At 43.7% G+C, this 72,089-nt stretch overlaps 2 protein-coding genes across 2 annotated transcripts in view; one reads left to right on the plus strand and one right to left on the minus strand.

Annotated features, from left to right (window-relative positions):
• The first annotated feature begins 27,961 nt into the window (after positions 1–27,961).
• LOC148508518 (uncharacterized) lies at positions 27,962–54,460 on the plus strand. Its single transcript, XM_088444413.1, has 5 exons — positions 27,962–27,976; positions 34,350–34,700; positions 35,270–35,647; positions 41,188–41,271; positions 53,041–54,460. Exons 1-5 carry the CDS (start codon positions 27,962–27,964, stop codon positions 53,542–53,544), a joined length of 1,332 nt encoding a protein of 443 aa, XP_088300539.1. The 3' UTR covers positions 53,545–54,460.
• An 11,487-nt stretch (positions 54,461–65,947) lies between these two features.
• The window catches only part of LOC148508519 (cathelicidin-related antimicrobial peptide Bf-CRAMP-like), an 11,540-nt gene continuing 5,398 nt past the window's right edge, over positions 65,948–72,089 (minus strand). The window contains exon 4 of the mRNA XM_088444418.1: positions 65,948–66,828. Coding sequence (XP_088300544.1) covers positions 66,655–66,828 — 174 coding nt within the window. The 3' untranslated portion in view covers positions 65,948–66,654. The remainder of the gene's footprint in view (positions 66,829–72,089) is intronic.

Here is a 72,089-nt window from a genome sequence, read left to right on the forward strand (position 1 = left end):
CAGTGATATATGTGACTCTCCCCAGCTAGCAGCCAGCACATACAGTATCAGTGAGATATGTGACTCTCCCGAGCAATCTGCCTGCACATACAGTATCAGTGAGATATGTGACTCCCCCGAGCAAGCAGCCTGCACATACAGTACCAGTGAGATATGTGACTCTCCCGAGCAAGCAGCCTGCACATACAGTATCAGTGAGATATGTGACTCTCCCGAGCAAGCAGCCTGCCCATACAGTATCAGTGATATATGTGACTCTCCCCAGCTAGCAGCCTGCACATACTGTATCAGTGAGATATGTGACTCTCCCGAGCAAGCAGCCTGCACATACAGTATCAGTGACATATGTGACTCTCCCCAGCTAGCAGCCTGCACATACAGTATCAGTGAGATATGTGACGCTCCCGAGCAATCAGCCTGCACATACAGTATCAGTGAGATATGTGACTCCCCCGAGCAAGCAGCCTGCACATACTGTACCAGTGAGATATGTGACTCTCCCGAGCAAGCAGCCTGCACATACAGTATCAGTGAGATATGTGACTCCCCCGAGCAAGCAGCCTGCACATACAGTATCAGTGAGATATGTGACTCTCCCGAGCAAGCAGCCTGCACATACAGTATCAGTGAGATATGTGACTCTCCCGAGCAATCAGCCTGCACAAACAGTATCAGTGAGATATGTGACTCTCCCGAGAAAGCATCCTGTACATACAGTATCAGTGAGATATGTGACTCTCCCCAGCTAGCATCACATACAGTATCAGTGAGATATGTGACTCTCCCCAGCTAGCAGCCTGCACATACAGTATCAGTGAGATATGTGACTCCCCCCAGCTAGCAGCCTGTACATACAGTATCAGTGAGATATGTGACTCTCCCCAGCTAGCAGCCTGCACATACAGTATCAGTGAGATATGTGACTCTCCCCAGCTAGCAGCCTGCACATACAGTATCAGTGAGATATGTGACTCTCCCCAGCTAGCAGCCTGCACATACAGTATCAGTGAGATATGTGACTCTCCCCAGCTAGCAGTCTGCACATACAGTATCAGTGAGATATGTGACTCTCCCGAGCAAGTAGCCTGCACATACAGTATCAGTGAGATATGTGACTCTCCCGAGCAATCAGCCTGCACATACAGTATCAGAGAGATATGTGACTCTCCTGAGCAAGCAGCCTGTACATACAGTATCAGTGAGATATGTGACTCTCCCCAGCTAGCATCACATACAGTATCAGTGAGATATGTGACTCTCCCCAGCTAGCAGCCTGCACATACAGTATCAGTGAGATATGTGACTCTCCCCAGCTAGCAGCCTGTACATACAGTGTCAGTGAGTTATGTGACTCTCCCCGTCAGCAGCCTGCACATACAGTATCAGTGAGATATGTGACTCTCCCCAGCTAGCAGCCTGCACATACAGTATCAGTGAGATATGTGACGCTCCCCAGCAATCAGCCTGCACATACAGTATCAGTGAGATATGTGACTCCCCCGAGCAAGCAGCCTGCACATACAGTACCAGTGAGATATGTGACTCTCCCGAGCAAGCAGCCTGCACATACAGTATCAGTGAGATATGTGACTCCCCCCAGCTAGCAGCCTGTACATACAGTATCAGTGAAATATGTGACTCTCCCCAGCTAGCAGCCAGCACATACAGTATCAGTGAGATATGTGATTCTCCCCAGCTAGCAGCCTGCTCATACAGTATCAGTGAGATATGTGACTCTCCCCAGCTAGCAGCCTGCACATACAGTATCAGTGAGATATGTGACTCTCCCCAGCTAGCAGCCTGCACATACAGTATCAGTGAGATATGTGACTCTCCCAAGCTAGCAGTCTGCACATACAGTATCAGTGAGATATGTGACTCTCCCGAGCAAGCAGCCTGCACATACAGTATCAGTGAGATATGTGACTCCCCCCAGCTAGCAGCCTGTACATACAGTATCAGTGAAATATGTGACTCTCCCCAGCTAGCAGCCAGCACATACAGTATCAGTGAGATATGTGATTCTCCCCAGCTAGCAGCCTGCTCATACAGTATCAGTGAGATATGTGACTCTCCCCAGCTAGCAGCCTGCACATACAGTGTCAGTGAGATATGTGACTCTCCCCAGCTAGCAGCCTGCACATACAGTATCAGTGAGATATGTGACTCTCCCGAGCAAGCAGCCAGCACATACAGTATCAGTGAGATATGTGATTCTCCCCAGCTAGCAGCCTGCTCATACAGTATCAGTGAGATATGTGACTCTCCCCAGCTAGCAGCCTGCACATACAGTATCAGTGAGATATGTGACTCTCCCAAGCTAGCAGTCTGCACATACAGTATCAGTGAAATATGTGACTCTCCCGAGCAAGCAGCCTGCACATACAGTATCAGTGAGATATGTGACTCTCCCGAGCAATCAGCCTGCACATACAGTATCAGTGAGATATGTGACTCTCCCGAGAAAGCAGCCTGTACATACAGTATCAGTGAGATATGTGACTCTCCCCAGCTAGCATCACATACAGTATCAGTGAGATATGTGACTCTCCCCAGCTAGCAGCCTGCACATACAGTATCAGTGAGATATGTGACTCTCCCCAGCTAGCAGCCTGCACATACAGTATCAGTGAGATATGTGACTCTCCCCAGCTAGCAGCCTGTACATACAGTATCAGTGAGATATGTGACTCTCCCCAGCTAGCAGCCTGCACATACAGTATCAGTGAGATATGTGACTTTCCCGAGCAAGCAGCCTGCACATACAGTCTCAGTGAGATATGTGACTCTCCCCAGCTAGCAGCCTGCACATGCAGTATCAGTGAGATATGTGACTCTCCTGATCTAGCAGCCTGCACATACAGTATCAGTGAGATATGTGACTCTCCCGAGCTAGCAGCCTCCACATACAGTATCAGTGAGATATGTGACTCTCCTGAGCTAGCAGCCTCCACATACAGTATCAGTGAGATATGTGACTCTCCTGAGCTAGCAGCCTGCACATGCAGTATCAGTGAGATATGTGACTCTCCTGAGCTAGCAGCCTGCACATGCAGTATCAGTGAGATATGTGACTCTCCCCAGCTAGCAGCCAGCACATACAGTATCAGTGAGATATGTGACTCTCCTGAGCTAGCAGCCTCCACATACAGTATCAGTGAGATATGTGACTCTCCTGAGCTAGCAGCCTCCACATACAGTATCAGTGAGATATGTGACTCTCCTGAGCTAGCAGCCTCCACATACAGTATCAGTGAGATATGTGACTCTCCTGAGCTAGCAGCCTCCACATGCAGAATCAGTGAGATATGTGACTCTCCTGAGCTAGCAGCCTGCACATACAGTATCAGTGAGATATGTGAAGGCTGCTTGTGTGTTGCACCTGTAAAAAAAGGTTAATATTTTTAAAAAAATTACTTAGGGTTCCCCCCAAAAAAGCTTAACCAGCCCCAGACTGCACAGCCAATCCTGGTTCCTAAAAATACCGGGTAAAAACCTAGTAGGGTTTCCTTGTATTTTAGGAACAAGCACTGGGCTGATGAGCCTGTCCTGGTTTTAAAAATTGTGTCACAGCCAATGAGCGGCTAAAACATGTTAAGCGGCCACTGATTGGCTGGCAGCCCGTGGGAATGTCAGATGACTGATGTCTTCTGTCATTTTGCGAGGTATACTGTAGGTATGGGTGGTAACAAATATACCAATACTTGTACGGCATGGAACGGCATTCGTGTTTTTTTTTTGCCCAGTATCGTGGATGTTACAGAGGCCATCGCAAGGATAGAGGTGAGTAAATGATCTTTTCTCAAGGTACTCCCATTCCATTTCTACATGGACAAGTGGACAGATCACCTGGCAGCAGGTAAGTATGTGTGAGTGGGATTAGGTAGATGTATGTAATAAAGTTATACTTGACACGGTATGTGAGTGTTGTGGTTATTTAACTATTTATTTTACAGTGGGGGTATGGGTGCCAGCCACCTGCTGGCACTTGTAGCTCCACAAGTGCCAAATGGCAGGCACACTGGCACATGTAGTACCACAGTAAAATACAATACTTTACATTTATGTTCACTACTATTACCCCCATACCCACATCCTAAAGGTGTGGGGAAGAGCCCGGGGCTTCAGACTAAGCCTTGTCTGCTTGGGAGAGGGGGGACACCTTTATTGGTTCCTAAAATACGGGGTAACCCTACTAATTTTTTACCCCATATTTTTAGGAACCAGGACTGGCTAAGCAGCCCAGGGCTGGTTAAGCTTTTTGGGGGGAACCCTACGTAATTTTTTTTTTAACATTTCACTCTATTTTGCTATTTATAGGCAGAAACATACATGGATCACAGTGATCTGTGTGTGTTTCTACTGCACTCGCAGCTCACAGGCAGTTGAATTGATTTCACGAATTGAACATGAGTTTTGTCCGTTCTCGTGAAAGTTTTGCAATTCTCATCTTTATAAATTCCCGAAATCCTATCTTCACCAGTGAAAAGGTTCTCGAGTTTGGCCAATGGTGAAGTTAAGAGAGTTTGCTAACTCTCCAGACTTTTCCTCTAGCAAAGGAGATTTCTCTCCCAAGTTTGACATTAGTAAAGTTGTGAGTGGGAAAAAATGGCCAAACTCTCCACAGATTGCTAACTCGAATCTTAGTAAATTTACCCCTATGTATTCTTTTGACATCTTATAAATAACATTTTGTAAAACAAAATATTTTTATATTATAATTCATATGAAAGCAAATAATTTAAACTTATTTATACAAATATATAGAAACCCTCTAAGCGCAAAATATGTTTAGAGTCTGCAGACGAAGTTTAACACAAATGAGAGTCCCTAAAACTCCCCAACGTAAATATAGCAATAAAACAGTAGTGATAAATTCTTGGCGCTCAGAACAATCATATAAACAGTAATAATAAAGAAGAAATGTATTCACTTCCAAAAATGCTAATTAAAAGAATTTTATTAAAAGATGGAAGAATAAAAATACAAATAAAAATACATGAAATCCAAAATACTGTATGGCAGTATAAAGTGCTATATGGTAGATATTGCACAATAATAGAAAGGAGGGGGAGGATCCTACCCAGTAGAGAATACGGAGCCACAGATTGTTGAAAGCATAGGGTAAGTCTGGATTACCCTGTATAGGCTCCACACAGCTTGTTCTCCAAATAGGCAAGGTCGTCCCACAGGTGAATTTCAAATGAAGTACAGCATATACAGTCCACCAACACGTTTCAAGCTTCTATGGAGCTCTTTTTCAAGGTGTGGATCTGTGCATGTACTTGGTCCTCTTCTTATACCCGCACTAAATGGTCTGGAAGCCGCGGACCAGAAGTGCGCGGCGACTGACTTCCGGTTTGGTGTCCACGTGGTCCCGCGTGTATACCGGAAGTACCTAGTCCCATGACTTCCGGTTTCCGTACAGGCATAGGCTAGTCCCGTGACTTCCGGTTTTTCGTACAGGCATCGGCTGCAGGGGAGGTTTTTGACAGGTAGTCATAAGGATAGTCCAAATTAAAATCTAGAAAGTCCTTTCTGTTGTGTAAAATGAAGATTTAGAGTGCGTTGATAAATGCCTCAAACAGAAAAGTATAAGAAAAAAATTAGTAATATATAGGAAAGAGATGTTATACTAAAAGCAAGGATAAAAATTACAAAGAAGAGAAAGGACATGTATAAAAGAGGACAAATATAAAAAAAGAACAATTATAAGAACCATTTTAATTCAAAATCCTTATTAAGACCATTTGGTAAAAGTGTTTTTAAATTAAAAATCCAGTGCATTTCTCTTTAAGCGAGTCGGCTTTCGATGTCCCTATTTTTTCCAGGAGCTTTTGATACAGTCAATCGCCAAAAATCTTTTAATGAGTCGGAGAACAGTTGTGGACCTTTTTAAAATGCTCCGATAAGGAATGTGTCTCCTTTCCTTTATTTATATTTCGGATGTGTTCGTTCATACGTGTGTTTAAAGCTCTTGATGTCCTACCAATGTAGACCAGTCCGCATGAACACTCAATAGAGTTAATTACATTGATAGAATGGCAATTTAAAAAGTGAGAAATAAAAAACTATTATTATTGCAGAAATTAAGTATCTTAGCTTCTACACTCTTAACTGTCTTGCACATATTGCAAAGTCTGCAGCGATGGAATCCCTTTGTTCTGATTCTCATTTGATTTTCTTTATCAAAGTACTTTTGACAAGTTTATTCCTTAAATTATCCGCTTTTCTATAGATAAAATTGGGTTTTGTTGGTAACATTGAATTGAGAAGACTGTCTTTTTTTTTAAAATATACCAATGGCGTTTAAAAGAGGTTTCTAAAGGGATCCATATTTGGTAACAAAAGCAAAGTCTAGATTCCGTGTAGTTTCCTTCTTTTTATGATTAAGTAATGTACTTCTATTTAATTCAATAGTTTCTTCTTTGATTTTCTCTGGAACTTTTGGATCATATCCTCTTGGAATAAATTTGTGACTCATATCCTCAATTTGTGCTCTGCAAGTTTCATCCTCTGTGCAATTGCACTTTTGGCTTTTTGGGACACCCTCTAGCCATCTAGTGAGATGCTCACTGGTTTTGTCAATATAACTATTAGTGTCCGTAGCTTTCTTGTAACATTTGGTTTGTATTGTCCCATTTTTTATATAGATATTTAAATAAAAAAAAATAATAATAATTCTTGATTGCTGATATTAAAACTTAGCTTAATATTTAAAGAATAATTTTATCAGATATGTACAAAAATTTTCCAAATCTTCTTAGTTACCTTTCCAGAAAAAAATGATGTCATCTATATACCTATGCCATTATTATTATTATTATCATTTATTTATATGGCGCCACAAGTGTTCCACAGCGCCTTACAAAGTACAAAAACATATTGTATACAAATGACTTACAGAAGAATACAATACAGGACATGGATAATATATATTGCTACATTAGCAACCATATCACCCAGATAAGCAACAGAGCATAAGCAACCAAGTGTTAGGTGCCCTAGTGGTGAGTAAGAAGTAAATGACACTATAGTAAGGAGAAGCACAAGAGGGTAGATGGCCCTGCTCGTGAGAGCTTACATTCTAAAAAGGTGGGGGAAGACAAACTGGGTTGACACAGATGGGGTAGATGGGGAGTTAGAATGATAGCTGGAAGGCTTTGATGAAGTAGTGGGTCTTGAGAGCCCGTTTGAAGGATTGCAAACAGGTGGAGAGTCTGATGGGAAGTGGGAGAGAGTTCCAGAGCTGGGGAGCAGTGCGGGCAAAAAGATAAGATAAGCCATGCAGCAGCATTAAGGATAGACTGGAGAAGAGAGAGATTGGATTTGGGGAGGTCAGATAGGAGGAGGTTACAATAGTCCAATCTGGAGATGACCAGTGAGTGTATGAGTGTTTTAGTAGCATCCTGGGTGAGACAGGGTCTGATCTTAGAAATATTTTTGAGATGGAAGTGACAGGACTGTGAAAGTTTCTGGATATGTGGTTTGAAGGAGAGGGATGAGTCCAGGATAACTCCATGAAAGTGCACCTTGGGACTAGATGAGATAGTTATTCCATCAATTGATAAAGAAATAGTGGGAAGTGAGGTGATGTGGGAGGGTGGGAAGATGATCAGCTCTGTCTTAGACATATTAAGTTTAAGAAATCGCTGGGACATCCAGGAAGAGATAGCAGAGAGACAGTTGGAGATACGAGTCAGAAGAGAGGGGGAGAGATCAGGGGAGGAAAGGTAGATTTGAGTATCATCAGCATAGAGATGATAATGGAGGTCAAAAGAGCTGATGAGTTCATCTAGAGAGGAAGTATAGAGGGAGAATAGGAGGGGACCAAGAACAGAACCTTGGGGAACACCTACTGTAAGAGGCTGTGGGGGGGAAGAGGAGTCGTGAGAGGAAACTGAGAAAGATCGGTCAGAGAGGTAGGACGACAGCCAGGAGAGGGCAGTTTCACGTAGACCAAGGGAGTGAAGGATATTCAGCAGGAAAGGGTGGTCCACAGTGTCAAAAGCAGCAGAGAGATCAAGGAGAATGAGAAGAGAGTAGTGGCCTTGGGATTTGGCAGCAAGGAGGTCATTGCTGACTTTTGCGAGGGCAGTTTCAGTGGAGTAGAGAGAACGGAAGCCAGACTGAAAAGGGTCAAGGAGGGAGTGGGAGGAAAGAAAAGTGGTAAGGCAGTTGTAGACAATCCGCTCAAGGAGTTTGGAGGCAAATGGGAGGAGAGAGATGGGTCGGTAGTTAGAAAGAAGGTTAGGATCAAGGGTAGATTTTTTAAGAATGGGGGGAGACAAGGGGGAGACAAGGGCATGTTTGAATGCAGAAGCAACAGTGCTTGATGAGAGGGAGAGGTTAATACAATGACACCAGGTTCTTGCCCCAAGCTGGATGATGCCAGATGGTGTCCTCCTCCCACTTTGACAGGAAGAGGTTGGCATAGCTTGGGGTAAACCTGGTGCCTATGACAGAATTTTCATATTTTGGCCTCTGTTCACCACCACAATGGCTTTTAAATGAAACAAACAAGATGTGCTTTAACTGCAGACTTTCAGATTTAATTTGAGGGTAACTACATCCAAATCAGGTCAACGGTGTAGGAATTACAACGGTTTCTATATGTGCCTCCCACTTTTTAAGGGGCCAAAAGTAATGGGACAAACTAAACAATCCGAAATCTAACTTTCACTTTTTAATACTTTGTTGCAAATCCTTTGCAGGCAATTACAGCCTGAAGTCTGGAACGCATAGACATCACCAGACGCTGGGTTTCATCCCTGGTGATGCTCTGCCAGGCCTCTACTGCAAATGTCTTCAGTTCCTGCTTGTTCTTGGGGCATTTTCCCTTCAGTTTTGTCTTCATCAAGTGAAATACATGCTCAATCGGATTCAGGTCAGGGGATTGACTTGGCCATTGTATAACATTCCACTTTTTAGCCTTAAAAAACTATTTGGTTGCTTTTGCAGTATGCTTCGGGTCATTGTCCATCCGCACTGTGAAGCACCGTCCAATGAGTTCTGAAGCATTTGACTGAATATGAGCATATAATATTGCCCGAAACACTTCAGAGTTCATTCTGCTGCTTTTGTCAGCAGTCACATCATCAATAAATACAAGGGAACCAGTTCCATTGGCAGCCATACATGCCCACGCCATGACACTACCACCACCATGCTTCACTGATGAGGTGGTATGTTTTGGATCATAAGCAGTTCCTTTCCTTCTCCATACTCTTCTCTTCCCATCACTCTGGTACAAGTTGATCTTTGTCTCATCTGTCCATAGGATGTTGTTCCAGAACTGTAATGGCTTATTTAGATGTTGTTTGGCAAACTCTAATCTGGTCTTCCTGTTTTTGTGGCTCACCAATGGTTTACCTCTATATTCACTCTTGTGAAGTCTTCTCTTGATTGTTGACTTTGACACATATACACCTACCTCCTGGAGAGTGTTCTTGATTTGGCCAACTGTTGTGAAGGGGTTTTTCTTCACCAGGGAAATAATTCTTCTGTCATCCACCACAGTTGTTTTCCATGGTCTTCCGGGTTTTTTGGTGTTGCTGAGCTCTCCGGTGCGTTCTTTCTTTTTAAGAATATTCCAAACAGTTGATTTGGCCACACCTAATGTTTTTGCTATCTGTTTGTTTTGATTTTTCAGCCTAATGATGGCTTGCTTCACTGATAGTGACAGCTCTTTGGATCTCATATTGAGAGTCGACAGCAACTGATTCCAAATGTAAATGTCACACCTAGAATCAACTCCAGACCTTTTACCTGCTTAATTGATAATGAAATAACGAGGGAATAGCCCACACCTGTCCATGAAATAGCTTTTGAGTTGATAGTCCCATTACTTTTGGCCCCTTAAAAAGTGGGAGGTACACATAGATACCGTTGTAATTCCTACACCGTTCACCTGATTTGGATGTAATTACCCTCAAATTAAATCTGAAAGTCTGCAGCTAAAGCACATCCTGTTTGTTTCATTTCAAAGCCATTGTGGTGGTGAATAGAGGCCAAAATATGAAAATTCTGTCAATGGCCCTCATTCAGAGCCGCTCGCTAGCGGCTGTACGCTCGTTCTGAGCGATGTTCGCACATCTGCGCATGCGTACGGTTTTTAGTACGCATGCGCGAACCAGTCAGTGCGGCCGAAAAACGTTTGTACGCTATATAGCGAGTGCCTGCTATTTTGAGTGACAGAATGAGGCGTATGTGGGTGGTAACAGGGGAAGGTGCTTGTAAACGGGGGAGTGGAATTCGAACGCAGGCGTGCTTAAAGGTCAAAACGGGCGTTTTAAGGGTGTGCATAATTAATACAGCAGCGTCATTGACCACGTCACTTGGTTATTTTTTAACTCAGAACTGCTCGCAAAATAGCGGTTGAAAAAACCAACCACAAGAATAGCCAGCAGTTCATACGCTGATCGATGTACTCGGTTAATCTAATAAATAGCGGACATGACGTATGGTGCGAGCGGCCAGGGGGCGTTTTTAACAAATAAACGAGCGTTTGTTTTGCACGCTCGTTCAGACTTAGAGGTGTGAACAGACTGCAATTTGCGAACGGATCATTTGAATAGCCACCCCTTGTTTTTGAACGAACGACCGCAAATAGCGAACGGCTCTGAATCAGGCCCTATGTCCCAATATTTATGCACCTGACTGTAATTATTATATAAAATTAAATTGATTCCATATTCCAAGAATATTTTCTTTTGTGGTTCCAATGTAGAAATCTCCAGAAAGTATTTTGTAGCTTCCAAACCTTTAATGTGATCGATAATAGTGTATAAGGAGGATATGCCCACAGACACCATGAACATATCTTCTGTCCATTCGATATTCAATTTGTTCAAAGTGTCAGTAGTATTTTTAAGGTAGGATGGATTGGAGATGACAATGGGTTGAAGTTAAAAGTCAATGTATGTGGACAAATTACTAGTAATACTATTAACACCAGAAATAATCGGCTGTAGCGGGGGATTTTTTTCGTCCTTATGGACTTTGGGTAATAAATAAATAGTTGGAGTCAGAGGGTTCTGAATTTCTAAAAACAGATGTTCCTGGTGTGTAATAGATAAAGCTTTTTTTGCTGCTTCGAGGAGAGTATGTAAGCTTTGGGTGATTCGTGGTGTTGAATCTGTCCTCAGTTTCTTGTATGTCAAAGTTTGTAATTGTTTGTGGATCTCCTGTTCATACCACAACTTATCCATGATCACTATACTCCCTCCTTTGTCGGATGGTTTTATAATTATAGTTGGATCCTTCTTTAAGTTTATCAAGGCTTTTCTTTCTTTTAATGTACGATTCCATTTTCTAACATATTGTTTCTTCTCAATATTTTCCAGATTGTCCAAAACTAGCTTTCTAAAACTTTCTATAAAAGGTCCTTTAAAATGGGCCGGATAAAAATGAGATTTTCTCTTAAGAGTATTACTTGTTTATTTACATTAGTCTTGTGTTGAAAATAATTTTTTTTAGGGTGAGTTTTCTTTTATATCTTTGGACATCAATGAAGGATTGAAAAGCATTCATTTTGCTTGTGGGGGAAAATTTTAAGCCTCTATGGAGTACTCTTTCTTCCTCCTTGGTGAGTATTCTGGAACTTAAATTGAAAATATGACAGGGTTGATCAGGTATTAATTTCTCAGGAGATTGTATACTTCTTTTTTTATTGTTTTTTATACCCTTCTTTCTCTTTTACATTTTGCCCCCTCTTTTCCCTTTTCTAGTTTTTGGATGATTTAATATCAATTCTTCCAGTGTCATCTTCCTCCCTCTAAAAAAGGACTTCTCATTGATGTGAAGCCCTCTTCCAGTGGATTATATCTATTTGAAACTTGAATGTCCCGATCCTGAAAATTTCTTGATACGGGTCTCCATGGCCGTCTAGGTGTATGCCGGTTTTCATAGTTATGTGGCCAATAAATTCTCCTTCTAAAACTTGATGGATTGAAGGACTTATGGTTCCTCTTTTGTTTTGTTTTTCCTGTCCTAATTTGTCTCTGTATATAAATTTTCTTATAGGTCTATTTGTTGGTGTAGGTGATGGTTCTTCATGTTGTATTGTTTTTTTGTCCTTTCTCTTTTTCTGTTTTTTTTATATTATTTGTGCTTACTATTTTAAGAAAATTAAAATCACGTTGGAATTTCTTAAATTTTTTATTTAGCAGTTTTTTTGTGTTGTTTTCAATTTTAGTTTCAATCTATTTTTTCAATTCTATACATTCCTCCATTTCTTCAAATGGGTGTATCAATGATTTTAAGATTTCGATCCTTTCATTTTAAAAAATGGGACAATACAAACCAAATGTTACAAGAAAGCTACAGACACTAATAGTTATATTGACAAAACCAGTGAGCATCTCACTAGATGGCTAGAGGGTGTCCCAAAAAGCCAATTCTTAAGGATCAAGTGCAATTGCACAGAGAATGAAACTTGCAGAGCACAAGGGATTCCATCACTGTGGACTTTGTAATATGTGCAAGACAGTTAAGAGCAAATAAGCTAAGATACTTAATTTCTGCAATAACAATAAAGAGTTTTTTATTTCTCACTTTTTAACTTGCCATTCTATCAATGTAATTTACTTTATTGAGTGTTCATGCTGACTGGTCTACATTGGTAGGACATCAAGAGCTTTAAACACACATATGAACGAACACATCTGAAATATAAAAAAAGGATTAGAGACACATTCCTTATCGGAGCATTTTTAAAAGATCCACAACTGTTCTCCGACTCATATTAAAAGAGTTTTGGCGATTGACTGTATCAAAAGCTCCTTTTAAAAAATAGGGACATCGAAAGCCATCTCGCTCAAAGAGAAATGCAATGGATTGTCTTTTACCAAGAGGTCTTAATAAGGACTTCGACTTAAAATGGTTCTTATAATTGTTCTTTTTTATATTTGTCCTCTTTTATACATGTCCTTTCTCTTCTTTGTAATTTTTATCCTTGCTTTTAGTATAACATCTTTTTCCTATATATTACAAATTTTTTTCCTATATTTTTCTGTTTGAGGCATTTATCAACGCACTCTAAATCTTCATTTTAAACAAAAGAAAGGACTATTCTTATAACTACCTGTCAAAAACCTCCTACGCAGCCGATGCCTGTATGAAAAACCAGAAGTCACGGGACTAGCCAATGCCTGTATTGAAACCGGAAGTCACGGGACTAGGTACTTCCGGTATACATGCGGGACCATGTGGACACCAAACCGGATGTCAGAAGCCGTGCACTTCTGGTCCGCGGCTTCCAGACCATTTAGTGGGGGTATAAGAAGAGGACCAAGTACATGCACAGATCCACACCTTGAAAAAGAGCTCCATAGAGCTCGAAACGCATTGGTGGACTGTGCATGCTGTGCTTCATTTGAAATTCACCTGTGGGACGACCTTGCCTATTTGGAGAACAAGCTGTGTGGAGCCTATACAGGGTAATCCAGACTTGCCCTATGCTTTCAACAATCTGTGGCTCCATATTCTCCACTGGGTAGGATCCTCCCCCCCCCCTTTCTATTTTTGTGCAATATCTACCATCTAGCACTTTATACTGCCATACAGTATTTTGGATTTCATGTATTTTTATTTTTATCCTTCCATGTTTTAATAAAATGCTTTTAATTAGCATTTTTTTAAGTGAATACATTTCTTTTTTATTGGTACTGTTTATATGATTAAACAAGCACAACCAAAATACCTAGCGCTAATCAAGCGGGGGTATCAGACACCAGTGCAGCAGTAGGAAGGAGGTATTGTCAGCCTCACTGATATAAACAGCACAAATTGAGAAAAAAAACTGCGCTCTAGTGTAAATACAGGGACGTATGGTACAAAGAATAAATGGATGTAGAATAATTTAATAATCTATGAATAAAACACAAAGCGTATATAGCATGAGAAAAAACACAGTAAAAAGCACATGTAAGTGTGAGTATATAAACATCAGCAAAGAAAGACTATTCTGTCATGGATACTATGTAGAACATACAGAAATAGAATAAAGTAACAAGGACAGGTGGAGTTGATCAGACTCCTGAGGATTGTATCCAAAAGGCCAGATACAAATTGCAACATAGAAACTAGTTGCAACACAATGCAGCTGTTACGTATCAGAAATAGAACGGATGTTTAACAATGTGCAGTTAAGAAATTAGGATTCCTGGATGAATTAGTTCAGGTAACTGATTAATACCAATATTCTGTATATATATTTTATAATAAGGTGCCCGTCACAATGATGAGTATTGCACTGTGGAATAGGTCAAGGACTTAGCAATCGGTAGTGCTCCATCCGTATAATAAAGCAGTCCAGTAGTAATGTTAAATATTTGTCCTTTGTAGGTACATAGCAGCCCTGATAATAAACTCCAATAGGTGCAGACAATATGTCAGATATAGTGCTGGCTGCCTGTGAGCAACAAAGTCTGAGAATATCAGGACAGTGCCCTTGAGTACTGTATAAAGTTGAATAACACTCACGGTCGGCTTCTGTTCCTGAACAGCCGATAGGCAGACAGTGATGGCGGCAGCCCAGCAATAGGCAGCGACTGATGGCAGCTCCGGGACAAAGGCTGATCCCCGTCCCCGTGTGGGGCAGACGGGGCGGCTGGAGACCGCTGATGTAGCACATCGCTCTTACCTCCGTGAGAGGGCCGTGTGACGCTGGCAAAGAGTAGCTCCCAAGCTGGGATCACGTGTGCTCACTCTGTGGGGGGTCGGTCTCAGTCTCAGCAGTGAGAGATCCCGGCAATAAATGACGCAGTCAGTAGCTTGATGTGAGGGCACCGTGTAGATACAGAGATAATAGCTATTAACCATTACTAGTCTGTCTAGATACTTAATAATGACTTTAGACATAGTAAATATACAATAAGATAATTATCAATAATTCATATAAAAAACTCATATACATCTTAGAACAATTAATTAATAATAAGTAACATCAAATAAGGAATGAAATGTAATTACACATATATATATATATATATATATATATATATATATATATATATACTCTATAGCTACATCCATATATAGTTGTCCAAAGAGGTCCCAGCATAAATATAACAGAGTTATAAGACAATAAATCATAATAAACAAATATACATATTATCATAAAATTCAATATTCATAACTAAATCGTTTTCATATCAATAATTTTTTTACAAATGTTCCATATATGCCTATATCCATATAAGGAAGAAGGGGGGAATGAATGGAGAGAGATAAGAATATTCTTATATACACATATATGAATAATTAAACTAATACTAATAATATTTAGCAAAAGCAGATCATATTCATATCACATAATTCATTTTATCAATATTTACTAGAAGTATATCCATATTTAGTTACATAAAGATCTAATGGCTTACGCGATGAAAAATAGTGTTCTATGGCCGTTATATAGATGATTTATTATTTGTTTGGGATGGGGATGTCACTTCAGCCACTCACTTCACGGATTTTTTGAACACTAACAATATGAATTTAAAATTTACTTCATGTTTTAGTCACGTCTCTATGGATTTCTTCACACTCTCGGTTGCTGATGATAGAATCATCTCAACTTTATACACAGAAAATGTGGACTGCAGTTCTTATCTGCTTTACACGAGTGGGCACCATCGCCCCTGGGTTCAAAATATCCCCAGGAGCCAGATGGGTAGAATCAGACGCAACTGTACTAGAGATGCTGATTTTGATCTACATGCTAATACACTGAGGGATACACAGAGCCGGCCCTAGCCAAATTGGTGCCCTAGGCAAGATTTTAGATGGTGCCCCCTAGCACATAATCCCACCTCCAATCTTAAGGCCCCCACACACTAGACGATTTTGTTAACGATTTGGCCGATTCCGATGCATCACACACACACATACATACCACACAAGTAGCACACATCACACAAGCAGATATATTCCACATAAGTAGCACACATCACACACACATACATACCACACAAGTAGCACACATCACACACACATAGCACACATCACACACACACATATATGCCACATAAGTAGCACACATCACACACACACATACCACACAAGTAGCACACATCCAACAAGCACATATATTCCACACAAGTAGCACACATCACACACACACATATATATGCCACTCAAGTAGCACACATCACACACACATACATACCGCACAAGTCGCACACATCACACACACACATAGCACACATCACACACACATACATACCACACAAGTCGCACACATCACACACACACATACATACCACACAAGGAGCACACATCACACACACATACATACCACACAAGTCGCACACATCACACACACACATACATACCACACAAGGAGCACACATCACACACACATACATATCACACAAGTAGCACACATCACACACACATAGCACACATCACACACACACATATATGCCACTCAAGTAGCACACATCACACACACACATACATACCACACAAGTAGCACACATCACACACACACATACATACCACACAAGTAGCACACATCACACACACATATACATACCACACAAGTAGTACACATCACACACATACATACCACACAAGTAGCACACATCACACACATACCACACAAGTAGCACACATCACACACATACATACCACACAAGTAGCACACATCACACACACACATACATACCACACAAGTAGCACACATCACACACACACACACACACACACACACACACATACATACCACATAAGTAGCACACATCACACACATACATACCACACAAGTAGCACACATCACACACATACATACCACACAAGTATCACACATCACACACACACACATACATACCACACAAGTAGCACATATCACACACATACATACCACACAAGTAGCACACATCACACACATACATACCACACAAGTAGCACACATCACACACATACATACCACACAAGTAGCACACATCACACACACATACATACCACACAAGTAGCACACATCACACACACACATACATAACACACAAGTAGCACACATCACACACACATATACATACCACACAAGTAGTACACATCACACACATACATACCAAACAAGTAGCACACATCACACACATACCACACAAGTAGCACACATCACACACATACATACCACACAAGTAGCACACATCACACACACACATACATACCACATAAGTAGCACACATCGCACACATACATACCACACAAGTAGCACACATCACACACACACACACACATACATACCACATAAGTAGCACACATCACACACATACATACCACACAAGTAGCACACATCACACACACATACATACCACACAAGTAGCACACATCACACACATACCACACAAGTATCACACATCACACACACACATACATACCACATAAGTAGCACACATCACACACACACACACACATACATACCACTTAAGTAGCACACATCACACACACACATACATACCACTTAAGTAGCACACATCACACACACACATACCACACAAGTAGCACACATCACACACACACATACATACCACTTAAGTAGCACACATCACACACACACATACCACACAAGTAGCACACATCACACACACACATACATACCACTTAAGTAGCACACATCACACACACACACACATACATACCACTTAAGTAGCACACATCACACACACACATACCACACAAGTAGCACACATCACACACATACATACCACATAAGTAGCACACATCACACACATACATACCACACAAGTAGCACACATCACACACACATACATACAACACAAGTAGCACACATCACACACACATACATACCACACAAGTAGCACACATCACACACATACATACCACACAAGTAGCACACATCATACACACATACATAGCACACATCACACACACACATATATACCACACAAGTCACACACATCACAAACACATACATAGCACACATCACACAGAAATACATACCACACAAGTAGCACACATCACAGACACATACATACCACACAAGTAGCACACATAACACACACATACATACCACACAAGTAGCACACATCACACACATACATACCACACAAGTAGCACACATCATACACACATACATAGCACACATCACACACACATACATACCACACAAGTAGCACACATCACAGACACATACATACCACACAAGTAGCACACATAACACACACATACATACCACACAAGTAGCACACATCACACACATACATACCACACAAGTAGCACACATCATACACACATACATAGCACACATCACACACACACATATATACCACACAAGTCACACACATCACACACACATACATAGCACACATCACACACACATACATACCACACAAGTAGCACACATCACACACACATACATAGCACACATCACACACACATGCATACCACACAAGTAGCACACATCACACACACACATACATACCACATAAGTAGCACACATCACACACATACATACCACACAAGTAGCACACATCACACACACATACATACCACCCATCACAGACACATACATACCACACAAGTAGCACACATCACACACACATACATACCACACAAGTAGCACACATCATACACACATACATACCACACAAGTAGCACACATCACACACACATACATACCACACAAGTAGCACACATCATACACACATACATACCACACAAGTAGCACACATCATACACACATACATACCACACAAGTAGCACACATCATACACACATACATACCACACAAGTAGCACACATCATACACACATACATAGCACACATCACACACACACATATATATACCACACAAGTCACACACATCACACACACATACATAGCACACATCACACACACATACATACCACACAAGTAGCACACATCACACACACATACATACCACACAAGTAGCACACATCACACACACACACACATACATACCACACAAGTAGCACACATCACACACACATACATACCACACAAGTAGCACACATCATACACACATGCATAGCACACATAACACACACATCACACACACATACATAGCACACATCACACACACATACATACCACACAAGTAGCACACATCATACACACATGCATAGCACACATAACACACACATCACACACACATACATAGCACACATCACACACACATACATACCACACAAGTAGCACACATCACACACACATACATAGCACACATCACACACACATACATACCACACAAGTAGCACACATCACACACACATAACCTCCAGTTATCTGTTGCTGATTCTCTCTGTAGACTGAGAAGCAGGTACTGCCATGATTGCTGCTATTTCCTATGTGGCTAAAGGACCTCTGTGACGTATCCACCACATGACCGCTGCAGGAGGGCTGGACCGCTCCTGCTTTACCATCCACTAGGGCATAGAGGAGGAATAAATAATTGTGGCGAGCGCAGCGAGCCACCATGCCCGAAGCGTGGTGAGCTTAGCGAGCCTGCAAAGGGACACTTTTGGTCCCCCGTTAACATCCCCGCCCCTCCCCCTTTCAGGCCGGGTCACGTGGGTGTGACGTCATAGGTCCACCAGCGCTGTATAGTCTAGACCTAACCGTACTGCCATGGCTTGTAAAGGGGCGTGGGCACTATGAAGGAGGCAGGGGCAGTGCACTGTCAAGTCTGCACAGCTCCTGCATCACACCCTACACATGCCCCGCCCCTCCCCCTCTCTTCCAGGTTTTTTAACAATTTTATATAAACAAAAACAGATTGCAAGCAAAGTAAATAGAGCACCTACCAAATATATGGGAGCCATCAGCCAGTCCCTTTCCTCCCCAGCTCCGTGCCGCTGCAGCCGGTGTCAGGTTGAAATCAAAGCTAGGTCGGGGAGAGAACCAGGGGGGCGTGGTGCAGGAGGGGAAGGTCAGCTCAACCTGAGCTCAGGGCTGCCGCGCTGATCCGCATCACATGAGATATGGTGGGCAGTCCCAGGGGAGGGACCAGCCACCATAAAGCACCATTATAAGCCCATGCAGCCGCGTGCCGATCGCGATATATACAGTATACCCCCGATCTTCTGGTGGCACAAATCCGCCCCTGCTGTCACCTGACCACTGTGCACTGCTGCCTGATCGGAGCTCAGCTCCGATCACAGCAGCGGCGGGGAGCTGCAGAGCCGTGGGATGCCCCCAAGGCATTCCGGGTGTCCTAGGCATTTGCTTAGAATGCCTATGCCTAGGGCCGGCTCTGGGGATACATTTCTGGAAAGAGGCTATCCTTTGGGTTTGATAGATGAGGCAAAGATTCATGCTGAATTAGTGCACAAATCTAAAACTATACAGGATAGTGATTCATATGATATTGAGGATACAGTTGATCCTGATGATAAAAGAACTCATCCTCGGGAGACAAACATAATTGAACAATCTAAAAATTTGGAGAAAATCAAAACCACAAAAAAAGACACTTCCTTATTATTTGTCTCCCAATTTAACAATCAGTCTAGACGGATGAGTTCTATTATTAATCAAAAATTACAAAATATTGCAGTGTAATCCAATACTTTCTAATATCATCGCATCAATACCTAGCATTGTTATAAAAAGGGAATTGGAACTTAAAAAGTTTCCTGGCCCCAAGTGCATTTAGGGGTAATTCAAAGGCTTTGGAAAGAGTTGGCACCCGGATACCTAATAAACCAAAAGGATGTTTTACTTGTAATTATACAAGGTGTTTAACGTGTAAATTTATTGTTAATAAGAGTAAATATATTACATCAGTTAAGTTAGGGGCCACTTTTGAAATTAATACCTTTATCAACTGCCTATTCATCTTATGTTATTTACGTACTGAGTTTTAGTTGTCCCGCTCAATATGTGGGTCGTACTACGCGTACTTTTAAAGAACGCTTCAGTGAGCATAGATTGAACATCATGAAAGGCTTACAGACACATAGTGTCTCTAGACACTTTTCTGATGTTATAGTAACCCTGAATGTTTAAAAGTTATGGGGATAGAGATCATTCAGAAAACTCTGAGAGGAGGCGATAGAGATAAGAGGCTATGTGAGGCTGAATACAGATGGATTTTCAGACTGCAATCGTTATCTCCAGATGGTTTGAACGAGGCCGTAGAATTTTATGAGTAGTCGTGAGGTTGGAGGTGGGGAGTGGGCTATTGCGACTCCATATGTAACGTCCGATCAATGGATTGGCCATGGCCCACCCTCCATCTCCCCTATATACATATACAATTATACATATGTATGTGTACTGTATATGTGTGCATATTTGTGTTTATTGGCCTTGAATCATAACATGTACCATACTTGAGATCTACCCCATCTCTTCCCATTACTGTTATTGTTATTATTGCATTTGTTGATTTCCTCCCACCTTTTTATACTGGTATTCGATGAGCCATGGGTTACAGTTAAACTGTTCACTGCCCTATTAAATGGTTTCAGCTCCCTTTTTGTGTAGGTATGTACATGTGTATGTATGTGTGTGTATGCATGTTTGTGTTTGTGTATGTATGCGTGTGTATGTATGTGTGTGTTTGTGTATGTATGTGTGTGTATGTATGTGTGTGTATGTATGTATGTGTGTGTTTGTGTATGTATGTGTGTGTAGGTATGCACATGTGTATGTATGTGTGTGTATGTATGTGTGTGTTTGTGTATGTATGTGTGTGTATGTATGTGTGTGTATGTATGTGTGTGTATGTATGTGTGTGTGTATGCACATATGATTGTGTATGTGTAGTATGCGCACACATATATATGTAGGTGTATATATGTGTATTTATATGTTTTGTATCAGGTGTGGCCTGCTCAGCCCCACATATCAGATATGGGGATCTAAATATATTTAATTATTATATTGGTATTAAAACCGCTATTTTTCATCACGTAAGCCATTAGATCTTTATGTAACTAAATATGGATATACTGCTACTAAATATTGATAAAATGAATTATGTGATATGAATATGATCTGCTTTTGCTAAATATTATTAGTATTATTTTTATTATTCATATATGTGTATATAAGAATATTCTCTCCTCTCATTCCCCCCTTCTTCCTTATATGGATATAGGGCATATATGGAACATGTTTAAAAAAATTATTGATATGAAAATGATTTAGTTATGAATATTGAATTTTATGATAATATCTATATTTGTTTATGAAAATTATGATTTATTGCCCTATAACTCCATAGAAGCTCGAAACGCGTTGGTGAACTGTGCATGCTGTACTTCATTCATTCACTTATATTTATGCTGGGACCTCTTTGGACAACTATATTTGGATGTAGCTATAGAGTTTATATATATATATGTGTAAATACATTTCATTCCTTATTGATGTTACTTATTACTAATTAATTGTTCTAAGATGTATATGAGTTTTTTATATGAATTGTTGATAACTATTTTATTGTATATTTACTATGTCTAAAGTCATTACCAAGTATCTAGATAGACTAGTAATGGTTAATAGCTATTATCCAATTATCCAATAAACTTTATGCTGATGCTATTTATATGGTCAGTAAATTGAAGGAGAGCATTCTAGCTTGAAAAAGGTTACAGTGTAGCCGAAACGCGTTGTTGCTTTCCAATTTAGGTATCCTGGGGACTTTCTCTGTATCTACACGGTGCCCTCACATCAAGCTCCTGACTGCGTCATTTATTGCCGGGATCTCTCACTGCTGAGACTGAGACCGACCCCCCACAGAGTGAGCACACGTGATCCCAGCCTGGGAGCTACTCTTTGCCAGCGTCACACGGCCCTCTCACGGAGGTAAGAGCGATGTGCTACATCAGTGGTCTCCAGCCGCCCCATTTGCTCCACACAGGGACGGGGATCAGCCTTTGTCCCGGAGCTGCCATCAGCCGTTGCCTATTGCTGGGCTGCCGCCATCACTGTCTGCCTATCGGCTGTTCAGGAACAGAAGCCGACCGTGAGTGTTATTCAACTTTATACAGTACTCAAGGGCACTGTCCTGATATTCTCAGACTTTGTTGCTCACAGGCAGCCAGCACTGTCCCTGACATATTGTCTGCACCTATTGGAGTTTATCAGGACTGCTATGTACCTACAAAGGACAAATATGTAACATTACTACTGGACTGCTTTATTATACGGATGGAGCACTACCGATTGCTAAGTCCTTGACCTATTCCACAGTGCAATACTCATCATTGTGACGGGCACCTTATTATAAAATATATATACAGAATATTGGTATTAATCAGTTACCTGAACTAATTCATCCAGGAATCCTAATTTCTTAACTGCACATTGTTAAACATCCGTTCTATTTCTGATACGTAACAGCTGCATTGTGTTGCAACTAGTTTCTATGTTGCAATTTGTATCTGGCCTTTTGGATACAATCCTCAGGAGTCTGATCAACTCCACCTGTCCTTGTTACTTTATTCTATTTCTGTATGTTCTACATAGTATCCATGACAGAATAGTCTTTCTTTGCTGATGTTTATATACTCACACTTACATGTGCTTTTTACTGTGTTTTTTTCTCATGTTATATACGCTTTGTGTTTTATTCATAGATTATTAAATTATTCTACATCCATTTATTATTTGTACCATACGTCCCTGTATTTACACTAGAGCGCAGTTTTTTCCTCAGTTTGTGCTGTTTATATGATTTTTCTGAGCACCAAGAAGTTATCACTACTATTTTATTGCTAAATTATTTAAACTTGTTTTAATGTTTAAAACAAAACAAAAAATCTCCTATGGAGGCTCCAGACGGGCACCTACACAGTATATGCAGCCAATCGGGTATAATGGGGATTTCCCAGTCAGTGCTGCACTCACCGGAGCTGCTGGTCACGCCCCCTGTGCAACATAATGATGTCATAGGGCGGGGGCAGCATAGGGTGCAGTTCTGCCCTGTTATGGCTCTGGTTTATCCGGCACAATTCTAATAAAAATGTAGATATTTGCAGACTGAAATTTTGAGTCTTCTGGTAAATAACTGAAACTGCGAGAAAACAGGACTGGTTATGAATGGAAAAGAAACGGGTAATTCATGAGGGTGTGGTACGTCGTGTCGACATGCGTCAGGTTGACATGATAATGTTGACATGATTGAAATGTTGACATGCAGCATGCCGACATGCTTAGTGACCATGTGAAATTCATCATGTTTACACAGCATGTCGGCATGATAGAATTTTGACTTAATGTCCCTGGTGGCCCAGCGGTCACTTACCTCGTCATGGCGGCTGCAGCAGCTCCAGCGGCTCCTTCCGTGTCTTGGCAGCTGTAAGGACATGAGATGTGTGTTAAAAATGTATTTGCAGCATCTCAGCCCCTGCGGCGATTAATAAACTTTTTAGCCCTGTGTGTTCCCCCATCCGTCTGCTAGTGTATGTGTGATCATTCTCAGGACTTATACTTTTGCAGTAGCAGGTATATTATATACTGTAATAATGTAAGGAAATTTAATTTTTAATAGTTTGTAAGCCTTGATGTTTAGCATTGTCCATATGTCTGTGTTATTCATAACCAGTAGAGCAATGTAACATCTCAGAGAACAACAGACCTTGGCCCTCATTCAGAGCCACTCGCTAGCGGCAGTACGCTCGTTCCGAGCGATGTTCGCACATCTGCGCATGCGTACGGATCGTTATACGCATGCGCGAACCAGTCAGTGCGACCGAAATTCATGTGCTCGCAAAATAGCGAATGCCTGATAATTTGAGTGACAGGATGAGGCGTATGTGGGTGGTAACAGGGGAAGGTGCTTGAAAACGGGGAGTGGAAATCAGAACGCAGGCGTGCTTAAAGGTCAAAACGGGCGTTTTATGGGTGTGCATATTTAAAACAGCAGCGTCATTGACCACGTCACTGGGTTTTTTTTAAGCCAGAACTGTTCGCAAAATTGTGGTAGCAAAAACCAACCACAAGAATAGCGAGCAGTTCATACGCTAGTCGATGTACTCGATTAATCTAATAAATAGCGGACATGACGTATGGTGCGAGCGGCCAGGGGGCGTTTTTAACAAATAAACGAGCGTATGTTTTGCTCGCTCGTTCAGACTTAGAGGTGTGAACAGACTGCAATTTGCGAACGGATCATTTGAATAGCCACCCCTTGTTTTTGAACGAACGACCGCAAATAGCGAACGGCTCTGAATCAGGCCCCTTATGTTTAGCCTTGTGCATATCTCGGTTGTATTCATAACCAGCAGAGCAATGTAACACCTCACCGAACAAAAGAACCCGTGGGTTAATTTCCACCTCCGCAGGGGATGCTCAGGACTTACACCTCCTTCCATTTGCCTCTCTTTGTCCCTTACTGGAATCTGGCAGACTATATGGAGCCAACCCAGCAGGTGTTCGTCAGGGAAGTAATATCTGGGGGCGGTAGGAGAAAGTTACAGCATAAGGGACGCGCACCAATCAGGAAACGGTGTAACCCCCCGGGCGGTCACAACATTGTGGGAAATTTGAAGGTTTCAAAAGAAGTCACCGAAGGCAGCTCAGGATGTTAGTCACTGACCTGGGCTAAGAGGTCTTGCTCTGCCAAGGTGCTGAGTGGAACACATCACTAGTTCTGTGTGGATTTATACCTCAAAAATTCTGTGTGGACATATACTCTATTCACTGCTGTGTGTTCTGTGATAGCTTCTACTGTACGGGATCCTGGAAATGCTTGGGTGGACTCATACGCTATTCACTGCTGTGTGTTCTGTGATAGTTTTTCTTGTGTGAAACGGTGGCATTAGATATTTTGTGGACTTGTCCTGGAATGTTACCCTCTCAAGGGACTGGCCCTATCTGGACTGCTCCCTGTAAATTGCCTGTACACTGTATTTACCTCTTGTCCTTACATATTATCTATTTGTGTGTGCCATGGGAAAATAAATCATCAATATGGTTTCATCTGCTCAGTATCTGGGTGACTGAGAGAAGCCCGTATCCTCACATTGGCCATGTTAGCTGCAGTTCTGGTGCAGACGGGTGGCTTCCCCTAGCGCATAACCCTAACCTAGAGATGTGCGCCATTTTGGTTTTGGTTTTGGATCTCCCCTGGTTTTGGATCTGGATTTGGATTTTTTTCCTTGGTGTTTTATTTTTCGGTTTGGTTTTGGATCTGTATTATTTTTTTTTAATTATATAAACTGCTAAAACCACATAATTTGGGCTTGTTTTTGTTCCTACAGTATTATTAACCTTAATAACAATCAGTTTCAGGCATTTCTAGGCATTTTTAACCACCTCACAGCTCACAATATTGATTTCACTATTTTTCACCAATATAGGCCAAAGGCTGCAGCGAGCTGGCTGGCTAAAGTAAGCAACAGAGCAGCGGCACAAACGTACGGCAGTTTAAAAAAATATAGGACATCTACTGTATGAAACATTGCCACACAGCAGTGGCAGACAGGATGGCAGTTTAATAAACTATAATAATGTCAGACGGCAATGCCCCAAATTGTGCCAAATGTAAAGGAAAGAGGTGCAAGATGGAATTGTCCCTTCCACCCACTCTTATGTGGGATATTACAAAGGACATGCACAGTTTAACAAACCAAGCACTTTAGCGACTAGGACTGACACTTTCGTGGCTGAACTCCTTGGTTTGTTTGGGCCCCCACAAAACATTTTTTGAAAGGACTACCTTCAATTAGTGGCGGAGATTGCATGTGCTGGTCCAATCTGCTGGTAGCTGATACTGGACTGCTTGTTATTAATTACAAATTATTATAATTTTGTTAAAGAAATTGCATGAATTCGCTGCAAATGATGTAACAGGGAGGAGGTGCCTAGATGGTTAATGTCCTTTCCTCTGCTAACTTTGGCTTTACAAATGGAACAGATGCCTTCACAACTGTCACAGAATTAAAATAATTCCACAGCCAAGACGTGGCTTTTCTGGCTTTCTTTTGATCATGAGCAAGAACTGCTGCCACTGGTGGCTGATTTACGCAAACGTCCTCATCATCAACATCCACATTAGCATCAGATAGGACACAAAATTCCCCCTCATCCTCCTTTTGCACTTCCTCCACACTCTAATCCTCATTTTTCATTATTTCACCATCTAATACTAGCACAGCCATCATGGCGTCAGTGATCCGCTGTGAACCTGGGTAGCAGCTGTTATACTTACTTCCTCTATCAAAGGACTATTTAACAGTCAATTTTTTTTTAAAATTACTAGTAGTAGTCCTCCTGGTCCCTTTCTGGGATGAAGATCCATCTCCAGCAGCAGCAACAGGTGTAGCACTCAAGGATCCTCCTGAGGAATCACGGATAGGAGAGGAGTCAGTCATACTTATGAAATTGGATGCAGGACTACTTCCAATCACGAATGAGGATGTTGATGATGATGCCGGTATTGGTGGTAAAGATTGCAGGCGCTTGGATCCAGATAGATAACAGCCAGCCCCTATATGGATAACAGCCAGCCCCTATGGACATTAAGCAACACAACTGTAGAAAGCCCCTATGCACAGCATCAGCATGCAATTAACAACAGCACAGCAAAGGTCCCAGCTCCTTCCCTCTTCACTCTCCACAGCCGGTATGAAAAATGGCGGCGATCGCGAGAATTCAACAGCGGGATGATGACATTTTGCCTTGCTTTCAGATCCGAGTCTGGCGGGAAAACCCGAGCCGACTCGGATCTGCCACGGATCCCCAAAGTTCAGGTGGGTTTGGTTCTCAGGGAACTGAACCCACTCACCCTACCCTAACCGCCCCACCCTCCGCAGCCTACCCATTACCACTCCTTGCCGCCCAACTCTAACCCTCCAGGGCGGCCCCTAACCGTCGGCATTCTGAGAATGTCAACATGTTTACATAGTAGTATTTTATATATACTATTCATTATGAACATGTCAACATTATCAGGGTATCTACATGGTACCTGCCAACATATTGAACCATTTCGAAATTCTAGTGTTGACATTGTGGTGACGACATTATGAATCTCGACCTGGTAACTATTGACCACAGGACTGGATCCCATTTATGAAGTACAGAACTTTGCGTAGCCCCACTCACCCACCTTAAGCCTTTATTTCCCTGCATCTTGTGTTGGCAAGCAGGTCCCTCCTCCTCTGTGGCGCCATCTTCCCAGTGACTTTTGGGAAGATGGCACATGCGTACAAGAGAGAAAAAGCTCTGGCACAGTGATAGAGTTTTGTATTTCACTGCATGGCTCCATCTTCCCGTTACATTTTACTGAAAAAATGGTGCAGTGGAGGAGGAGGGAACCACTTGCCGACACAGGGCAGGCACTCTATGGGTGCAGGGTGTGCAGTGCAGGGCCCCCTTAACTCGGGGTCCTATGTGCGCCGGACACCTTGCACCCATTATAACAATTGCTATGGCAGTGTCTGCTCTCAGCCAATCAGCACTTCCCCACTCGCTTTATTGGCAGTGACCTGTCTGTACAGTGACCAGTGCCTGACCTATGGGCTCTGTGCATTTTGTTATTTTACCATTGGATGTCTACTTGGAGCAAAGACGATCCAAAGATTTGGCAAGTATGAAATTGAAGATAAGGGAAGTTTGGTGATGAACAATGCCTTTTCCAGCATGATGGAGCACCTTGCCATAAGGCAAAACTGATAACTAAGTGGCTCGGGGAGCAAAACATCAAAATTTTGGGTCCATGGCCAGGAAACTCCCCAGACCTTAATCCCATTGAGAACTTGTGGTGAATCCTCAAGAGGCAGGTGGACAAACAAATCCCCACAAACTCTGACAAACTCCATTCATTGATTAGGCAAGAATGGGCGGCCATCAGTCAGTATGTGGGCCAGAAGGTGAGTGGCAGCATGCCAGGGCGAATTGCAGAGATCTTGAAAAAGAAGGGTCAACACTGCAAATATTGTCTCTTTGCATAAACTTAATGTAATTTTCAAGAAAAGCCTTTGACACTTATGAAATGCTGTAATGTTACTTCAGTATACCATAGTAACATCTGACACTTATATAATGCTGTAATGTTACCTCAGTATACCATAGTAACAATGGACACTTATGTAATGCTGTAATGTTACCTCAGTATATCATAGTAACATCTGACACTTATGTCATGCTGTAATGTTACCTCAGTAAACCATAGTAACATCTGACACTTATGAAATGCTGTAATGTTACTTCAGTATACCATAGTAACATCTGACACTTATGTAATGCCATAATGTTACCTCAGTATACCATAGTAACATCTGACACTTATGTAATGCTGTAATGTTACCTCAGTATACCATAGTAACATCTGACGCTTATGTCATGCTGTAATGTTACCTCAGTAAACCATAGTAACATCTGACACTTATGAAATGCTGTAATGTTACTTCAGTATACCATAGTAACATCTCACACTTATGTAGTGCCATAATGTTACCTCAGTATACCATAGTAACATCTGACACTTATGTAATGCTGTAATGTTACCTCAGTATACCGTAACATCTGACACTTATGTAATGCTGTAATGTTACCTCAGTATACCATAGTAACATCTGATACTTATGTAATGCTGTAATGTTACATCAGGATACCATAGTAACATATGACACTTATGAAATGCCTGTAATGTTACCTCAGTATACCATAGTAACATCTGACAATAAGGTCTTTTTTTTTTTTGTTAATTTTAAAACTAACTATTAGCAAATCTTGAAATCCTATTCTGGTCTATGAGAAAATATTGATTGTTAGTCTGATGTTCTAAAGCACAGGTTCTCAAACTCGGTCCTCAGGACCCCAAATATTGCATGTTTTCCAGGTCTTCTCATAGAATCACAAGTGAAAAAATAAAATTTTAAAATGTGTCAGTGAGTAATGAATACACCTGTGCACCTGCTGGGTGACCTAGAAAACGTGACCTGTGTGGAGTCCTGAGGACTGAGTTCCAATCCGGGTTTTTGGTCTGTTTGTCATTGTTTTTTACTTTAGTAAATGGTCGGTTTTCAAAACCAATGGTAAATCGTCCAAAAACCCAAACTCGGTCTTTGCATATTTACCACCATATGTCTGACAAAATAAAGAATTAAAAAACATTTTTTTCTCTTACTATATATAGTTCTTGGTAGCATTAATTTCAGCTGCATCAAATACCACAATTGCCCTAAGATTGCCCTGGTTAGAATTTTAATTTGTCTCCACATTTCTCAGCAGGGTCTTTCTTCCTACTCTGATCTCAATAAATGTAATACTCTGTGGGTGCCTCTCCTAACTAATCTGCATACTGCCTAATTCAATACTCATGTGTGGATGACATGCTCCAACAAGGAAGCCTCTCAGAGTGGACACCCATGTTCTGCATTCTTGGCTCACTTACAGGTCAGGGTGACAGCACCTGGCTAAGCCTCCGATCTCTCACCACTAATCTCAGCAGTTTCAGTGGATATCTTCTCTCTACCATCTGGTGGGGTTTATTATTCAGTCCCATCACAACACATTGCCATAGAGGACGTTCTAGCATACCACATCACTCAGGAGTATCTCACAATCAGACCTGGGAACGCCTCCATTTGGCCAGCCACCCCCCCTGCCCGCCTCCAAAACGGGGCAAGCTCTCAATCACAATCGACAGCCACCCCGTTTTGGTGTGAGACCCGTAGCGACATGTAATACTTTGCTATCTTTTTAAGACAATGTATCACATCAGAATGCGAACAGTTCTCAGTTATACAAATTCTGAACAGAAAGCCAATATTCTTCTGTGTTTGGGAACAAGCCCAGCAAAGAAACCAAGGAACATGATCTTATAGTACCAGTCCACTGTTCACCAAATGACTATATAGCACTATGACAGTGATTTTTAGTATCTCTAGAAGTCAGCAAAGGGTCTGCAAGGAGCAATGCAGAAGCATCTGTCTGTAGCTAAGTGCTACTGCTAACATACAGTGTTAGAAAATGCAGAAGAGACAGAGAGGGGGTCTTTCCATTAGTAAGAGAAAACTGCAGCACCCCAAATTGGAGCAGCACTTGAGCTACCCCTGTGGGACACTGATGCACAAATAAAATGTGCTTGGGAAAGTCTCCACATGAATCCAAACTCTTATAGAGGTTACAGCATTCCTTACTGAAACCATTGTCCAGAAAGAATGGGACTACACACCTGGTCTGGAGAGTCAATCTTTCTTGCAAAGAGGGTGAGTGTTCAGTGCACTGAGGGCCTGATTCAGAGCTGGATGCTCTTTAAGAGCACTCGCTCTGAATCAGGGCGGCATTTTATTTATTTTAACCGGCCTCTTGGACGCTCGCTAAGCTGTGGGTGATCACCCACAGCTTTTGCAAGCAGCCAGGTGATGGTCGCGACCATCGGGCTTGCGATGAGACCCTTGTGGTAGGGTCTTGTCCATCGCAAGCCCCATTGAGCTTCCGGCTCTAATAGAGCCAGAAGCTCACTACTGAGGCTGCCCCAACTGGCAGGTGTTCCTTAGGGAACGCCTCCATTTGGCCAGCCACCCCCCCTGCCTGCCTCCAAAATGGGGAGAGCTCTCAATAACAATTGACAGCCACCCCATTTTGTTGTGAGACCCGTAGCGACGCAGCGCCCATCGCTGGCCGAGTCTTACGCATGCACATGCCTTAGCCGGCTCCGGAGTGCGCATGCGCAGTGGGGGACCATCGACCCGCTTGCGAGTGCTGTGCGCTCACGAGCAGGTCTGAATCAGGCCCTGAAGCTGAACTTTCATATCAGCAGCAGATACCACTATCCCTTCTGATTATCCAGGTGTCTGATCTGCTTCTCTATACTCACTGTAAGGAAAGGGACTTGGTAACATCGCATTGAAGGCTGATGTTGTCCCTATTTAAACTTCACAGTTCTCATAAATATACACAAATATTTTTGTAAAAAAATATTTAATGCTAAAAAATTAAATGGACTACTATTTAGAAATAAGTGATTTACCAAACACTGAAATGAGAACTACATTTTCTTGGGAAAAATCTAGTGGCAATGGCAGTGCCCAATATCTATAAATATTAAATACTAATATATAATAAAGAGAATCAAATTGTTATTGGTAACTCCCATGGGCTCTGGTCTTGTTAATCTGTACATGGCAGATATATTGATGATGTATTTTTCATTTGGAAAGGTATTAATTGTGTATCTTTACATTTGTTTATTATCTTAAGGTTTGCTAGCACTTTTCAAATTCATATTAATTTAATTGATATCCCTCTCCCCTTCAATGATATTGCTTTCTCTGCCAATGAGGATTCCATAATTACAGAGACCGTTACCAAAAAAATGTAGACTGTTAGATCTTTCTCAATTACCAAAATAACCTTTTCCCAGGAGTTCAAAGACACTTTGAGCAAAATTTACTAAGCGGCGGGTTCCAAACCCCGGAGGTTTAGTGGTGGCTTGGTAGCGGTTTTGCTTCCGCAGATTTACTTAGTCCAAAACCGCTGTCAAAATAAATTTTAGAATAGAATAGAACAGGGCTGTCATTTAGAAACTGCCACCAAAACGCTGTGGTTTAGAACCCACTATTTAATACATTTTGCTCTTCATCTAAAGAACTAGCACCTGACTTACTAGGTTGGGTAAGGATTGCCGGTGGTCTGGATGCTGTTGGTCAGAATACTGACAACGGCATCCTAACAGTCAGAATCCCAACACCCATAGGTAAGTATGGCAGCACTAACCCTAACTCCTACCCTAACCCTAACCCTCCTTCCCTGGTGCCTAAACCTAACCTCCCCACCTAGTGCCTAAGCCTAACACCCCCTCCCTGCACCCTAAACCTAACACTCCCTCCCTGGTGCTTAAATCTAACCTCCCCATCTAGTGCCTAAGCCTAACACTCCCTCCCCGCACCCTAATCCTAACCCTCCCTCCCCAACGCCTAACCCTCCCCCTAGTGCCTAACCCTAACCCTGCACCGTAACCCTAACCCTCCCCTAACTGCTGATACTTACCCTTAGGATGCTAGCATTTGGGATACTGGTGCTGGGAACCTGACGCTGTCTGGATTTCGGCGCCGGTATTTAGACCTTCGCATCCCGCATCATCATAATCAGCGCACATTTCTATCATCCCTCTCCCTAGGGCAAATACACCCCTGCATGGGACACAATTCCATTACCATCACGCCCTCGCAGAACTTACTGCAGCCTATGAGCGAATGCCCCATTACAACCCAGCTAGGTCCCGTAATACTCAATTGGAGATGAGTCTGAGTAGCGAATGATCTGGCATCACGTGTTCTTGTACACTCACCGGCTCTGGAGCAATCACGGGGCTGAAATGTATCAATGTAGCTTTGCGGAATGGCAACTGATTTCTATGGTTTTCCGCATGAATTATGTTTCCCCCCATATGTATTATAAGAGTTCTGTGACAGATATCAAACATATCTGCTGCGGTCCTTCTGTTTTTCTACTGCAAAGCAGTCTCCAAAGGTTTCTATGGGAACTGGGGTCTGCCCATATGTATCAAGCTGTATCCTAATAGATAAAAGTCATTTTTTGATGGTGTGAGACAGTTAGGAGCTGATTGGCTGGTACTTTACCTCTGTCCAGTTTATCTCCATCTAAGGCTTAGTCACTAGACCCCTTAAGGTGGGTAAACGCTTGGCAGATATATCTGAAGATGATGGTCGTTCATATTCTGTACACTAAACAACCATCATCTTCCAGGCACCTGCGAGTCCCGCTGGCCCCCTCCCTGCGGCTGCTGCTGCATGTGTACGAGCGGTCGGTAGATCGCCCATACTCATTGCTCGATGGACAGATATGTCTGCAGATATATCTATTCATCGGTTGTGCAGCACAGCTGACGTGATATGTCTGTGAACGACGTCGTTCACAGACATATCGCTGGCACACACTGGCCGACGGGCACCAGATACATTGGCCGATCAATTGATCAGCCAATATATCTGTCAGTGTGTACCCAATATATCTGTCAGTGTGTACCCAATATATCTGTCGTTGTGTACCCAGCTTTAGACACATTCAGCCAATTACTAAAGGCAGTCATTCGTTATCACCTGCAAGTGATATGCATCCAAAGAGACACATTATATATATATTTAGTGGTCAGCATTGGCTGCATTTTGCATGACCGCGCTCTTCCTGCACTTTATCCTCAGCCCAGCTTGCGACACTCAAGGAGCTGCGAATGCAAAGTGCGTCTGTGCTAGCGGCTATATCACAGAGTTAGAGGCGTAATGTAGCACTGTGCGTGTCGTCAATACTGAAGACTAGAAGCGTCTTTTCTTCAAAACCTTGTTTGTACTGCTGGCAAGAACACAGCACATTAATCCCATGTGCACTAATTTATTATACAGTGTTTATATTACTATGTCTGTGGGGATAATCTTTGTTATTAGATGCTTACGTCCTTCCTGTCACTTCATGCAGCAATCTCAGATAAATCATCGTCATTATTGGACGTATTCCTGCTGTACACAGAGAGCAGTGAGACGCATATAAAGCGCGATGTACTGAGAGTCGCTGCATCAGTCAGAGGCACCAGTCAGTCACACAGCATGGAGAGGTCTCTGACCATGTGCCTAGTGCTGGGAGCCATCGCAGCCGCTGCCATGGCGTCATTACCCACAATGCAATGGACTGAAGAGGACATCGCCTCCATGCTTGTGATCAGCGCTGATTACTACAACAAATTATCGGGGGAAGATGCTGTCTATATGCTCCTTGGGAATAACTCTGAGTATATGCAGGTAAGTGACCAGCTTTCAGTATTTACAGCTTATATTTACCACAGAAGACAGCAGTACAGGTTTCCTCATACATCTAGGGCAGTGGCTCTCAAACTCGGTCCTCAGGACCCCACACAGTTTACGTTTTGCAGGTCACCCAGCAGGTGCACAGGTGTAATCATTACTCACTGACACATTTTAAAAGGTCCATAGGTGGAGCTACTATAATTATTTCACTTGATTCAGTGTGGAGACATGGAAAACATGCACTGTTTGGGGTCCTGAGGACCGAGTTTGAGAACCTGTGATCTAGGGGTATATTTACTAAAGGTCGATTGTGATCAATTTAAAATCGATGAAAATTGATCCTTAGTAAATATATCCACTAGTTTGATGCGAATAAGGTGCACATTTTGCACGAAAAAGACGCTCGTCGCGGCCAAGTATCTGGGGAAGGGCTATTTGGTGCAACTAAAGCCTCAGTGCAGAGGACACATCTGGAAGTTATGAAATATCTGGAATTGAACTGTATACAGTATAAAGTATTACTGCAATCTCATATATATATCCTATATTACTACTATCTATAGGATGAAGACTCTCGTTACCACCAACTGAGATTCATGATGAAAAAAAAGTCCTGTGAAAAGTCTGCCAGTGACATCACAGAGTCTGCCAGTGACATCGCAGAGTCTGCCAGTGAGATTGCAGAGTCTGCCAGTGACATCGCAGAGTCTGCCAGTGACATCGCAGAGTCTGCCAGTGACATCGCAGAGTCTGCCAGTGACATCGCAGAGTCTGCCAGTGACATTCCAGAGTCTGCCAGTGACATTCCAGAGTCTGCCAGTGACATTCCAGAGTCTGCCAGTGACATTCCAGAGTCTGCCAGTGACATTACAGAGTCTGCCAGTAACATCACAGAGCCTGCCAGTGACATTACAGAGGACTGTGCATTCAAAGACGGCAGCGTAAGTCCCGAAGCACAAGGGGGTAAATTTACTAAAGGTCAATTTAGATCGATGTTAAATTGATCAAAATCGAGGTTGGGTTTCTGGGGCTAAATCACACATTTGCTAATACTTAAAAAACCAAATCAAAAATCGTCTGTTAGTAAATGTGTGATTTAGCCCCCAGATAAGCAACATAGATTTTGAGCCATTTTAAAGCAGTTAAAAGCGACCTTTGGTAAATATACCCCAATGTATCACCTCCAGGGTAGAGTTTGGGGTAGTAGCTCTGACAATGAGAAAATAATTGCACAACATAACTGACTGTGGGGTCTATTCACGAAGCCTTGGAGAGAGATAAAATTGACGAAGATAAATTGTCAACCAATCAGCTCTTCACTGTCATTTTTCAAGCACAGCCTATACAGTGACAGTTAGGAGCTGATTGGTTAGTACGTTATCTCTCTCCAAGGCTTAGTGAATAGACCCCACTGATTTTGCAGTGTAAATATTGGAATAACCAGACGCACATACTGAGTCATTTCCCTACATGTATCACTAGACAAGCAGACAGACACAAAGGAGCACACACCTTGGCCGGGGGACTGCGATAGAATTGAGGTACGCTGCCTGTATTCAGAGCTGGCCGCACTGTCCTTATCCATCCGCCTGTGAGCGTAGCTGTCATCCCTATCAGCGAGCATTTCCACCAGTCCAGTCATCCTGTGTGCGCTCACCTCTGACCAGGCTGTAATTCCACCTATATGCCCATGATGGGATGCAGTCAATATTCTGGCAAAGGGGATGCGGGCACTCAGAATCCAGGTGCTGGCATCCCTACCATTGGCATCCTGAAGGTAAGTACTGTAGTTAGGGGGAGGTTTAGAGTTAGGGGTTAGGGTTTGGCACTAAGGAGGGAGAGTTAGGCTTAGGGTGTGGGAAGGGGGAGGTTAAGTTTAGGCACCGGGGAGGGAGGATTAGGAGTAGGGGGAGGGGAAGGTTAGGATACCTACCGACAGATCACAATACAAAGAAGCAAAAGAATCCCAATACGAGTGCACAATGTCTCGCAAAAAATGTAGCTAAAACATTACTTTTATACTAACTTTAAAAGCAACCTAAGTGGTTAATTAAAACACAGCGAAATAAAGAAAAATACAGAAAGAAAAAAAATGTAAATACCTAATCATGCTCCGTCACTATGCCTGTATCCTCTACACACTAAATAGTGTGTTGTTGTGTGTGGAATAAATTATAAATTCATTCAATTCTGTAAATCCGTATAGCCCTACCCATGTAAATATGCACTAGGTAGGTATAATATTATATTGATTTTAGGATAAGTAGTACCAGGGCCGGATTAAGGTCTGTGGGGGCCCCTGGGCAACAAACTTGTGGGGGGCCCTTATGCAATGTCCCCAGTAGCAGTGCCCCTTCTGCAGTGCCCCCAGTAATGGTCTCCCATATGCAGTGCCCACTGTAGTAATGCCCCTTATGCAGCGCCCCTTATATAATGCCCCATTAGTGGTCCCCCGATATTGTGCCACCAGTAGTGCCCCTTATATAGTGCCTCCAGACCCAGCAGTGGTCCCCCCCTATGCAGTGCTTCCAGTAATGGTCCCCCATATGCAGTGCCCACTGTAGTAATGCCCCTTATGCAGTTCCCCCAGTAGTGGTCCCCCTATGCAGTGCCCCTTATATAATGCCCCCAGTAGTGGTCCCCCTATACAGTGCCCCCTATAAAGTGCCCCCAGACCCAGCAGTGGTCCCCCCTATTGCCCCCAGTAGTAACCCCCCTATGCATTGCCCCCAGTAGTAGTCCCCCCCTATACAGTGGGGCCAGTGGTTGTCCCCACTATGCATTGACCCTAGAAAACACCCCCCAGTGCCCCCATGAAGAGGCCCCCTATATAGTGACTCCAATAGCGCCCCCCCCATGCAGTGCATTGTGTAGTGGCCCCCTCCCCTATGCAGTGTCCCCTGTAGCTGCCCCCCCACCATGCAGTGACCTCTGTAGCAGCCCCTCCCCTATGCAGTGTTCCCTGTAGCTGCCCCCCCATGCAGTGACCTCTGTAGCGGCCCCCTCCCCTATGCAGTGTCCCCTGTAGCTGTCCCCCATGCAGTGACCTCTGTAGCAGCCCCTCCCCTATGCAGTGTCCCCTGTAGCTGCCCCCCCAAGCAGTGATCTCTGTAGCGGCCCCCTCCCCTATGCAGTGTCCCCTGTAGCTGTCCCCCCATGCAGTGACCTCTGTAGCGGCCCCCTCCCCTATGCAGTGTCCCCTGTAGCTGCCCCAAGCAGTGACCTCTGTAGCGGCCCCCTCCCCTATGCAGTGTCCCCTGTAGCTGTCCCCCCATGCAGTGACCTCTGTAGCGGCCCACTCCCCTATGCAGTGTCCCCTGTAGCTGCCCCCCCAAGCAGTGACCTCTGTAGCGGCCCCCTCCCCTATGCAGTGTCCCCTGTAGCTGCCCCCCCAAGCAGTGACCTCTGTAGCGGCCCCCTCCCCTATGCAGTGTCCTCTGTAGCTGTCCCCCCAAGCAGTGACCTCTGTAGCGGCCCCCTCCCCTATGCAGTGTCCCCTGTAGCTGCCCCCCCAAGCAGTGACCTCTGTAGCGGCCCCCTCCCCTATGCAGTGTCCCCTGTAGCTGTCCCCCCATGCAGTGACCTCTGTAGCGGCCCACTCCCCTATGCAGTGTCCCCTGTAGCTGCCCCCCAAGCAGTGACCTCTGTAGCGGCCCCCTCCCCTATGCAGTGTCCCCTGTAGCTGTCCCCCCATGCAGTGACCTCTGTAGCGGCCCACACCCCTATGCAGTGTCCCCTGTAGCTGCCCCCCCAAGCAGTGACCTCTGTAGCGGCCCCCTCCCCTATGCAGTGTCCCCTGTAGCTGTCCGCCCATGCAGTGACCTCTGTAGCGGCCCCCTCCCCTATGCAGTGTCCCCTGTAGCTGTCCCCCCATGCACTGAGCTCTGTAGCGGCCCCCTCCCCTATGCAGTGTCCCCTGTAGCTGTCCCCCCATGCAGTGACCTCTGTAGCGGCCCCCTCCCCTATGCACACACACACACAAAAAATCACCACTTACCTGAATCCCCGCTCCTGACACGGCCGCTGCTGCCCGTTCCGAGTTCGGGCTCTTCCACTGCACTATGGGAGAGACGTCAGCGTCATGACATCTCTCCTATTATCAGCAGATGCGGGGGGAGCCGGAAGTCGGAGCTCATGAGTGAGCTCCGGCTGGCTCCCTCCGTTGTGCAGCAGCCAATGAGAGTCGGCGGCTGTGTGTATGTCACTGTGTAGTGTAGCCTGCGCTCACTGCGCGGTCTACACTACACTAGCGGAGGGGACACTAGCAGCGGGTGCAGACAGCGCACCGCTGCTAGTGGGGGCCCCTTCGGGTGTGGGGGCCCAGGGACGACCGCCACTGTCGCCCTCCCTTAATCCGGCCCTGAGTAGTACAGTGCTAATACTCCAATAGATGCCATAAATGGGCTGTATTCTCCATAGAGTCCTACAAATGGCTAGAATTCCATTTAACCTTTGATCCTCTAATGTACACCATTTATATGTCACCATTAGCCTAAGATCATTTTAAGACAAGTTAGATATTATTCCAATATATTTCTATAACTCCTCAGACCCTATGATTTGTCTGTCTCTATATATTGCAGATATACAGTATATGGCTTTTATTCCACACTAGGGTACAGAAGTAGACCTGTACAACAACAAACATAGGTGGTTTATTTGTTGATATTTTCAAATAAGACTAATAACGTCCCCTCCTATATCTCCTATAATAGTACAGAACATGCCCAGTAATATGTTTCTTTTACAGGCTCCCTTTTATCATTAGAGTCTCAGGGCAGTAATATTCCATCGGCGACACAGCTATAGTGATTTATACATATTAGTCCCGGTCTGCTTTCCCTCTGCTTAGGATTCAATTAGAACTGCAGGGGGGCAGTGATGGGGCAGTGATGGGGCGGGGCCGGACTATCTGTGTCACTAGGCCCCGCCCTCTGAACTAAATCCAGGGAATTGTGCATATTTCAATAGGGGGCAGCGTCAAATGATGTGATTGTCATAGAATCGTGTCATTAGGCCCTGCCACTTACTCACGCACCACGGATTTCTGCCGGTAAGATTGCCCACCACTTCACTAGGAGGTGAGCAGGATGCAGGAGGAATGCTTACTCTTCCAGGGGTGCGGGGGGCCACTTGTAAACTTGGGAGCCTCCGGCAGGTCCTAGAAGAAGAAGAGCAAGCAAGTGTGCACGATTTGCATGCGCCTCTTCCCCCCACACCTGCTTGAGGAGACAGCAGCAGCAGCAGGCAGGTCCTACCAGCAATCCTCCAGCAGGGGGCAGACTCTGGAGTCTCCTCTCAGGCAGCATGGGGAGCGATTCCGCTCATCTCCATCCTACGCAACCAGCCTATTGGGATGGTGGTCACAATAGGTGCACATTGGCTGGGAAAGTGACTGTAAGGCCACACAGAGGTTTCTCAGCCAGGGTGCTGGGTTTATTCGGTAAACAGCAGGTACAGGGTTTATGCAGGACCACAGTAATGGTAATGTAGGGGTTAACACTGTAGTAACAGCTGTATTTTCAAGTATCTTACCAGCAGTATTACAGTGACAGAATGGAGCCAGGGGTTGCTAGACATTGTAGTGCATGCGCCTGGTGCAGCACGCCGCAACAGAGTCTATACTAGTGGTGTGCCCAGCGGGGGGCTTGTGCACATAAGTGGTGGTGCTATAGAGCAGTGCGGAAGCCCTTTGGGCAGTAGCAGGGTCCAGGGAACCCAGCATATGTGTCCATACATGTGGGACGCTGGAGGAGAGGGACGCACGCGGCAATGCTGCACAAGGAGAGGCCTCCTGATACTAACACCCGGTGACCCCAGGCTAGATGAAAGAGACAGGGCAGAGTGGTGCTGATCTCTTAACTGAAGCAGCTGCGGTTGGTGGGGCGGGGGCCCGTAAGAGGGGTCCCGGGGCTACTTGGCCCTTGTCCCCCCCCTTAATCCAGCTCTGACTGACGAGCATGACCAGTGGGGACACAGGTGCTTGTTGCTGGGGGTGGTGACTGGCAGGATTGGGGTCAGATCAGGGTGATCAGGGGTGATGGGGAGGTGTCAGTCAGAGAAACACATAATACAATCCAGTACTAAAGGTGCATACACACGTAACGATTTTTTGAACGATTTAACTATAACGATGTCGTTATCGTTCAATCGTTGAAAAAATCATTCAGTTTCTGAGTTATAACGATGAACGATAATTGTTCATGCGCGTTCCCGTTTGTAGTTTGTAGTTCATTCTGACTGACCAACTGAACAATTCTCATTAAGGGAAGTTACAAAAATTGTTTGTAGTTCAAAAAATCGTTCATTAAACTTTAAAAAATCTGACAGATAATCTGACAGAAAATCGTTCATAAAATCGTTGGTAACAAAATTGTGGTGTGTGTATGCAGCTTTTCTGATGTTCCATGAAATCATTTAATAACATTTACTATACGATATTTATAGCTTAACTCGTAATTAATTCTTTCCTCTCTGTCAGATGGTAAAATCCTGCACGGCCTCTTTCTCCATTAAAAATGATGGATATTTAATTGTGATTTCATGTGACGATGCTCATCTCGATGTAAGTGATTTCATTATTGATTGTAAATATACAGTATGTAATATGTGTTCAAATCTTCTCATCTCTGTCTCTGTAAATCTTGTGGCAAAAATATATTGGAGATGGCGACGTGTGAGTAGAACGCAATAGCGTGCTTTGTGTGACATCACTCTGTGCATAGCCAGTAATGTGACCGCACACACATGCAGATTACCTAATACATTACTAGCTGTATATACTGTATAACAGGAGCCTGCAGGAGACACATTACCTGACACTGCCTGTTCCCTTGTGCTTCTCTGCTCCTCCTCTCCTGCTACTCTCTATGGTGACTCTGTGTATAGCCAGTAATGTGACCGCACACACATGCAGATTACCTAATACATTACTAGCTGTATATACTGTATAACAGGAGCCTGTAGGAGACACATTACCCTGATACTGCCTGTTCCCTTGTGCTTCTCTGCTCCTCCTCTCCTGCTACTCTCTATGGTGACTCTGTGTATAGCCAGTAATGTGACCGCACACACATGCAGATTACCTAATACATTACTAGCTGTATATACTGTATAACAGGAGCCTGCAGGAGACACATTACCCTGATACTGCCTGTTCCCATATACTTCCCTGCTCCTCCTCTGCTGCTACTCTCTATGTTAACTCTGTGTATAGCCAGTAATATGACCACACACATACAGATTACCTAGTACATTACTATCTGTATATACTGTAAAACAAGAGCCTGCAGGAGACACATAACCCTGATACTGCCTGTTCCCTTGTGCTGCCCTGCTCATCCTCTCCTGCTACTCTCTACGGTGACTGTGTGCATAGCCAGTAATGTGACCGCGCACACATGCAGATTACCTAATACATTACTAGCTGTATATACTGTATAACAGGAGCCTGCTGGAGACACATTACCTGACACTGCCTGTTCCAGTGTGCTGCCCTGCTCCTCCTCTCCTGCTACTCTCTATGGTGACTCCGTGTATCTCTCCTTCCTACCACTTTCTCTGTCTGTCTATTTATCTATCTATATCATATCTATCTCATATCTATCTATCTATATATCTATCTCATATCTATCTTTCTCATATCTATCTCTCTCATATCTATCTATCTCTCTCTCTCATATCTTATATCTATCTATCTAATATCTATCTATCTCATATCTATGTCATATCTATCTATATCATATCTCTCTATCTATGTCATATCTATCTATCTTTCTATCTATCTCATATCTATCTATCTATAATATCTCATATCTATCTTACTATCTATCTATCTATCTCATATCTATCTATCTCATATCTATCTATCTATCTATCTATATATCTGTCTGTCTCATATCTGTCTATCTATCTAATATTTATCTATCTAATATCTAACTTTCTCCTATCTATATATGTATCTATCTATCTCATATCTATCTATGTATCTATCTCATATCTATCTATCGATCTAATATCTATCTATCTATCTATCTATCTATGAGGATACGGGGTTCTCTCAATAACCCAGACACCGAGCAGATGAAACCAAAGTGATGGTTTATTTTTCCACAGCACACAGAAGTAGATAATATGTCAGGACAAGTGGTAAGTACAGTGAACAGGCAATTAGCAGTCCAGTCAGAGGCAGTCCCAGTAGAGTATAACGTCCCAGAACAATTCCACGAAATAGCTAGAGACCCTTAGTCCCCACAGTAGAAACTATCGGTGATCACACATACAGTGAATAGTGTATAAGTCCACTCAATCGTTTCCAGGACCCCACACGTAGAAACTATCAGAGATAACACAGCAGTGATAGTCCCTAGGTCCAACCAAGAGTTTCCAGGATCCCATACAGTAGAAGCTAATCACAGAACACACAGCAGTGAATAGCGTATAGGTCCTTGCAGAATTTCCAAAGTACAAATCCACACAGAACTGGTGATGCGTTCCACTAGCACCTTGGCAGAGCGAGACCTCTTAGACAAAGTCAGCGACTAACATGTGGAGTTGCCTTCGGTGACCTCTTTTGAAACCTTCCAATTTCCCACAATATTGTGACCACCCAGGGGGGTTGTACCGTTTCCTGATTGGTGCACGTCCCTTATCTCCTACCTCCCCCAGATATTACTTCCCTGACGAACACCTGCTGGGTTGGTTCCTTTCAGTCTGCCAGATTCAAGTGAGGCACAAAACAGGCAAATGGAAGGAGGAGTAAATCCTGAGCGTCCCTTGTGGAGGTGGGAATTAACTTAGAGGGTCTTTTGTTCTAGGAGGTGTTATATTGCTCTACTGGTTATTAATAAACAGACATATTGATAAGGGCTAGACAAAGGCTAAACATCAAGGGCTAGACAGTACTAAACATTACATTTCCTGCCATTCTTACAGTAAATAATATACTTGCTAATGGAAATGTGTGTCCTGAGAATGATCACACATACGCTAGGAGACAGGAAGGGGAACACAAATGGGCTAAAAAGTTAATTAATCGCTGCAAGGACTGAGATGCTGCAAATACATTTCTAACACAGATCCCATTCATTACACTATCTTATATCTATCTATCTATCTATCTATCTCATATCTATATATCTATCTACTGTATCTATCTAATATCTATCTATCTAATATTTATCTATCTATATATCTATCTACCTATCTCATAACTATCTACCTATCGATTTACCTATCTCTTTATCTATCTACCTATCTCATATCTATCTCATATCTATACATCTGTCTGTCTGTCTGTCTGTCTCATATCTATCTATCTATCTTATATATAACTATCTCATATCTATCTATCTATCTATCTATCAATATATCTATCTCATATCTATCTATCTATCTAGCATCTATCTAGCATCTATCTATCTAATATTTATCTAATATCTATCTACCTATCTCATATCTATCTCATATCTATACATCTGTCTGTCTGTCTGTCTGTCTGTCTCATATCTATCTATCTATCTTATATATAACTATCTCATATCTATCTATCTATCTATCAATATATCTATCTCATATCTATCTATCTATCTAGCATCTATCTAGCATCTATCTATCTAATATTTATCTAATATCTATCTACCTATCTCATATCTATCTACCTATTGATTTGCCTATCTATCTACCTACCTACCTATCTCATATCTATCTATCTCATATCTATCTATCTATCTTTTATCTATCTATCTATCTCATATCTATCTATCTCATATCTATCTATCTATCTTTTATCTATCTATTTATCTCATATCTATCTGTATCTCTATTGATCTATCTCATACCTACCTATCACAACTATCTATCTCATATCTATCTATCTGCCTATACTCATATCTATCATCTATCTCATATCTATCGATTCACCTATCTATTTATGTATCTATCTATCTATCTATCTATCTATCGCATAGTTATCTATCTATCTTATATCTATATATCTTCCTCATATCTATCTATTTATCTATCTATCTCACATCTATCTATCTATCACATACCTATCTTCTATCTATGATCTCATCTCATGTCTATCAATCTCCCTCATATCTATCTGTCTAACTCATGTCTATCAATCTATATATCTCATATCTATCTGTCTATGTCATATCTATCTATCTATCTATCTCATACCTACCTATCACATCTATCCATCTATCTCATAACTATCTATCTACCTACCTACCTATCCATCTCATATGTTTCTAACTCATATCTTTCTATCTCACTCATATCTATCTATCTATCTCATATCTTTTTATCTCACGCATATCTATCTATCTCATGTCTATCTATCTATGTCACTCATATCCAGTGTCGGACTGGGGCATAAAGGGCCCACAGGGGAATGCAATGACAGAGGCCCACTGATGGGGCGTGACCATGACCAGCCTTTTGTAGGTATGGTCATCCCCATTAAATAATACCAATAATCTATGACACTTTTAATATAATACCAATAATCCGTGCCCACTTTTATTATAGTATTCTGTGCTCTGTTTTATTAAATGAGTAATAATCCGTGCCCCCTTTCTAAAAGTATAAATAATCGGTGACCCTTTTATTATAGTAGTCTAATAAAAGGGGCACCAATTATTGCTTATATATAATATACATAGTTAACACACACACACACACACACACATATGCTGAGTATGTGTGTATATATATATAGTGTACACATACTGGGCTTCATTAAGAGCCGCTCGTAAGCGGCCGCTCGTTCGTTTCGAGCGATGTTTGCACAACTGCGCATACGTACGGATTGTAATACGCATGCGCGAACCAGTCAGTGCGGCCGAAAATCGTTTGTTCGCTAAATAGTGAATGCCTGCTATTTTGAGTGACAGAATGAGGCGTATGTGGGTGGTAACAGGGGAAGGTGCTTGAAAACGGGGAGTGGAGATCAGAACGCAGGCGTGCCAAACGGTCAAAATGGGCGTTTTAAAGGTGTGCATAATTAATACAGCAGCGTCATTGGTTATTTTATAGTCAGAACTGCTCGTAAGATAGCGGTAGGAAAAACCAACCACAAGAATAGCGAGCAGTTCATTCGCCTTTCGATGTACTCGATTAATCTATTAAATAGCGGACATGACGTAGGATGCGAGCGGCCAGGGGGCGTATTTTTCCAAATAACGACCATGTTTTGTTCGCTCGTTCAGACATAGAGGCGTCAACAGACCGCAAAGAGCGAACGGTTCATTTAAATAGCCACCCCCTTTATCAGAACGACCGTCCGCAAATAGCGTCCGGCTCTGAATCAGACCCTCTGTACATAAACAATCATGTACATAGAACACATGTATATATGCATACACAATTAACTATACATAGAATACATATATAGTATACATATACATTGTATACATAGACATGCATACATACATAACATACAAACATGCATGCACGCACATACTGTACATATATAATACATACATATACATTGTATACACAGACATGCATACATACTGTACTTATACATAGCATACACATACATACAAACACATAGCATACATATACATACATATATACATACATAGTATACACATGCATACATATAACTAGCATACACATACACATGCATACATATACATAGTATACATACATATATAGTGTATATTCTATATACATACCTAATATATTTAATCTATTTTTTAGCAGGAATAAAATCTATACTGTACATGGAATAGGAGGCTGGCAGGGAGAGGGTTACAATTTACAAGACAAGAGGGTCTGTTACATTCCAGAGATTAGGAGGATTCCAAGGATTGGGATGCAGAGAAAATGGACATGTGTAGTGGATTGGGGGGGGGGGGGGTTTGGGGTGTTGCACTTATTAACTTTTTTTTTATTGTCCTATGTTACCTGAAGCCATTCTCATGGCAGGTGACTGGAGAGAGACATTTGCTGCAAGTGCAAGGAGACATGAAGCAATCCATGCTGCACACTACTATATAAAGCAGCCTCCAGCCAGCCTCACACTCTCTGTAATGTCAGAGTGCTGTGCAGGGAGCAGGAAGCCACAGGAGTCCGTGCAGAGAGAGGAGAGGCGGGCGTGTCTAGAAGAGACAAACCTACCTCATTGGTGGATGGTTCTGGGGGAGGGGCAGCAGCTTACACCAGACGGGACTCTGCAAGCAAGGCTATAAACAAAGTAGTGAACAGCGCGGAATGCCGCGGCAGGTGATGTGAGACAGCCCAGTGCAGGGAAGGAGGGGTCAGCGATCAGCAGCCGGGTCAGTCACCTAAACAGCCTGCTATAAAATAAACCCTGCATGCGACCTGGTCTAGACCACGCCCACTCGCAAAAGAGGGCGTGGCTATTAAACACCGAGGCCCACCGGGGAAATCCCCGAATCCCCGGGGCCCCAGTCCAAGCCTGCTCATATCTATCTATCTCACTCATATCTATCTATCTAACTCATGTCTATCAATATATCTATATATCTCATATCTATCTATCTATGTCATATCTAACTATCTATATCATACCTACCTATCACATCTATCTCATAACTATCTATCTATCTATCTCATATCTATCTATCTCATATCCATCAATCAATCTATCTATCTCATATCTTTCTATCTCACTCATATCTATCTATCTATCTATCTATCTATCTCATTCATATCTATCTCCTGTCTATCAAATCTATCTCTCTCATATCAATCTATCTATCTTTTTTCTCTCTCTCTATATATATATATATCATATCTATTTATCTACCTATCTCATATCTATCTACCTATTGATTTACCTATCTACTTATCGTTCTATCTATCTCATATCTATCTTTCTAGTATCTATCTCATGTCTATCTTTCTCATATCTATCTATCTATCTATCTATCTATCTATCTATCTATCTATCTATCTATCTATCTATCTATCTCATATCTTTCTATCTCACTCATATATATCTCATGTCTATCTATCTATCTATCTATCTCATATCTATCTATCTATCTATCTATCTATCTATCTATCTATCTATCTATCTTTTATCCATATATCTATATATCTATATATATATATACATCTCATATCTATCTATCTCATATCTATCTACCTATCGATTTACCTATCTACTTATCACTCTATCTATCTCATATCTATCTTTCTAGTATCTTTCTATCTAACTCATATCTATCTATCTATCTATCTATCTATCTCACTCATATCTATCTCATGTCTCTATCTATCTCACTCATCTATCTATCTATCTATCTATCTGTCTATCTGTCTATCTATCTCATATCTTTCTATCTCATTCATATCTATCTATCTATCCATCTATCTATCTCATATCTGTCTACATATATATCTCACTCATATCTATCTATTCTATCTATCTCTTATCCATATATCTACTGTATCTATATATCTCATATCTATCTATCTATCTATCTATCTATCTATCTATCTATCTATCTATATATCTCATATCTATCTATTTAATTTATATCTGTCTATCTTATAGTTAAATGTCTCATATCTATCTCATATCTATCTTTAGATATATGTATAGCATATATCTATCTACCTATCAATTTACCTATCTATTTAATTATCTGTCTACGTATCTCATATCTATCTTATCTATCTTTCTCAAATCTATCTTTCAAGTATCTATCTATCTAATCTCTATCTATCTCATATCTATATTTCTAGTATCTATCTATTTATCTATCTAATATCTTTCTATCTCATATCTATCTATCTACCTATCTCATATCTATCTACCTATCGATTTACCTATCTATTTATCTATCTATCTACCTATCTCATATCTATCTCATATCTATATAACTACATATCTCATATCTATCTATCTCATATCTATCTATCTATCTATCTATCTATCTATCTATCTATCTATCTCATATATAACTATCTCATATCTAACTATCTATCTATCTCATATCTATCTATCTATCTATCTCTCTATCTATCTCATATCTATGTACCTATCGATTTACCTATCTATTTATCTATCTACCTATCTCATATCTGTCTATCTTATATCTATCTATCTCAAATCTATCTACCTATCAATTTACCTATATATTTATCTATCTACCTATCTCATATCTATCTTTATATCTGCAGTATCTCATATCTATCTATCTCTCTATCTCATATCTCTATCTGTCTCATATTTATCTATCTATCTTATATCTATCTATTTGTATCTCTATCGATCTATCTCATACCTACCTATCACATCTATCCATCTATCTCACAACTATCTATCTATCTATCTCATATCCATCAATCTACCTATCTCATATCTTTCTATCTCACTCATATCTATCTCTCTATCTCATATATATTTACCTATCTATCTCACTCATATCTATCTCATGTCTATCTATCTATCTCACTCATATCTATCTATCTATCTATCTATCTATCTATCCTCTTATCCATATACAGTATCTATATATATAGATCTCATATCTATCTATGTCATATATATCTGTCCATCTGATATATAACTATCTCATATCTATATATCTATCTCATACCTATCTATCTCATATCTATCTCACTCATATATATCTATGTATCTATCTTTTATCCATATATCTACTGTATCTATATATATATCATATCTATCTATATATATATATATATATATATATATATATATATCATATCTATCTATTTCATTTATATCTGTTTTTCTTATATATAACTATCTCATATCTATCTTTATATCTATCTATCTATCTATCTAATCTCTTTCTATCTCATATATATCTTTCTAGTATCTATCTATCTATCTATCTCATAACTACCTACCTATCTCATATCTAACTACCTAGTGATTTACCTATCTATTTATCTATCTATCTACCTATCTCATATCTACAGTATCTATCTCATATCTATATATCTATCTATCTCATATATATCTATCTCATATCTCTCTATCTATCTATCTCATATCTAACTATCTCATATCTAACTATCTATCTCATATCTATCTACCTCATATCTATCTATCTCATATCTATCCATCTCATATGTTTATATCTATCTATCTTATATCTATCTATCTCATATATATATCTATCTATCTCATATCTATCTACCTATCTATCTCACTCATATCTATATCATGTCTATCTATCTATCTCACTCATATCCATCTATCTCTTGTCCATATATCTACTGTATCTATATATTTCATATCAATCAATCTATCAATCTATCTACCTATCTATCTATGTCATTTATATTAGTCTATCTTTTATATAACTATCTCATCTATCTATCTCATATCTATCTTTATATCTATAGCATATATCTATCTACCTAGTGATTTACCTATCTTTTATTTATCTGTCTACCTATCTCATATCTATCTTATCTATGTATCTATCTATCTCATATTTATCTATCTCATACATATCTATCTCATACATATATATCTATCTCATATTTATTTATTTATTTATTTACAGTTTCTTATATAGCGCAGCATATTCCGTAACAACAGACAGATATATAGGTAGGAAGGCCCTGCTCGCAAGCTTACAATCTATAGGGAAATAGGCATTGATACACAAGGATAGGTGCTATATATTGCATCTTGGTCCAGCCACAATGCACAGTTTCTTGGTTGGCTGCATGATCCAGTCACACAGGAATGTCGGCCAAATGTCATGAGGATGTGAGAGAAAGACAATGTGTGAGGTTATGTGTGGACTGTAAAAGGGGATGTAATTAGATATGGTAACTATGAAGGTTGTGAGGGCGGTTCTGGGATCTGATAAGCTTGCCTGAAGAGGTGAGTTTTCAGGGATCGCTTGAAGGATTGGAGACTAGAGGAAAGTCGTATTGTGTGTGGTAAGGCATTCCATAGAGTGGGTGCAGCCCTAAGAAAGTCCTGTAACCGTGAGTGGGAGCAAGTAATGCGTGGGGATGAGAGACGCAGATCTTGTGCTGAGCGGAGAGGTCGGGTAGGGCGATATTTTGAGATGAGTGAAGAGATGTATGTTGGTGTGGTTTGGTTAATAGCCTTATGTGTAAGTAAGAGTATTTTGTATTGAATACGGTAGAAAACCGGAGGGACTGACAGAGCGGGGCAGCAGACGTTTGGCAAGGAAGATAAGCCTCGCAGCTGCATTCATAATTGATTGTAATGGCGATAGCCTGTTTTTGGGAAGACCAGTAAGGAGACTATTGCAATAGTCAAGGCGGGAAATAATGAGTGCATGAATTAGAGTTTTTGCAGTGTCTTGTGTGAGATATGGTCGAATTTTGGATATGTTTTTTAGATGTATGTAACATGATTTAGAGACAGATTGAATGTGGGGAACAAAGGACAGTTCAGAGTCAAGGATGACACCATCTATCTATCTATCTATCTATCGATCTATCTATCTATCTATCTCATATCTATCTATCTCATATCTATCTATCTCATACATATCTATCTCATACATATCTATCTATTTATCTCATATCTATCGATCTATCTATCTGACTCATATCTATATCTATCTCATGTCTATCTATCTATCTCACTCATATCTATATATCTCATGTCTATCTTTCTCACTCGTATCTATATATCTCATGTCTATCTATTTATCTATCTCATATCTTTCTATCTCATATATATCCTATCTGTCTATCTAACTCATATATATCTATCTATCTCATATCTATCTATCAATCTTATATATATCTATCTCATATCTATCTACCTCATATCTATCTATTTATGTGTAGGAGTGTATTGGCATAAAATGGGTATGTGGACATATGGAGGAGTGTAATGGCACTAAAGAGATAAGTGAAGTAGTGTAGTGGCAAAAATTGGCATGTGGAGGAGTGTCATGGCATAAATGGAGGAGTGCGGTGGCATAAAAGTGTCATGTGGAGGATTGTGATGGCATAAAAGAGGTATGTGGAGTAGTGTGGTGGCATAAAAGTGTCATGAGGTGGAGTGTGATGGCAAAAAAGTGGTATGTGGAGGAGTGTGATGGCATAAAAAGTAGCATGTGGAGGAGTGTGATGGCATAAAAAGTGTCATGTGGAGGAGTGTGATGGCATAAAGGGGCATGTGGAGTAGTGCAATTGCATAAAAGTGGTATGTGGAGGAGTGTGATGGCATAAAAGGGCATGTGGAGGAGTGTGATGGCAAAAAAGTGGCATGTAGAGGAGTGTGATGGAATAAAAAGTGGCATGTGGAGGAGTGTGATGGAATAAAAAGTGGCATGTGGAGTAGTGCAATTGCATAAAAGGGGCATGTGGAGTAGTGCAATTGCATAAAAGGGGCATGTGGAGTAGTGTGATGGCAAAAAAAGGAACATGTGGAGGAGTGTGATGGCATAAAAGGGACATGTGGAGTAGTGTGATGGCATAAAAGGGACATATGGAGGAGTGTGATGGTATAAAATGGCATGTGGAGGAGTGTGATGGAATAAAAAGTGGTATGTGGAGGAGTGTGATGGCATAAAAGGGGCATGTGGAGTAGTGTGATGGCATAAAAGGGACATGTGGAGGAGTGTGATGGCATAAAGGGGCATGTGGAGTAGTCCAATTGCATAAAAGTGGCATGTGGAGTAGTGTGATGGCATAAAAGGGGCATGTGGAGGAGTGGGATGGCATAAAAGGGGCATGTGGAGGAGTGGGATGGCATAAAAGGGACATGTGGAGTAGTGTGATGGCATAAAAGGGGTGTTAGATTCTGGGATTGGTTTGGGCTCAGGACTGGGACCACTTGGCAGGTCTGGTTGGAATTGGAGTGAATGAAGCTAGGTGAATGTATGACACTTCTCTTCATTCAGTTCTCCCTATGGATAACAGAACAGGATAGAGAACAGAACAAATGATGCATATGGTAGTAGAATATAGAGCAGATAATTGTGGGAACAGTGGAGGCTCTGTAGGTCTGTTGGACTGAGCCAATGGCGCAGCACAGATGGATTTTATATTCACATTGTAAACTCTACCTAAGACTAAGTTATACCATCTTCTTCCTTAATAGTCATCCAGTCGACCTGTTTACTGCAAGTGCAAAGTGCTAGAAGCCACATGCAATAATGCACCACAAACTCTAATATTAAGAGATTAATATTAAGATTAAAAGTATCTTTGGTTATTGTATGTTGCTGCTGAATAATTTTTTCTCAGTTCATAAAAAAAGAAAGAAACTTCTAATATCACACAGACAGGATGTATTATCATTTATCACTACTCACTGATTGCACAAATATTATTTCTATACACTAACATCATTTTTATATGTATATTTCTCTAGCACACAAGGGTGAGGAGATCAAAGAGAGGACGGAGCAGTAGCAGCAGCAGCAGTGGAAGGAGTGGCACCAGCAGAGCGAGCCGCAGTGGCAGCATTAGTCGTAGTGTTGGTAGTCATGGAGATAGTGGTCATGGAGGTAGCAGTCCTGGTAGTATTAGCCGTAGTGTTAGTGGTCATGGAGATAGTGGTCATAGAAGTAGAAGTCGTGTTGGTATTAATCGTGGTGTTGGTAGACATGGTGGCAGTGATCGTGGTGTTGGTAGACATGGCGAGGGTGATCGTGGTGTTGGTAGACATGGTGGCAGTGATCGTGGTGTTGGTAGACATGGTGAGAGTGATCGTGGTGTTGGCAGACATGGTGGTATTAATCGTGGTGTTGGCAGACATGACGAGAGTGATCGTGGTGAAATGCCCCTTTATAGGCCTAAATATACCTCTGCCTTAAGAAACGAAACTGTCAGATCAAAGAAAAAGATGAATAGATTAAAAAATAAGAGTTTCTGAGACTGCGTTATATTTTCATGAGGGTGTTTATGTTACATTTTCTGTATGAATGTATTAGTCACCCATAAGCCTTTGCTGTGATGCTTCAATCAAAATAAAAAAAACTTCTCTAATGCTGCAGATATGACTCCCCATCATGTGTACACACTTCCTCCCCCCCCACACACACACACACAGTTTTGCTAATACATGCAGACAAAGACAAAAGTAAAGAAAGCACCAACCAGCATCAGCGGTAACTTCACAAACAGACAATTGGAAGACCAACAATCCCCAGTCTGACAAAACCAACATCCTGTCTGTCCTGGGCATGAACTCATGTAGCATGTAGTTTCTTATATTTCCACCAGCCAATAACAGTTACCATTCTGATCTCTTTATCACTGTTGATAACTCAACAATCCACCCCACCCCACAAGCTCGCTGCCTTGGTGTCATCCTTGATTCTAAATTGTCCTTTGTTCCCCACATTCAATCTGTCTCAAAATCATGTTACATACATCTAAAAAACATATACAAAATTCGACCATATCTCACACAAGACACTGCAAAAACTCTAATCCATGCACTCATTATTTCCCGCATTGACTATTGCAATAGTCTCCTTACTGGTCTTCCCAAAAACAGGCTATCGCCATTACAATCCATTATGAATGCAGCTGCGAGGCTTATCTTCCTTGCCAAACGTTCATCGTCTGCTGCCCCGCTCTGTCAGTCCCTCCATTGGTTGCCGGTTTTCTACCGTATTCAATACAAAATACTCTTACTTACACATAAGGCCATTAACCGAATTACACCAACATACATCTCTTCACTCATCTCAAAATATCTCCCAACCCGACCTCTCCGCTCAGCACAAGAACTGCGTCTCTCATCCCCACGCATTACTTGCTCCCATTTACGGTTACAGGACTTTCTTCGGGCTGCACCCACTCTATGGAATGCCTTACCACACACAATAAGACTTACCTCTACTCTTCAATCCTTCAAGCGTTCCCTGAAAACTCACCTCTTCAGACAAGCTTATCAGATTCCAGAACCGACCACATAACCTTCATAGCTTCCATGTCTTATCACATCCCCTCTCACAGTCCACACATAACCTCACACATCGTCTTTTTTTCACATACTCCTGACATTTTGCCGACATTCCTGTGCGACTGTATCATGCAGCCCACCAAGAAACTCTGCATTCTGGCCAGACCAAATTGCAATATATATAGCACCTATCCTTGTGTATCAATGCCTGTTTCCCTATAGATTGTAAGCTTGCAAGCAGGGCCCTCTTACCTCTATGTCTGTCTGTTATTACCCTGTTTTGTTCTATCAATGTTTCCAATTGTAAAGCGCAACGGAATATGCTGCGCTATATAAGAAACTGTTAATAAATAAAATAAATAAATAGTTTCTCATGCAGGTGTTGTCTCAGCAGTAGTATCATTGCTGAGAAGAGAATTATCATTGTAAAGGGATGAGCATATCTCCTTCCCCATCCAGTATCCTGATCAGGGGCGTAAGTTAATGCCAGGTGCCCAGAGGCAAAATGGAAGTGGTCCCCTCGCCCTGTAGCTCCAGCTTGTGTATGCACTGATATCAGTAGCACAGCTAAGAGGGCAAAGGAGGACGTAATGTGCCAGTAATCCTGCCAGTTGTGGATAATCTCCAGCCACTTCCCCCCAGTTCTCTTCAGCCTCATCTCCCCTTGTCTCTCCAGCCCCGTTCCCCTGTGTTTCTGCAGCTCCAGTCACCACCCCAATATCTTTCCAGCCACTCCACAACTAATGTCTCTCCAGCCTGCCCAGTGTTTCCCCAGCCACCCCAGTGTCTCTCCAGCCAGTCCTCTAATGTCTCTCCAGGTCCAGTTAGCCCCTTATGTCTCTCCAGCTCCAGCCAGTCCCCATGTCTTTCCAGACCCCCAATGTCTCCAGCCAGCCCACCAATGTTTCTCCATCCAGTCCTCCAGTATCTCTCCAGCTCCAGCTGAACCCCTTCTGTCTCTCCAGCCCTCCAATCACTCTCCAGCTCAAGCCAGTCTCCTTCAGTCTATCCTGCCCTCTAGTGTCTCTCAAGTCCCAGAGAGTCTCTCCAGCCCCCCAGTGTCTCTCCAGACCCCCTGTGTCTCTCCTGCCACTCAGTGTCTCTCCAGCCAGCCCTACAGTGACTCTCCAGCGTCAGCCGGCCCCCTTATATCTCTCCAGCCCCCCATTTTTTCCAGCCAGCAAATTTCTGTCTGTCCAGCACTCCAGTGTCTCTCCAGCTCCATCCAGTCTCCTTCTGTCTCTCCAGCCCCCAGTGTCTCTACAGCTCCATATTTATTGCAACTTGTAATAAACACAAAAACCTTTATTCCATCTATAACCACCACCTGTTGTTTTGAGCCTGGCACCACGGCAGCTGAGATACCGGAGATTTGGAGTGCGTGCTCTATTAGGACACTATATATATATATATATATATATAATACAAAAGGTGGAGAAAAGCGCCTTATAGTGTAGTAATCTAATATACTTTATATTACCACACACATGTGAATATGCATACCATATAGCTCCAATAAATGAGCATGTAGAAATAGATCTTTCAATGAGTCCCCTCTGATCGTTCTCACTATTCAGGTTTGGGCTAAGGACAGGGCTCAGGCGTACATGAGAGAGATAGATAGTGCTCCCATAGTGTAGTGTTAGGATTTGCGGTTAGCAAATCATCTTGGTGGCAGTTCCCAGTCATTGTTATTACTGGGATACTGCATCATGTCCTATCCTTGTTCTGGCTTTGTGCAGGAAGCTGGAAATCCTGTCTGGTCTGTGTCAATTCATAGCCTGTCTGTGTGTGTGTGTTGTTTCATGTGTTCAGTAATTAACTTTCTGCTTGTCTCTCTGCAGAGAAGATACACACATGCCTTTGATTAGGAATCACTCTCCTTTACTATTGCCAGGCCTGGAGGTGTGGGTGAAGTGTAGGCCACCGTGTGAGAGTGCTGCAGGGGAGGAAGTGTCTGATTGTGTGAGCCATGTTTCTGTTATTGCCAGAAGGTTGAGGTTATTTGAGATACAGAGGTCATGGATGGATGTTAGTTTGTTGCAGACAGAACGTGCATTCCATAAGGCACATGTTAGTGATTTGGATGGTGATGGGAGTCATGTGATGTGTCTGAGATTAGCTGGATTTATAGCTCATTGTGGGCATGGCATGTGGGTTGGGCCTGGATTTGGTGATATGTCACCAGCTAATAGAAGCAGCAGGAGAGAGATATAAATATATTTGTGGGATTTGTACGATAGATTTTTATTGCGACAGGTTGTGGATGTCATTGTCAATGTGTATAGATAAGTGAAAAGCTCATGTGCGTTAGTGGAGAGTATATTAATGAGGCAGCAATATGTACAGAAGGGTGAGCTGCAGGGAGAGTAAAGGATGTAGTATCCTTAGACATGATTTCATGGAGTGAGATTATAAAAATAAGTTTTTGATACATTGTGTTTTTTAAAATTTTTAAATGTTTTGGAAAAACAAACAAACTACTTTGGAGAAATTATATTATAGTTACCTGATCTTTGAGGTTGTTCAATTGTTTTTTTATCTGTTCAGAAAGCACACTTAGTTTATCCACACTTCATGCAGATCCACATCAAGCACCAAAGCCTCACCAAGCTGCCTTTAAGACTGATTGTTAAGAAATAATATATTAGTATTAGTGTTTAGCACAACCAGTCCCGGGCTTTTCTGAGCTGGTCCTGTATGTGAAAATACATGGGACAAATGATGCAGGGATCCCCTGTATTATCCATAACCAACACCGAGCTCTTTCTAGCGGTGAGGAATGCCACAACCAGGGGAACCCTTTCACCGGGTCCGCTGGCCAAAGCATTACCCCTGATCACTAGTCAGCCCAGGAAGCGGGTCTCTGTTGAGGAGGGGACCCCCCAACAAAGGGGTCCCCACCTCCAGGGTACCCCAGGCCTGGGCTGATAGCCCAGGGCTATCCCTGGCACCCATGCAGCGGTGGGTTCCGGGTTGACTGTGTAAAATTTGGTACAAATGAAAGAAGTAAAAATATTGTCTTGTGCAGTAGAACTATGGTTAGCAGCAATCCTTCCCGGGAATACTGGTACTTGGAGAACCACAAGTACTAGCATGCGTGGCATTACGGGCCCACTGGTACCTATACTTCATCTGCAAAATAAACATTACAATAAAACACCTGACACACACAACGTGATAGTAAAACTTTAATAAAGCACACAATCACACTCGCAATCACTCATACTGTACTCACCTAGTATCCCTGAAGCCATTCACGTCCCCTTCTCCATGTAGAAATTCAGGGATACCTGTAAAAAAAAATTCCATACTCACCTCTAACTGTATGCGTGGATCACGTCCTCTTCATTCCCAAGTAGGCATCCACGGTTTTAGCAGAACAAAATGACCCAACCCATTACCCGAATGATGGCTCAGCAACGGGATTTCGCTAGAAAAATCCTTGTACCTCTCAGCTAATGATTAATTCCCCCCATTGTCTTCAAGGGTGAGAACCACTAAGGTTACTTAATATAAAGCTGTGGGTGCGCCTGAGACCTCCTTGAACCCCTGAACCCCACCACGCTGTGTGTGCGTCTGAGCCCTGTCTGAGCCCCTGAACCCCACCACGCTGTGTGTGCGTCTGAGCCCTGTCTGACCCCTGAACCCCACCACGCTGTGGGTGCGCCCGAGACCTCCTTGAACCCCTGAACCCCACCACGCTGTGTGTGCGTCTGAGCCCTCTTTGAGCCCCTGAACCCCACCACGCTGTGTGTGCGTCTGAGCCCTGTCTGACCCCTGAACCCCACCACGCTGTGGGTGCGCCCGAGACCTCCTTGAACCCCTGAACCCCACCACGCTGTGTGTGCGTCTGAGCTCCTGAACCCCAAAACACTGTGGGTGCATCTAAAACCCAGAGATGTGCGTCTGGACCGCACAACTGTATGGATGTATGTCATTGCATTGTGGAGCATGTAATACAGTACCCCACCTTTACTGAACATTAATTCATCCCGTAAATATTTTGAGGAATGGATCTAACATAATCCGGGTTACGAAATAATATCGGGCTGTGGTAGGATTTGAACCTTGGGACACTGCCATGTAAAACGATCGCTCTAACCACAAGGCCATAAGGCCTGTCAGTAGTGTAAGATGTACAGTATCGAGAGAATCCTGGTGGGGGAAGTGCAAAGCCAGCCCTGAAGAATACATGATAATAATAATAAAAGTAAAAATGTGTCTTCCTTTCAAATCCTTACATGTAAACACAGTAATCCACCATTAGTGAACATTAATTCATCCCGTCTCAGTGAAAGCTCTGGGTGCGTCTGACCTGTCGCTGACACTGTGGGTGCATCGCAAACCCGACACGAGCCCCTGCACCCTATGTGTCATTGCAGGGTGCGGGGCAGTTGTGGAGAAATATTATTGAACAGGAAATCATGTGGTCTTGTTGAAAACTAAGGTTGCGTTTCAGTACCTGAACCCAGGGGTGGATTGGGCCGCCGGGCCACCGGGCCATTTCCCGCTGGGCCGGTCCCTTTGTTCCCTGTAGTGGCTGGTGGTCCTCCTTTACTCACCCCTCCTGCCGGCTGCCACGATCGGAGCTCAGCTCAGCTCTGATTCGGCAGAAATAGTGCACTGTAAATAAAAAAAAATGGGCGTCAGGGGAGCTACTGCGCATGCCCAGCCGCAGCAGCTCCTCCCATAAGCCTTTGCGGAGCCAGTCAGTCACCACTGATGGCTCCGCCTCCAGCCGACCGAAGGCCCGCCTCCAGGACATCTCCATTTGCTCTGCAGTGTAGCCTAGACAGAAGGTAGGTAATCAAAATATACTGTATATGTGCAAATAACACCCAGCTCTCTCCACCTATCCCACACAGCTCCAAAAACAACCCGCCCCCAATCGCGGCACCCCCCCCACACACACACACACAGGTCTTCTTTCCTGCTCCTCATAGCTCCAGACACTTCCCCTACCCCCAATAGCGGCACCCCCGACCCTCCCCCCCTCCCCCACACACACAGGTCTCCTTTCCTGCTCCTCATAGCTCCACACACTTCCCCTACCCCCAATAGCAGCACCCCCGACCCTCCCCCCCTCCCCACACACACAGGTCTTCTTTCCTGCTCCTCACCTCATTGCTCCAGACACTTCCCCTCCCAATCGCGGCACCCCCTCTCCCACACACACAGGTACTCTTTCCTGCTCCTCACCTCATATCTAGACACTTGCCCCCCCCCAATCGTGGCACCCCCGACCTCCCCCCCACACACAGGTCTTCTTTCTTGCTCCTCATAGCTCCAGACACTTCCCCCACCCCCAATAGCGGCACCCCGACCCCCACACACACAGGTCCTCTTTCCTGCTCCTCACCTCATAGCTAGACACTTGCCCCCCCCAATCGTGGCACCCCCGACCCCCCCCCTCCACACACAGGTCTTCTTTCCTGCTCCTCATAGCTCCAGACACTTCCCCTACCCCCAATAGCGGCACCCCCGACCCCCCCCCCCTCTCCCCCACACACACAGTTCCTCTTTCCTGCTCCTCACCTCATAGCTCCAGGCACTCCCCCCTCCCCCACACACACAGGTCCTCTTTCCTGCTCCTCACCTCATAGCTCCAGGCACTCCCCCCTCCCCCACACACACAGGTCCTCTTTCCTGCTCCTCACCTCATAGCTCCAGGCACTCCCCCCCTCCTCCACACACACAGGTCCTCTTTCCTGCTCCTCACCTCATGGCTCCAGGCACTCCCCCCCACACACAGGTCCTCTTTCCTGCTCCTCACTTCATTGCTCCAGGAACTCCCCCCCCCCCACACACACACACACATAAACAGGTCCCCCTTTCCTGCTCCTCTCCTCATAGCTCCAGGAACTCCCCCCACACACACACACACACACACATAAACAGGTCCCCCTTTCCTGCTCCTCACCTCATAGCTCCAGGCACTCCCCCCCACCCCCCACACACACACACATAACAGGTCCCCCTTTCCTGCTCCTCACCTCATAGCTCCAGGCACTCCCCCCCCCACACACACACACACACATAAACAGGTCCCCCTTTCCTGCTCCTCTCCTCATAGCTCCAAACATTTCCCCCACCCCCATCCGCAGCTTCCCCTACACACACACACACAGGACCCCTTTCCTGCTCTCTCCTTATAGCTCCAAACACTCCCCCGCCCCATATACGGGTCCCCTTTCCTGCTCTCTCTTCATAGCTCCAAACGCTTCCCCCACCCCCATCCGCAGCCCCGCTTCCCCCACACACAGGTCCCCTTTGCTGCTCATAGCTGCAAATATCCACCACCCCAAATCACGGCACCCCCCTACACACACACACAGGTCCTCTAGCCTCACAGATCCAAACACTGTCCCCACTCCCATCTGTGGCACCCCCCACAACCCTCCTCCCCCACACAGGTCCCCTTTCCTGCTCACAGCTCCAAACACTTCACCCACCCTCATCCTCGGCACCCCCCACCCCCCGCCCCCACACAGGTCCCCTTAACTGGTAGAATAGTGTAAGTGACTAGGGGCCTCATTTATTAATGAGTGATGAAACTCATTGTGTAGGATAATAGTGCTCCAGCCAATCACCTACCAACTGTCATCTGTTTGAAAAATGACAGTTGGGAGCTGATTGGCCGGAGCACCATTATCATACACAATGAGTTGTATCACTTGTTGTGAATGATAGATTAACTTTTTCTGAAATGTGTACAGTATGGCGGTGATGTGCTGTTATTTTGTCAGTAGTGTCTCTCTGGGGGCGATTCAATTCAGCGTGATGTGGAATAGCCCGGAAAGGAGCTATTCAATTGACTGTTCTGTTAAGTCCGACTGAGAGGATTTCTGCTTGTACCCTCCTGAGGTGAGAGCAGAAATCCTACTAAAGTGCCAGCTGCAATGCTGTTTTCCGGCTTAGCTTAGTGCTAACAGCATTGTGGCCGTTACTTTGGTCGGAGGATGCCGGCTAGCGCGACAAAATACCCAGCTTAAGGCGCGGTCACTGGCATTCCCGACTTCAGTGGTTCTAGTCAGACTTAACAGTGCGGTCAATTGAATAGCTCCAGTAACTCCTTCCCGGGGGCTATTCAACATCGCACTGAATTGAATCGCCCCCTGTGCTAGTGTATACAGGTGGATCTGTGTACAGGTTATGCTGGAAACTGCGGTCGGGGAATAATGTGCAGTCATGTGATCTAGCGTTCCTACCAGGCTGTTTCAGCGGGGCTATGAGCCCTGCCCTATTTCTAAAGGGCAGAAAGTACCCTGCCCTCCGGCGCGGTGCCCTGCTGAAACAAGCCTGGGGGTTCTGTCCCCACCCGCGGGCTGCAGTGTCCTGCAGGTGGGGTAAATGGTGGTGCAGCGGTCAGCATCGGTGAGTGGATGCCGTGCGCATGCTCCCGGCATCCATTCACAGTGACCGAAGCACTTGGGGGCACACCCCAAAGACTGACATAAAGGGGATGTTTCATAAAGACACGTCCCCTTTTCCTTGACCATGGCTGTTTTCGGATGCACACCTTAGGCACGCGCAGAAGTGCCCTTTCTCTAGGTCCGGCACCGGTTCAGAGCCGGTCGCAAGCGCTGTGTGCTTGCAAGCGGCCCGATGTTTAGGCACTGCGCATGGGCCGCATCCAGCGTGCACGAGCCCCGCTGAGCAACTGAAGTTCAGTTGCTACGGGGCTCGCAACAAGACGTGGGCGGCTGTCGATGGTGAGTGACAGCTCACCCCGTTTTGTGGGCGGTTAGGGGGGGTGGCTGGACAAACAGCTGGCCTTTGTAGGGAGGCCTTACTGACATCACTACTGATGTCAGTAGTGGACTTCCTGCTCTATTAGAGCAGGAAGTCCACTCGGCCTTGTGGAAGCCTAGACCCTACCATAGGGTCTCGTCGCAAGATCGATGGTCGCGAATTTTGCGATTGTCTCCTGGTCGCTTGCACAAGCTGTGGGTGGTCTCCCACAGCTTTGCGAGCACCTGGAGAACAAAAAAAAAAAACGCCCACAATCCCAGCGTGTGGACAGCAGCAGCAAGCGGGTCTGAATCACGCCCTTAGAGTGAACACAGGGCCTGATTCAGATCCGCTCGTGAGCGCTATGCGCTCGCGAGCGGGTCGATGTTTGGCCACTGCGCATGCATACGCCGGAGCCGGCTCCGACGTGCGCATGCGCGAGACCCGGCTAGCGAGGGGGCCCCCGTCGCTCCAGGTCTCGCACCAAAAGGGGACGGCTGTCAATTTTGATCGACAGCTCGCACCGTTTTGGAGGCAGGCAGGGGGGGTGGCTGGCCAAACGGAGGCGTTACCGACGGAATGCCTGTTCTTTGGGGGCGGCCCCACTGACATCACGAGTGATGTCAGTGGTGAGCTTCCGGCTCTATTAAGAGCCAGAAGCTCACTGGAGCTTGCGGGAATGAGACCCTACCGCAAGGGTTTCGTTGCAAGCCCCGATGGTCAAGACCATCGTGACCATCATCTGGCCGCTCGCAATAGCTGTGGGTGGTCACCCACAGCTATGCGAGCGGCCAGGAGGCCGCACAAAAAAAAAATGCCCTGATTCAGAGCGAGCGCTCTTTCAGAGCAACCGGCTCTGAATCAGGGCCAATATGATCTATGGTGTCCAACCATGTTAGTGAGTATTAGTGAATCACCAAAATGTCACGCCAGTGAATTTATGTAAATATGAATGTCCCTTTTGTAGTTATATTATATAGCAAGCACCAGTATAACATAGTATACAGCATTATGGGCCTTATTCTGGCCCTCATTCAGAGGCGGTCGGAGGATGCAAGCGGTCACTCAGAAACCGCCTCTGTTTCGGTCGTTAGGCTGTGGGTTTACCCACAGCTCTAACGACCGCTAGGGTGATGGTCGCGATGGTCATAGACCATCGCGACCATCGGGGCTTACGACGAGACCCTAGGGTAGGGTCTCACTTGTCGTAAGCCCCGGAGAGCTTCTGGCTCTGTCAGAGCCGGAAGCTCTCCACTGACATCACTAGTGATGTCAGTGGGGCCTCCCCCAAACGGCAGGCGTTCGACAGCTCGCCCCCTTTGGAAAGAGACCCGCTACAACCGGCGCTGTCGGTCGTAGCGGGTCTCACGCATGCGCACGAAGGAGCCGGCTCCCTCGTGCGCATGCGCACTGGACAAACATCGAGGCAGGCGTACGGTCGTAGACCGTACGGCCGCCTCTGAATGAAGCCCTCTGAGTCAGACGCAGCAGCGATGTTGGACGCAGTGTAGTAGTGTTTGTTGTCTGAGTTGCACCACACATACATACTGAAGGCGTTTGTACAGATATGCAGTACAGATTTGGACAGACACAAAGAAGTGCATCAGAAATGTGTTGGCCGTTCCTGTTTGGTTACAGAGTTTTGGCTAATCAGACGCAGATGTAACGATGGGCGTGTTATTGGAGTGACACAGGAGTGCTGAGGAAAGTGGTTGTGTACAGAGACGCTGAATCGCTCACATTGGAGGCCATACTTATTTGGATGATCTGTCCCTAGCCTAGGGCTGGTGCAAGTTTCAATGGTGCGACTGTTGTTAGCGTCTGAAGCTGCACAAAGCATGATTGCAGCGTCCGTGCACACTGACAGTGGGTGTCTTTGTCCTTGCACATTCAGATGCATGGCTGTACACCAGGGAAGGGCTTTGCTGGCATTGGTATTAAGTCGCAGATGCAACTGCACCAAAAGATGCATGGACGGCCTCTACGGGAGGGAGTATCCCGATCCCCTCAACAGTCCCCGCCCCCTCAGCAGACCCGCCCCCATTGTGGCTGCTACCAGAATTTTCCTGGGCTGGTTTTTCGTCCCAATCCGCCCCTGCCTGATCCCCACTACGCCGTGGGTGCGTTAATGTATCGGTTATACCGTCATAACACCACGGCAATGACACTACTGTACAGTACTGTATGTGTACTCATTTGCATCCTGGTCAATGAGCTTCTGCGATATTATTAATAAGATTGGTTGTGATAACATGCAATATGCAAATACACTTCAGTAGTGTCCTGAACGTGATTGGCCAGCTTGTCAGGGATATCCATCCACTTATACAGACAGGTACAAATGATCGACATGGTCAAAATGTCGACACAAACATGGTTGACACATGATTAGGATTAGGCACTTACCAGAGGGTTAGGGTTAGGTACCAAGAGAGAGGGTCAGGGTTAATATTAGATATGGGGTAGAAAAAAATAATCATGTGTCGACCATTCCTGTGTGGACTATTTTTGTGTCAACCTTTTGACCCTATCGACATGTGTACCTGTCTACCTTCTTACACGTCGACCTTTAGTGTGTCAACCTATTGTCCCTGTCGACCTATTGAATGTCTAACATCTGGTGTCTATCTAGACACTGTCAACGTTTTTACTGTCTATCTGTTAATCCACACCCCAAATATTATACTAGTACATGTAGACACAGTTATCCACCATTAGTGACCATTAATTCAACACGTCTCATTGAAAGCTCTGGGTACAAGTGAAAGAAGTACAAATATTGGCCCTCATTAAGAGGCGGTCGCAAGAAGCGATCGCTCTCTCTGAATGATGGCGGGCGCTTCATTTTTTAAAGTGCGGCCTCCTAGGTGATGGTCGCGATGGTCATCACCATGGCGACCATCGGGGCTTGCGGCGAGACCCTAAGGTTGGGTCTCGGCACTCGTAAGCCCCAGGGAGCTTCCTGCTGTGTTTGAGCTGGAAGCTCCCCACTGACATCAGTGATGATGTCAGTGCGGCCGCCCACAAAACGGCACGGAACGCCTCCGTTTGTGTAGCCACCCCCCCGCCCCGCCTACAAAACGGGGCAAGCTGTCGATCAACATCGTCAGCCGTCCCTTTTGTAGAGAGCTCCAGAGCAAGAGATTTTCTCTCTCGCTCCGGGGCTTGCGCACGCGCGGTGCAGCCGCTGCGCGTGCGCAGGACTAACCATCGAGTCGGCTGCGAGCGCATCGGCGCTTACGACCGACTGAATGAGACCCATTGTCTTTTGCAGTAGAACTATGGTTAGCAGCAAGCGTTCCCGGGAATGCTGGTACTTGGAGAACCACAAGTACTAGCATGCTTGGCATTGCGGGCCCACTGGTACCTATACTTCATCTGCAAAATAAATATTACGATAAAACACAGTACACACACAACGTGATAGTAAAACTTTAGTAACGCACACAATCACACTCACAATCACTCATACTGCACTCACCTAGGATCCCTGAAGCCATTCACGTCCCGTTCTCCATGTAGAAATTCAGGGATACCTGTAAAAAGAAAATTCCATACTCCCCTCTAACTGTATGCGTGGATCACGTCCTCTTCATTCCCAAGTAGGCATCCACGGTTTTAGCAAACAAAATGAGTTCAATATCATTTTTTATTTTGAGCAGTGAAAACTGTTTTACAGGTTAGATTTGTGAAACATGCTATATATAGTAAATATATTCATAGCCAGTCTTTGTACAGCATATCGGCAGCTATTATGAATAATATGTATTGAAAACAGATCGCCAAAATGTTACGTTTTATGAAATCGTGCATAGAAAATAAAGGCCCTCATTCAGAGCCGCACGCTCTGAGCAGAGCGCACGCTCTGAATGAGGGCCGGGCTCCATTTCCATGGAGCGTCCTCCTGGACGCTCGTATAGCTGTGGGTCACCACCCACAGGCTATACGAGCGTGTATTGTATTGTGTATTGTATCGAAACTGCGAGCCGGAGCCTGCGGTTGAGGTTTTCAACCGCAAGCTCCGGAGTGATTTTGGCTCTATCAGAGCCAAAATCACTCCCACTGACATCACTAGTGATGTCAGTGGGCCGGCTTCTGACGGGAGGCGTTCCCTTGGGAACGCCCCCGTCAGGGAGGCACGCCCCCGTCACGCCCACCAAAGGGGGCGTGCTGTCAATCAACATTGACAGCACGCCCCCTTTGATCGGACACAACGAGCGAAGGACAGCCGCTCGCGAGTGGGTCTGAATCAGGCCCAAAGTCACTTACAAAAATATAACACATTTAAAATAGTTCCTCAAGTCACGTTAAAATCTTTGAGACCGATTTTACTGTGATTTAAAATTTTATACCGCTGCTGACACTTGCAATGGCAGAGCCTTGTCCAACTTTATAAGGCTTCTTTTTATCATCATGTTTGTTATTACGATTACCGCCGCGATTCCCTCTTCGGCTTCTGCTCCGTCTATTGATGTCACTACGTCCAGCCTTTAATATCCTCACTCCTGTGGGCTGAATAAAAATACACATACAAATTATTTTAAAAACATGTCTGTGTGTATATATATATATATATATATAGATAGATATATATGAAATTATTGAATATGAAGGTATTAAAGCATAATAGCACTGCAACAGCAAGTGGTAGAAATTAAAACTCAATAAAAAAAAAAATCGCACAAAATAATGATTAGCATAAAGGTGAAAAAATGAGCAAATTATCTTTTAGGAGAGGTGCAGTCTGGGAAATCCCAACATGTTTCATCAAATGGACATCATCAATGGGGGGGTGTTTACATGCGGGACAGAGCTCATTTGTATACCAAGATCAATTAGTTAGGTGGTGATTACATCACTTCCTGTTTCAGATCATGTATACTTTAGTACTTTAGGGGTCTATTTACTAAGCAGTGTTAGGAGTCAGAGTGAAAAGTGATAAGGTACCAGCCAATTAGCTCCCAACTGTCATCTCACAGGCTGTGTTTAAAAAGTGACAGTTGGGAGCAGATTGGCTGGTGCCTTATCACTTTTCACTCTGTCTCCTAACACTGCTTAGTAAATAGACCCCTTAGTGTTTAAAAACCTTAAAGTGAGCTAAACTTAATTCATAAACATTAAATGTAAAACCAGTGAATGGAAAAACCATAGATTATAACCATGTGACTAAGGGCTCTATTTACTACAATCCGCATTGGTAATGCAGATTGTAGTGTGATATCACAGGGATTTACTACAAATCCCTTGCAGGGACAGAGCTTACGATAAAGCTCTGTCCCTGCAAATCTCCTTCGGAGCCTTATCACGGTATTTTCGCAAAAAATACCATGATTAAGTGCCCGCGCATGCGCCGACCGCCGCTGCTACCCCCCCCTCCCGCGCTAAGCCCCGCCCCCGCGACCCCCCTCTCCCTTACTTACACTTACCTGCATGCTCCGGGCCTCCGGTGATGTTCTCCATTCCTCCGGTCAGGTGATCTCCCATACTGCACTGGGACCCGAAGGGGAGTCATCACCGGAGGCCCGATCACCGGTCCCTGGAGTCGTAAGTGATTTTTTTTTTTACTATTTTTTTTTTTTTTTACAGTAATCAGCTTGCGGTCTGTTTAGACCACACAGCTGATTACAGGGACTGACTCCCGGCTATGCTCTCCCCATTAGAGCAGGCCAGGAGGCCGGTAACCAGGGGAGACCCGATATTTTTTTCACAATTATTTTTAGTAACTCTGGTCGGATCACATTTCCCATTACAATTATGGGAAATGCGATCTGCTTTACTAAAAATAAGTGATACTTAGGGCTTGGAGTAGAATTTTACGAATTCTACTCCAATTGCCCTATAGTAACTGTAGGTGATACTAAAATAATGTGAAAAGGGTGTGAAAACACCCTTTTTCACATTATTTTTGTAAAAATAAGAGTGATAAATAGAGCCCTAAAACATAAAAAGGATTTCCGGACATTATCATTGCATGTCTGTCTCAAAATATATATATATATATATATATACACACACACACACATATACACACACACTCACACATATATATATATATATATATATATATGTATATATATATATATAATGTGTGTGTGTGTGTATATAGATATATGTACCGTATGTGCGCAGTGATTTGCTAAATATTTCAACCTTCTAAAAAATCAGCAGGTTTGTCTATTACATTTGGCTCTTGAAGTAAATTTTTAAACTCATAATTAATTTTTTGTTTGTATTCTTTGTTTTTTACATAGAATCTGAAAAAAAAATTTGCATAAGTATTCAACTCCTGTGCTATGGAAGCTCCGATTTGTTTTACCATAACCACTGGCTTTCAATTAACTTCTACATGTGGATCATTAAAAAAAGATAATCTTTAATGGATAATTTCAAATAACTTTGGTCATAATAGGCGTTCACATGGGGGGTGCCTGGCGTGCACAGACACACCCTAATGTCTGACACCCTCCCACATACACACACGCCTGCAGCAGGGCGGATTGGGACGCTGGACCGGTTCCCGATATACCTTTATTTACCCCCGATCCACCACCGCTGGCCAGGCTGCCGTGATTGGAGGTCAGCTCCGATCGGGCAGCTTACCGATGTAAACAAAAAAAAATGTACGATAGGGGAGCTGCTGTGCCTTCCCAGCCATAGCAGCTGCCCCATAAGCCTTTGCGGTTGGATCCCTATCGCCGCACTCTCCCGATAGAGACCCATAGGCTTCCATAGGGTAACGCCAATCAGGAGATGGCGTTACCCCCCCGCAACCAAGCCCCGCAGTGCATCTCATTCTGACTCTTGGTGCCACCTGCATTTTCCGGGCTTGATGGCATTACTCCCTTTGCTGCATCCTGCCCAATAGCAAACGTCTCTGAACCCGCCCCACTGCCCAGAAACATGAGTCATTGTTAGCAACCTGAAGAAACAAACAAAGGAAAAGAGGATAAGACTGTCATAGTACTAAATATAAATCATTCGTTTCATGGGACATCTGCTGTATCTGAGGAAGCTGTATGCTGGGAGGAGGAGAATATATATGGAAAAGGAAACAGAAAGAGACGTGGGATAGGGATCATGAGTCTGTATTAAGAGTTTGGAAAAGTCCAGAGAGGAAAAAGTGAACAATACAGAGAGAATGCAGGTGTTATTGGTACAAACAATTAGACATACAGCTACCGTTGCCATGGGATACATCCGGCATCCAGACGGTTGGGATGCCAATGCTTACATTACTGGCATTGGAATCCCGATGCCGGTCATAATCCCGGCATCGGCATCCCGACCGCCGGGATGCCTAAGGTAAGTAGTGGGGTTGGGGTTAGGGTTAGGCACTGGGGGGAAGGTTAGGTTTAGGGAGCAGGGAAGGAGGGTTATGGTTATGGTAGGGATAGGGGGAGGGTTAGCATACTGATAAACAAGTGTCGGTATTCTAACCCTGTCAGGATGCCAGCACCAGGATTCAGACCGACGGGATTACGACTGCTGGCATCCCATACCAAACCTGTTACCATGTACAGCATTGCTAAACTTATAGCGCCACCTGGTGGTTAAAAATGGGCATTTTACAATTCGTTTTTGTTTTTAAATAAACAACAGTCAGTTTTGCTATGAGCTACTCTGTGCCAACTTAGGCCCTCATTCAGAGCCGTACGCTCTGAGCAGAGCGCACGCTCTGAATGAGGTCCGCCCTCCATAATTATGGAGCGTCCGCCTGGACGCTCGTATAGCTGTGGGTCACCACCCACAGCCTATACGAGTGTGCAGTTTGATGGCCGCGATGGTCGTGACCATCGCGACCATCGAAACTGCGAGCCGGAGCCTGCGGTTGAGGTTTTCAACCGCAAGGCCCGGAGTGATTTTGGCCACTAGTGATGTCAGTGGGCCGGCTTCTGACGGTAGGCGTTCCCTTGGGAACGCCCCGTCAGGGAGGCACGCCCCCAGCACGCCCACCAAAGGGGGCGTGCTGTCAATCAACACCGACAGCACGCCCCCTTTGATCAGACACAACGAGCGAAGGACTTTCCTTCGCTCGTCGTGTCTGGCGCATGCGCACGACGGAGCTCCCTCCGTCGTGCGCATGCTCAGTGCAGGCCCTTAGTGTATGAGTTTCAGAGCCCACACTACCTGCATTTGCACTACTGCAATTATTAAGCTTATGAGGGGGTTATTTACTAAAGACAACATGTTGCGTCTTTTTTTAGCGTGAAAAAGTTTTAGAGGAGAGAATCCATTTGTGCTCAGCAGAGGTCTGACTAATACTATTTTATATTTTCTCTCAGTGACGTCTTCCAGCTGATTGTTGGATTTGACCCAGGAATGTTGTTATCCTCAGCTGCTGAATCTGGCCTCTCCGCCAGCCCGTGTGCGCTCTCCCAAATCGGGCCCCACAGAACAAGACATGAGCTCGCCAACAGCTACGCTCGCACCTAAATTCAGGAGTTAGAGACATCGCAGTAAGAAGCCTCATCGGAAATGTTACATCTGTTTTTCTTTCTGTCTTTATTCCTAAGATCTCATTATCAGCTGGTGCACTAATGAAGAGCCCGAGACTGAGCTGCTGCTGCACTTCCCCCGATCTCACCAACTTTTCCAACCGTCTCCAATCGATCAGGTCACGTGATAAGCCGCTATGACTCCATCTTGCGCTGACACATTTTACAATGCCAGCAAAATATTTTATCCTGCTGAGTTGATTAATTAGAACCAATGACCTGATTCAAAACCGCTCGCTAGGCTGCGATCGCACGCAGCCTGCCGATGTTTGCAATCTGCATATGCGAACGCATCGCAGTGCGCGTGCACGAACTAGTCCAAGTGATCAGGAAGCGTTCGCTCGCTGCGCATAGAATCAGTGACAGGACAAGCCATTTATGGGTAGTGACGGGATGGTCGATGGAAATGGGTGAGTGGTGATGCGAATGCAGGCGTGGCTGAGCGTCTTAACGCCGTTTCAGAGGAGTGCATAATTAAGATGCAGCATCATAGTACACGTCACTTTGTTGTATTTCACACTGAAGCACTCGCAGTGCTTGCGGCAGGGTATGGTCAACCACAAGTGCTACGATCACATCCGATGTTACCGATGCTTGCATACACATCCTGGAGATGACGTGTATAAGTGGGCGTCTTAAGACAGGCTGGTGGTCATCTTCATGCACACCACGATCGCATGCCAAGACATAGAGGGCGTACTAATGCTTTGCCGTGTGATTGCGGATTTGGATACTTTCTCTGCGTGCGATAGCATCTAGGGAGTAGGTCTGATTTGAGCCCCAAGTTCCGAGGAGGATATGAATCTTTCATGAGCAACAGAAAATTCCATCCATCCATTTATATTACCAAGTTTCAGTCAGACGGGCAATCTGTTCTGGAGTCTGTAGGTTATATTAATATGCTTGTTTTATAATGAAACATTTGCCATTTACACATCTTCTTTAAACAAATTTTTTGCCGGGTACACACTGGACGATATGTCGTACACATTGGCCAATGTATACCCACTATGTCGCTGACCAGTGTTGGACTGGGGAATAAAGGGCCCACCAGGGGAATGCAGTGATAAGGGTAGGGTCATCCTCCAGAGGTCGTGTGACTAGCCACCTCAGTTGCTTAGCTAGCTATTAGACAAATCTTGGTGTAGTTTCTATAGAAGCAATCCAAGAACCGATGCTGATCAGTGGTCCTGCTCACAAGGTAACTGATGCTCTAATAGAGTACGGCCCACCGGGGATTTCCCCTGTACCCCTGTGGGCCAGTCTGACCCTGCATCT

The sequence above is a fragment of the Taudactylus pleione genome, unplaced genomic scaffold (assembly GCF_031769625.1).
Source record: "Taudactylus pleione unplaced genomic scaffold, aTauple2 ptg000362l, whole genome shotgun sequence".
Classification (NCBI taxonomy): domain Eukaryota; kingdom Metazoa; phylum Chordata; class Amphibia; order Anura; family Myobatrachidae; genus Taudactylus; species Taudactylus pleione.

Coding starts and splice junctions, on each gene's coding strand:
- LOC148508518 (XM_088444413.1), top strand. Junction 35,648..41,187: donor GTGCATTCAAAGACGGCAGC/GTAAGTCCCGAA, acceptor CCTCTCTGTCAG/ATGGTAAAATCCTGCACGGC. Junction 41,272..53,040: donor GTGACGATGCTCATCTCGAT/GTAAGTGATTTC, acceptor ATATTTCTCTAG/CACACAAGGGTGAGGAGATC.